This window comes from Cryptomeria japonica, chromosome 10 (assembly GCF_030272615.1).
Source record: "Cryptomeria japonica chromosome 10, Sugi_1.0, whole genome shotgun sequence".
In the NCBI taxonomy this organism is placed as follows: Eukaryota; Viridiplantae; Streptophyta; class Pinopsida; order Cupressales; family Cupressaceae; genus Cryptomeria; species Cryptomeria japonica.
Genome location: NC_081414.1, coordinates 555,412,067 through 555,484,155, shown reverse-complemented (window position 1 = coordinate 555,484,155; position 72,089 = coordinate 555,412,067).

The window sequence follows — 72,089 nt, the reverse complement described above, 5'->3', positions numbered from 1 at the left end:
TTTTTCTTAAGCATGCTAGTCAAAGGCTTCATAAGAAATGCTATATTGGGGATGAATCTCCTTACAAAATTGATTCTACCTATAAATCTTTGAAGGCCTTTCTTATGTGTAGGTAAAGGCAAAGCTAAAATAGCACTTACCTTCTTTGGATCTATGGTTATTCCATGTTTGGAGACAATATAGCCCAACAACTTACCCTCGTGTACAACAAAAATGCACTTTTTGGGATTTAAAGATACTCCATATTCTCTACACCTTTCAAAAATCTTCCTTAAGTGAGAAAAGTGCTCTTTCGCATGCTTTGAAAAAATGATTACGTTATCAAGATAAACCAAAACAAATTTATTTATATGACTTTGGAAGGCCATATTCATTGCCCTTTGCAAGGTTTCTCCTGCATTAGACAAACCAAAAGTCATTTTCCTATATGCCATTGTTCCCCATTTTGTAGTAAAGGCAGTTTTAAATTGGTCATCCTCTTTTATCAGATTCTGATTATAACCAGAATAACCATCGAGTAGTGAAAATCTATCTGAACCTGAAACTACTTGTAAGATCTGCTCCATTGAGGGCAACTGGTAATGATCTTTTAGTGAAGCTCTGTTAAGATCTCTAAAGTCTACACAAAGTCTAAGCTCACCATTCTTCTTTCTTACGAGAACCAAATTTGAAACCCAAGATGTAGGTTTTATAGGAAAGATGATATTACCTTGGATCAACTTGTTTAGTTATGTCTTCATGAGATGCTTGAGTTTTGGATTAAGGGGCCTTTGCCTTTGTCTCACAGGCTTGGCATCAACTTTCAACTCTATGGTGTGTTGGGATAATGCGGGATTAAATCCATTCAAATCTTTATACTGCCATGCAAACACATCATTGAACACTTCACAAAGCAAAACAATTGCCTATTTCTCTTCAACTGTACATACCTTTCCAAGCTTTAATAACTTATCTCTGAAGATCTCAATAGGTTCATAGTGCTCCTCTTTAACCAACATGCTACCTTTTTCCTTTCTAACATGATCATTAGTGTTAAAGATTGACTCAAGGGTTACCAATCCCTTTGGCAGCTTATTATTTTTCAATTGAAGAATCTAATTTTCATATTGCTTTACAAATTTATGCTAATTACCAACTGCAAATTCAGCCTCTTCAATAAGAAAATTAATAATTTGTTCATCTGAATCAAAGACTTGCCAATTGACACTATTATCTAAAATTGAAGGCCTAACAACCACTTTGACATATTTTTATTTTTCAATATTTCTTACCTCATCTGGTATGTCAAATTGAGGACCCAAGGCAACCAACTTATTTGCTTCCTTATTCTGATTTCTAGGCATGGACAACAGATTGAAAGCATCAAATTCTTCAATTAAATTCCATATCCTATACTTATACATTTTAAGGATATCATTTTTAGTCACATTGACACCTCTTACTTGATTTACCACTAGCTCACTATCCCCAAATACTTGCAAACACTTTACATTTCTTTTTCTAGCCCATTCCAATCCATGTGCAAGTGACTCATATTCAGCTGTATTATTAATACAACTAAAAGAAAATCTAAAGGTTGAAATGTATTTCTTACCTTCAGGAGAGATTAATATAACACCACCTCTGGAACCAACCTTTCTCCTCGAGCCATCAAAATAGAGTTGCCACAATTTATTGTTCTATTGTTCACCTTGCTGAGTGGACAATTGATTGTCGCCCATTTCAAGATTAGGGACAGTGACACCTTCTTCATGGATCATGTAGACACCTAGCTCTAATTCTTCCATATGCTTGAATGGATCTTCCTCATCGTTCTCTACTACCCATTCATCTAATACTACATCAGGTATCCCTTATTGGGGTGTTTGGATCTGGGATATTAGGTTGTTCATTAGGTTCTTGTATAGACAAATTTGCATTAACAACACTTGGGATGTATGTTTCTATATGATCATTAGCTAACAATTCTGATTTTATGGTCACTTTGGTACCATATCTTGTTCTAAAAAACATGTGTAACCAATCAGAAGACAAATACCCACCCAACTTGGTTGTGAAATCTCTGGACAAGCATAAAGGAAAGTGAGGTAGACATCTTGTGTAATTGAGAAGTTTGGGCATGCATGCAATATGAGATCCAAATTTTTAATCACACCTACTGTTTTTACTATTGTCCCATCTAGATGGACTGCCCCTTTTGAAAGAGGCTCATACATCAAACCCAACCTATCAACTATCTTCTTTGGCATGACAAAACTACTTGCACCTGAATCAATCATACAATTATGCACTAGGTGCTGACTTATGATCAAAGTTAGATAAAAAGGAGGGGGTTTAACCTTTTGAGTTTGTTGTTCATCCTTCTTTTCTTGAGGGGCATTGGATAAGACAACTTTGGGCTGCTCATTAGGAAGCTCTTGTGACAAAGAGAGGTTAAACAAGACATTTTTAAGCAAATCCTTTTGCCCTGTAAGAGATAAGGAATCTCGCATTGAGACACTGACATGCATCTTTTTCAATTGATCCAAAATATTAAATGAAATTGTACTAACCTTCTGCTGCCCTCTTTTAACAACAGCATCCCCTTGAACTTGTGTTGTTTGTAATTGACCTCTTGGCTGATCCTTGTTGACCACTGGTTGCCCTTTTGGTAGGATTTGTATATTCAAAATGGGTTGAGGTCTAGGTGGTGCTTGATGGCTTGTAGAGGCCTGATTGATGCCTTTATCAGCTTGTTGTCCTATATGAATGGCTCTCTTTTTGGACTGTGTATTGGCTGCAATAGAAGTGTACGACTGGTTCTGAGCTTATGGCTGATTCACTCCACATAATTCTTCACTTTTCCAATTGACCAAGGTGACATCCAGACCTTGTTCAGAATGAGAAACTTAATGATCATGAGTTCCATGAGTATTATCTTCTAAGACAACAACATTATTTTGAACCATGAGTGCTTGATGTAGCATACCATTCGAACAAGTGGTCTAATTATGAGGTTGGTTGCAAGGATAACACCAATCATAATCTGATGCCATGTTGTTTTGAGTTGGGACAATATCTCTGGATGTTCTGGTAGTGTTGGGATTGTAAGGTATATTGGATCTTTGGTTATAATTTATTCTTTGACCTTGAGAGGCAGCTTGATAAGGAGGCATGTTTTGCTAGTTGTTTTGATAAGGGGATTGATAAGGCTTGGTGTTCTAGGAAACTTGCTTCTCAATATTGGTCATTTTGTTACCAAAGCCTTGGAACATGGTTTTCATTTCATTTGTAAACTCCTAAAACTCTTGATTTGGGAGCGTGACAATATTTTCTTGGGCTACCACTTGATAATTCAGTGCTAGTAAAGGTGACACAATGACTAGAGGAGGCTCTAAAAGAGGTGCAATAGGCTATATTTCTGGAAATATATGCATTGGGGGCCTAGGGGCTATTTTACTAGCCTAAATTAGGTAGTTTTCTTCTCTAATAGAAATATCAAATGCATTTGGTAGAGTATTTGCACCCATAGACTGAATCATGACTGAAATGTCACTATTAAGGGCCCTAAGATAAGATAGAAATGCATGTATAGGAGTAGGCCTTACCATGACAGGGATTCTACTCCAAGTCTTTTGGAAACAAAAATTAAAGTCAGTCATTTTCTCTTGAGGGGATCTCTTTATGGTACTCAGTTGTTCTAATAGTGATAAATGGTCAGATTTGTCCTCAATATGTGAATTTAATCTATCACCCAACTGATCCTAGGTATCAATTGAGTTTATAGGTAGTCCTCTGAACCACTGAAGCCCTTTTCCTTTAAATGAGGTAGCCAAGAGTCTGATTGCAACATTCTCTTGTGTGATATGATGTACACCACACAACGAAGCTACATCCCTTATATGTTCGATTGGAGTGGTCTGATCCTCTCTTGTAAAAAAAGGTAGGCTTTTCAATGTTGCTATAGGAATATCATCATAATGAGTAAGATTCAAAGGGTTTCCTTGATTGAAAGGTACAAAAGGCCGAGCTCAAGGCTGAGCCATTGGGATAACAAGTGGATTTACTTGTGCTTGAGATGAGGAGTTTGAAAACAAATGATTATTGTAGGTTGTAATTGGAGGCTGAATAATGGGAGGAGTAGACAAATCTAGAACTGATGAATTAGAAGGTTTTGATGGATTTGAAACCTTCTTTGCTACCTCTTTAACTCCTTCTAGTGGTCATAGATGAGAATGCTCAATAGGATATTTACAAAATATCACTGAATCTGCATAGAAACCAATAAAATGAGTTGTCAGGTATGAAAATTGTTGCCTCTAAAGGCTGGAATTGCTGCTCCTCAAACCAAAAATAGAAAGAGTGAATATTTGTTGACTAAGATAGCTCAAACAGCTCCCACCAGGTGTGCCAAAAACTCTTGTCACTCAAATAGCACCCGTAATGCACAAGTTGAAAGCTCAAGCAACTTGGTGACACATGGGATAATTGTCAAGCCTGTGGGTTGCCTATAGTGAGAATTAACCTCCAGATGAAGGGCTGGTTCCCTATGAATAACTCTAAATTCTTTACTAAGAAAAGGGATAGCAAAACTAAAAATGAAAAATAGAATGACTTTGCGAATGCTAAACTAAGGTGAAGCATCAATATGATATCTCAAAATGATAGAAATACACTCCTAAAAACATCAATCTGCACAAATAGACTTCTAGTTCATAGCACATAAATATTTAATGAAAAGGATTTAAACTTCAAGAAATTTAAAGGAAAGAAAAAAATTTCACAATCAACCAAATGAACCAATTTATCATAAGGCACAACCTGTGACTTACAAATGAGACAAAAAATTTAAAGGTTATCTAGACAATAACACAATAAAATAGCTCTCCATCATGAATAAGAAAATGAACTCTAAAGATATAAGGCATAAGTTGATAATTTTATTTAGTATTCTGTCATAAAACTGCACATGACCTACAAGAATGTATTCTTTGCTAAAACCAGCAAGAGAATGATCAAGAACTAGTGAAGAAAGATAAAACTTCTTCACTTCATATAGAAAAACCTTCCATAAAGTAGAGGAAAGATGAATCTAGAATGACTCAAGATGAACTCCCATTGAAAATATCTTTTCTAAAAATTGATCCTTGAGTAGAAATAAAAAGCCACCAAAATAGGCTCAAAATCATGAGAAAAACTCATGCAAACTTGCTCTCAAGCTTAAATCAGATCCCAAACTACCTGATGACTTCTCATTTCACTCTGAGTCCACCTGGACGTTACCTTGCTAGCCACTAGATCATGACTTCACCTTAGCACTTTAGACCAGACCCACCTCTTCGTGTGCTCACCTTGTCGCTAAGTCGTGATGGATAACCTAGTGAGTTGTTTCCCATCGCGACATAGCGACAGCCATCGGATCATCTCAGACTTACATGACCCTTATCTCACCTGGGAACTCACCCTTTTCTGCCTGTTCTTTGTTGCCAAGTCGCAGGGGATAACTGGAGAGCCTCTTTCCATCACGCTATAGCAACAACCATTGGATCTTTTATATCACCATCCGATCTTCCTTGGTCTACCCAACCTTTACCTTGGTGATCTGCTCCCTTCTGCCACGTGTCACCACATGTCATCCACTAGTTTGCCCATGGATTCACCCATCTTGCCACTTGGACCTACCACATGTCTTTGGTTCTATTGGCTTGTTCGATATTATTGCCAAACTGCCTCCCTCGGTGAGCTGTTCACATGTCTCATCGATATAGTAGTTTCATCAATACTTTTTTATTTTATCGGCGGGACCAGTTTTGATTTCTTTGATGTACATTATGTTGATGGAATTGATGCTTTCATTGAATCCTTTTAGAGATCCATCACGACCAAGGTCTATTCGATAAGTCACTCTTTGGTTTGTGTGCACATCCAGCTAGCCACCATCTAGGTGGCACCTATCTGCCACCTATCCTTGGTCTTATACCCTCTGCTCTGCCATGTGGCACCCCTTGATTGGCTCCAGGGTCCCTATCCTAATACCTTAGCATGACCTCACTAACTATCAGAATGAATCTCTCCATAACCGTCTTCCTTAACTGCTTGCATTAATTGTCGACCATAGTCCACCGCTAGTGGTTTGTCGCCATGTCGCAAGGAATAATTATCATGCACCTTTATGTTGTGGAATAGCAACCACCATTGGATCATCTGCAATCACCATCTGATCTACCTAACTTTCTCGACCTTTAATTTCTTCTCGCCAGCCTGCCACAAAATTTAGATGCCTTGAGATGCGTGCGCATGCGAGGTCCACTGGGCCATGAGCCACTTCTTGCCAAAATCCCTTAAGCTTTGACACTATAGTTATATGTGTTCTTATATTTAAATGTGATAAAATCCCTCTGCACTACCAATGTGGGATAAATTCTTTCCCTTAAAAGTTTGTTTCTTTTGTAAACCCAACTTGGTGCCCAGGTAAAAAATGTCTTACATAGGCTGATTGCATTTGTTTTTGAAGTTTCTTTTACCTTCTATTAGCCATGCAGGGGATTTGGCGATACACTTGCCAAATGAATTTACCTGAAGGTTTGATAAGCCACACCATTCTTGAAAGTGCAATGGACCATGAATATCTCTACTATCTATTTATCTTTGTAACACCCATCTCCATCAGCATGTTGGGTTCAACCCTCGTGGGAGCCACATTTTAACCCACATGTTGTATTTTACTTTTCCTATATCTGCACATGAAGCAAACAAGTTAAAAAAAAAAGTGCATATCTGGTTTCTTGTTGATAATTTGACTTGATATTTGCTGATTTACTTGACACTTTTCAATATGAATGTAAGCAAGGCCTCATTAGGCCACCAAATTTAGCATGTGCAAAAATTTGGTAACAATCAGATCAGAGGCTATAGCTTCACAAATCCTCTTAGTTTCTTCTAGTTGTAGTTTCAAGTCAGATATGACTTGACCAGACTCATCCAGAGACCGCTTCAATAGATCTTGTTCATCTACTACAACAATCTTAACCCTCTTGAGTTCTCTTCTTGTTTTACTCAATTATTCAAGCACACTAATAAGTTCTCTCTCTAAATCCACTTTAGCTTCAATATCCTCCTCTTCCTCATCTTCATCAACTGGTCTATCAAGTGCCATGAAGAGATTGACTTTTCTATCATTCTCATGGTAATCATCTTTTGATGTTTTTTCATCATTTGTTGTGTCATCCTCAATGGTATATAGGTTGTTCAGGTTCTAGTAGCCTCTCCTTCCCTATCGGTAGTAATTCCTTTCTCTATCTTTGCCAGTCGATCTTCTGAGCTCTCTTGACTTATCTCCATCGGTTTCTTTGTGAGGACAATTTGCAGCGAAGTGTCCTACCTTCCCATAGTTGAAACATTTAAGTGGTAGCTTTCTTTTGTACCGGTCAGATCCTATTTTGAGCTTCCTGACAAATTTTTCTACTTCTGCATCAGAGTCTTCACTGGATTCTTTATGAGTAGCAACTTCTTTGCTCTTTTTGGTGAGGTTGAATGCTGCTTCTTTCCTTGAGGAAGTATCACCGGTTGTTCTCATCTCATAGGCTATCAGAGAGACAAATAACTCATCCATTGTAAAAGTATTCATATCCTTGGCTTCTTCTATGGCTGACACCTTAGTATCATATTTGGGAGTGAGAGATCTAAGTATCTTTTTTACAAGAATCTCATCTGCAATCTTTTCTCCAAGTCCTCTAATAGTATTCACAGTTTTCATCAAATCTGTGAAGATAATCTGCAATCTTTTCATCATCTTTGATTTTGATGCTTTCAAGTTGGCCCCTTAGTGTTTGCAGCTTGGCTTCTTTGACTTTTGCATCTCCTTCAAACAACCTCTGCAATTTGTCCCAAGTCTCCTTTGCCAAAACACAATGCATGACTTTGACAAATTCATTATTGGATAGTCTACTCAGGATAGCATGTTTTTCCTTTGCATTATTCTCATACTCCTTTTTTGCATCCGGATCAGTGGGAGGAACATTAGAAACAACATACCCATTCTTGATCAACATCCACACATCAAAACCAAGAGAGGAGATATAGGTTTCCATTCTTCTGCTCCAGAAGGCATAGTTGGATCCATAAAACATGATGAGCTACTAGGATAGCTAGACGATTGTTCCTTCCTTCCTCGTTGGTGGCTAGCTACTAGTCACATAGTGATGTAATGTGCACTTCTGAATTTCTTTTATTTATTTATTTATTGATTATCTTGTGGGCCAGAAATTTATTTTACTTTGACCTTGACAGTTTAGCCACGAAACTTGCGATCTTGATTTTACTTGATTTGATGTTGCAAATCCGGAAATTATTTTCTTGTTTTATTGTTGGAATTGACAAATATTACAGTTTAAGGACTAATAAGTGTTGCAGGACTTCCGTTAACTTTGCGACTTCCAGGAGTAAGTCAGAACCTAGGGGGGGAGAATGTAATGCCCATACCCTGGTCGGACTTTTAAAACCCATTTAACCTTGATTGACTTCCTATGTGGCATTCTCGAATGGTAGATTAACCGATATGCAATGTGTAGTTTAGATAATATAAATAAATTGTGCATACTTATTATTGTGCTTTTGCATCGATTTTCGTGTAAATACAATTGTTCCCTAACCCTTGAGATAAATCTCGAGCTAACGCCTTCATTGAATATGTATATGTATATGCATGCTTGTATGAGTTCATGGGTGCAGGAGATTGCAGGTACAACACCGCTTAGGGCAAGGTTCACCTCCTTTGGAACTTGCAAGGTTGAGTATGCTCTTTCATCTTTTGAATTCGGAATTAGTGGTCATATAACGCTCGTCTTGCCTTAGCCATGGTTAGGTGAGCATCGTGCGTGGATTCGTGGAGCTTGCCTTTCATTGGGATGCATGTCAAGAGATTTGGAGGACTACCTCGATTTGCATGCCTTGCACGAGGTAAGTGAGGTTTGTTATCCTAAGTATTAAATTTAAAATTATGGTTAAACGTACACATTAGAGATATAGAAAATTTAAATAGGTAGCTTCTTTATACGATTAATCAGTAATTAAAGAGACTTGCTTTAAATTATTATTGTAGCAAGTTTAAGGTATTTAACTGAGGTTAGTGTGCTCATTTACGCATTTGTAACTTTTATGCATTTGTAGTTGAGAAATTAGAATAAATTAAACTCTTGCATTAGATTAGTCATTTATTTAAAAATATCGCTTTATTATGTTGTAGCGAGTTAATTTAATAGCTAATTTCAAAATAATGAATTTAATGAGATTATGCGTTTTTGGAAAGGAAAAATTTAAAGACATTTGGGAGATAGCAATAAATTACGCATTTTCGCATTTGGAGGGAAAAGGGAAAATTATTATTGTTTAAAAGAAATTATTTCTTCTTACTTGTATAGTTGATAAAATATAAAAGTTTGAATTTCAGTAAATTAAATTAGAGTTGAATATGAAATAGAAGCTTTTAAATTTTAAAAGAAAAATGAACAAGGAGGGAATGAATGATTCCCATTTGGATTTTCATTTATTGTATTTTAGAAATAAAACCCTAAATTCGAAATTGAAATTAGGGCAAAATTAGGGCTTTTTCTTTTTAACCTAGTTTTGGAGACATTTTGGGGGTTCTTGGTTTTGGGAGTTTTTTTTGGAAGAAAAATGGAAGATTTGGATGGGAGCAGCAGAATGGGAAGCATTTTATCAAGATTCATGCCTGGAAATTGCATTTTGAGGTAGGATTCCAATCTACCTGTTTGTTTGTTGTTGTGTTCTCCATGAAATGTTGAAGAAAAGAAAAGAAATAAATGATATTAGCCATGAATGTTTCCTTGAAGCTTAGTTCCAGTTTTTTTTCAAACTTGGTTGTTCTTGAATCAAATCCTTGTTCTTAATGGAGTTGTGATCTGAAAACTTGATGGAAAATATCTTTCCCATAACGATGATTTTTGGAAAAATCTGGAAAAGAATGGATCTGTAATAAAAATAAAATGATGGGAGATTTCGTTATTTTCGTTGTATACCTATTTTATTTTATTTTGAAGCATTCTTAAATGATTAAAATTCGGACTGTGAGGCGAATCAAAAAAAAAATTATTAAACAAAAAAAAAATATATACAAAATTTGGGGTTTTCGGGGGGGGAGCCGAAGCTCAACCCGCCCCTCCCCGCGCGCCGCTCGCAGTTCTTTCGGTGCCCACACACAGTGGGGGCCGAGGGGACTGCGTCTCCCATGGAGGCCACAGTCCCTCCCGGCGCCACTGTGTGGGGAGCCGAAGGGCCTGCGACCCCCACGGAAGGCGCAGAACCCCCGACTCCACTGTAAGTGGAGGCCGAGGGGCCTGCGTCCTCCGTGGAGGCCGCAGCCTCTTCGGCTCGGGCTCGGCCGCCCTAGGGTTTCGCCGCCTAGGGTTTGGCCGCCCTTTGCTTTGTTTTTAAAATGTTTTTTTAAAAAAAAAAAATCTTATTAGTATAGTTAAACATGAAATGGGGGTTTTCATTTTATAAAATGGGGAGATGTTATTGGTGTAAAATCTGTTTTAAGTAATATATTGTATTTTCAAAATGAGTTGGGATTTTATATTAGTATATATAATGTTTAAAATAAAAGAAAAGGGGATTTTACTTATTAGTATAAAGTTATCATAAGAACTATTTTGGTATTAAAAAGATAATGAGATGTAGTTTATACTCTAGCAAGTATGTTTAACCAAAAGGGGATAAAGGTATATATTTAAAATATATGCTAATATGGGTAACACCTATTTAGCATGTATTATTAAATATATATATACAGAATTATGGGCCTTAATATAGCAATGACCTTCATTGTAATTTTTAAACCCAAATGATAAATAACTATATGATAAAGGGTAAATTAAATGGAGGTGATGGTTTTGATCCTTAAATGTATACAATAGAAGCTAATTTAGCTCGGAAATGATTCCTTTCCTTTTTGTCATTCACTCATTATGTATTTGTTCTTCATAGAAAAAGGGGAAATTTTGTTTTGTGTCGTTAGAAAGGGGGCTAGACTATTGTTGAAAACCATCTTATCATTAGTGGGGATCTAGTGTTAACTAATTTGAATAGACGTTTATGTCAATTTGAGAAAATGTTGTATTTACTCGTTAACGTTTGTGCATGATCTATTAATTTGGAAATTTGTGGGGACCCCGTCATCTGTTTTCCTTGGTCTATCCAACGTCGGTCTAGACCCCATTTAAGGTACCACCTATTAAGGAATCCTTGCCTTTTTTTACTTGATGTACTTAGTAGGATCTGTTACAAAAGGGATCATTATGTAATTAATGTCCGAAGTGTCTGTTGTATATTGATTGTAATCGCCTAAGTGGCAAGATTGTAAAGACATGTAATTATGTAACCTTAACTATATTAAATACCAAAAGGGTCTTGCAGTTGAGCAGACCCGGAGATGTAGCCCATCCGGGGTGAACTCCGAGATCATATCTGTGTTATGTGATGTTTATAGTGTGCTTGTTTTATGTTTTAAATTATCATGGATGGTTGTATTTCTTGCATGAGTGTATGGTGGAAATTTAATGAATTCAAATTTAAGTGCATGACATTATTCATATGGATAAATGTAGTTATTTAAGTTCATAAAACTTGGTGAATCATGGTTATGGCAAGCATTTAAAATATTGAATTTAGAGTTGTGGAAAGGAGTATTTTGATAAGGTTAAATGAACGTAGTAATAATGGAAGGAACCTTGCTAGTTTTCTTTATTGGATTAACTTGTTATTAAGTATATAAATGGAATGGATGTAAAAAGGAAACAAAGTTAAAATTTATGTCACCATTCCTAGATTGAAATCTAAAGGTTGAACATCATATCAACATCTATCCTTTTGCCTTAGTGAATGAAATTCACGCCATGTTAATTATGCTTCATTGCATTGGATGATTCATTAAGTTATTTCACGCTTTAACCTTAACTATATTCCTCACTAGAGTAAAATGATAATCGTGTGGACTCAATTAGGTAATTCATGTTGTATATTGGATGAATATACTTAGTAATTTATGTTGTAATCTTAACCAATAATCCTCACCAGATTTACTTTATAATTGTGTGAACTCAAATAGATATCCCTATTTTAATCCATATAAAAGGAATCCCTCATGATTGCTAAAATTAATCTTAAATGGAAAAGTAATTGAATTGTTGTTTATACATTAAATCCTAGTTAAAGTATCTCTCGCATATTACTGTCATCTAACAAAAAAGAGGGGATATGCAAAAAGATAATTGTATTTTAAACCCAATAGAAGGACGCCATTATGATCTTATTTCTCTAATCTTGAAATGATGAATATCACCTTGCTAAATATATCTTAATTTAAAGGATGAACTCATGGGATTCCTAATACACTCTCATCTAAATGAAGTTAGTCCATCTCTTTGCATTATTAAAACATCAAATGAATCCTATGGCTACTCACATTATACCCTTCATAAAAGAACTTCCACTCATCAGTTGGCTATGCACGAAATCTAATGAAGGGAATCTCATTCTATTAACTGTGGTTAATCTTTAAGAAATGAATTCCTCTCATCAACCATGCTTTTAATATTAACAAAAAAAAAAGTTAACAAATGTGGGTGAATATCTTAAAATCAAATGATGGCATCCTTGTTTTACTAATCGAAGTATAACCCTAAACGAATGAATCTCGTAAAGCATATTTATAGTATTAAAGGATGATGTCAAGTGTGGATGGTCATTTTAAAACTCTAATGAATGAACCTTGTTATATTTATAGGCGCTTGAGCCCATTTGGAGACCTCCTAATGTAATTATGAATTAAAGTGCAATGAATAAATAACTTCTCAATGGCTCCCTAACCGTCTAAAGTAAATGATCTCTTCCTAAAATTATAAGATGTCAAACCATTGAACACATTTGTAATTAAGATCTATGCATTGTCCTCGTAACTAAGATATCTAGTTTAATGGATCAAATGACGCAAGTTGAGTTAGGTGTAAAGTTGTGTAATCGCGTTGGGAAACTCCCTAGGATCGTTTTAGCCTTCCGCTGTGTTATCTAGATAGAGATAACTTGAGATCACTTCAATCTATCTTAATATTGTAACCTTTTCATTAACACTCTTAGTTATTATAAAAAAAAAAAAATTTACACTCTATTTGAGTGTTTTTAATTTAAACCCCTAGGGGTTTCCTGGCGGGGCATTACACTTGGTATCAGAGCCCATGTTGCAACACTGGGATCTCTGGTTTCACTTGTGCTCTTAGTTGTTGTGTGTGGGTCTACTTTATGATGTGTGCTTGTCCTCCTTGATGTGAGGGTGTGATTTAACAAACCGTACTTGGGTGTAACGTGTGTGTTCACACCTTGTGTTTCACCTTATTGATGTGGGTGTTTTGGGAGTAATTATGGGTGTTTTGTCTACCTAATGAGGTCTTGGTCTATGATTTCTCTTACCTTGAAAAGGGATTTGTATGTACTTTCATTTTTGATTTATTTTGCTCCTTTGGCTAATCCTTCTGGGTGAGTTGTTGATATCTTAAATCTAAAAGTACGAAACGTGCTTGTTTATGGTTTTGATCTACCCTAATGATTGTCCACTTTAAAAAACTAGTATGGCAAATGTTAATGCTTATTATGTAGTAAATTGAGTGATTATGACTCATCCTCTTTTCTCTCTCTAAGTAAATTAAAAGGGATTGATATGTGTAGTTATCTCTCATTTAAGTTTTCTTATTGCAAGAGAAAGGATGATATATCTTGAGCCCTTGTGTGAGCCTTATAATGTTTTTGTGTTTTAGATTGTGAAAGGGAATGACTTGGGAGTTAATTTTTGGTTAATGATAGAAAATGGTATGTTTGCATTAAGGACTCTCCATGTGCTTGGTAGGAGTAATATAAATAAATTTCATCTTAAGTAAGGTGCTTTAATATGCGTATAGTGATTTTGTGAAAATTTCTTGATGTGAAAAAAGAATACCAAAAGAGGACATATTGTAGTAGCTTCAAGAGTGAATTAATGTGCTCCTCGAAAGATTGTTTTAAGTGTTTAATTAAACTAGTGTGATTTAGAACCTATTGAATGACGCGCCATTTAACTTGCTTTGGATTTAGATAATTGCCTTATCGTGTTTAAGAAGGAGTAAATGAAAGACTTGTTGAATTTGTATGCATTAAATGTGTAATATCTAGTAGATAGCTCTTCATTTACCTCCTTGTTATATTATGAGTTTCCAATGTTAGATTTGATGTATTATTGTATTGTATTGTATTACGAATAGCGATTGTTCTCAAGAAGACTTGTATTACAAAAGAAAGTTTGGTTGTCTTGAATTCTTGATCGGAACACTAGAACATTATAGTGCAACAATAATGATTAGAAATGTCATGTTCGGATGCTTCAACACCTTCCTAAAAGATAGCAAAATGAAAACCGTGCAACTCAAATGATAAACTTATATCCGAGTATATGGTGTGATTTTGAAATTCTTGTGTATTCGTAGGAAATAGTTGATTTTCCAACTCTCTTCCTCCTCTTGTCTAAAATACAGGAATTGTTGTCTTTGAAATACTATTTGGAATGCAGTGATTTAAGAAGAAATTCTGTTATAATGCATGTGAAATTTTATGTTGCTTTGGGCTTCTAATTGAAAGGGGAAAGTTTCTCATCTTGAAAAGGGAAAAATTGCATAGTTAATAATGTGAATGAAAATGCTTAGGGAAGATTGAGAAAGATATTAGAATGATGTTATCTCATTGTGTAAATTGAATTGTTGAAAATTTCAGAACGCGGATCTAGAGTAAACCTTGTTGGTGATTCATGTGTAAAGCATAATTAGAAACTTCCCTTAAGTATGTGTTAGCATAATGTAAAAAAAAAAACTCCCCGTAAATGTGACTAAACCAGTAATGGTGCTATTCGGTGTGTGTTGTGAGAGAACCCGTACTTGCTTTGTGTGCCCATGGGATGGTGAAGTAATCAACCATGGGGAATATGTTTGCTTAGGAGTATGGGAAACCATACCTATCTATGTGGTGTTGCTTATTTGTTTCCTTACTGAGTGCCAACCCACGGGTTGTTGATAAGTCAGTATGTGAAGGGGTAGTAGTAGTAGTCACCGTTCCTTGAAATAGTATGAACAGCGTACGAGTAATGTCGACGCGAAGCGACTTTAGCTTCCCTATTTCGAGGAAAAACATGGTTTTGTAGCGAAACTATAACATAGGTGTACTCAATACTTCCCCTTGTGATGAACCGATTTATGAGGTTCATATGTGCCAGCCTATTCCTATCCTTTATCTCGAGCATATTGATGACAGTTTTTGGGCATATTGTTGGATTCCATTGGAGCATTTGTTGCCTTGTCTTCATGAGAGGTGTGGTACTTTCTTACATATTGGAGCATTTGTTGCCTTGCCTTCATGAGAGGTGTGGTACTTTCTTACATGTTGGAGCATTTGTTGCCTTGTCTTCATGAGAGGCGTGTTATTGTTCTACATAAGTTACCAACTGGCTAGTGTTGGTAGACTTATGGGTAGACCTTAGCCATGTATACCTCTGGCTTACGGCGAGTATCCTGAGAGGAACATCGCTATGCGGAGTGTGACCAGCGCGTGCCTTATCCGCGGGGTACACTGCCATGCGGGATACGTCCATTGCGTACTTTGTCCGCTTGGAGTATTGCCATGCCGTGCTGAGACACGATGCGGGATGTAGTAGACATTTCCATGCGGTCTACCGCTATGTATTGGGTAGAGCCATGCCACGTGACGACGTGATGCGGGGTGATGCCGAGGTGCACACTGCCATGCCATGTGGATGTGTGACTTGGCCACACCACATGATGAGCTACTAGGATAGCTAGACGATTGTTCCTTCCTTCCTCGTTGGTGGCTAGCTACTAGTCACATAGTGATGTAATGTGCACTTCTGAATTTCTTTTATTTATTTATTTATTGATTATCTTGTGGGCCAGCAATTTATTTTACTTTGACCTTGACAGTTTAGCCACGAAACTTGCGATCTTGATTTTACTTGATTTGATGTTGCAAATCCGGAAATTATTTTCTTGTTTTATTGTTGGAATTGACAAATATTACCCTTAATCTTTTGTACTTTGGTGGCTAAACCGGTTAATTCTTGTTGTTTTTGAATGCTGGTCTTATGTTGTGATGTGAATTCCTCTCCAAGAACGTGGGAGACGGGCTTGGATGAGTGTATACGAGGAAGTAGACGCAAGGAACCTTGAGGATGGAGGTATGTGAGGCTGTGAAAACAGCTAAGATCCACTACCTACCTATGAGTGGTGACTATCTCTTGGAGGCTAAACACCTTACACAACAAGGGATATTCACGGGGGACTTGTATGGAAGGTGGCACCGCTATGGTGTACCCTAGCACCATCAAGCCCTTGAGTGAGATGATGGATATTTGTTGATCATGTATGTATTCTGAGAGCAGACATAGAGATGTGGATCATATATGTTACCTTTGACCGAGCATTAGACATGCTCACATGTGGCCTATTGTGTTGTGCAAACCAGTCTTGTGGATGGAAATTATGTGTAATCATGGATTAAATGGTATTAACTTGTCACTATGTTATGGGGCATAGTCATTGGAAAAGTTCTTGTATGTCTGAAAAGTGTAAACAATTGAGTTCTTATGTTGTTCTTATATGTTGAAAAGTTAACTTGGTTGTAAAATTGATATGTGAAGCTAGTCCTATGTGATAAAGTTTTGTGAAAGAGATGAATTGGTGAGAGAAATTGACCTTGAGAGCATATTTTCGTGTCTTGTTTGATAAATGAGTATGATAACTGTGCTTATATACTTTAATTGCTTTAAATTTGGTGAAATAAAAAGGGAAAAGTCTCGTATCCTTGCTATGATTGAGTGTAGATTATAGAATGTTTGAAGGTGTGAATGGTGTTAGATGCATTTTTATTGGTGAATAATGTTTTAAATTGTTGACAAAATAGGTGTTTGTGCAAATTGATAATTGTTAATTGAGTTTAAGGACTAATAAGTGTTGCAGGACTTCCGTTAACTTTGCGACTTCCAAGAGTAAGTCGGAACCTAGGGGGGGAGAATGTAATGCCCATACCCTGGTCGGACTTTTAAAACCCATTTAACCTTGATTGACTTCCTATGTGGCATTCTCGAATGGTAGATTAACCGATATGCAATGTGTAGTTTAGATAATATAAATAAATTGTGCATACTTATTATTGTGCTTTTGCATCGATTTTTGTGTAAATACAATTGTTCCCTAACCCTTGAGATAAATCTCGAGCTAACGCCTTCATTGAATATGTATATGTATATGCATGCTTGTATGAGTTCATGGGTGCAGGAGATTGCAGGTACAACACCGCTTAGGGCAAGGTTCACCTCCTTTGGAACTTGCAAGGTTGAGTATGCTCTTTCATCTTTTGAATTCGGAATTAGTGGTCATATAACGCTCGTCTTGCCTTAGCCATGGTTAGGTGAGCATCGTGCGTGGATTCGTGGAGCTTGCCTTTCATTGGGATGTGTGTCGAGAGATTTGGAGGACTACCTCGATTTGCATGCCTTGCACGAGGTAAGTGAGGTTTGTTATCCTAAGTATTAAATTTAAAATTATGGTTAAACGTACACATTAGAGATATAGAAAATTTAAATAGGTAGCTTCTTTATACGATTAATCAGTAATTAAAGAGACTTGCTTTAAATTATTATTGTAGCAAGTTTAAGGTATTTAACTGAGGTTAGTGTGCTCATTTACGCATTTGTAACTTTTATGCATTTGTAGTTGAGAAATTAGAATAAATTAAACTCTTGCATTAGATTAGTCATTTATTTAAAAATATCGCTTTATTATGTTGTAGCGAGTTAATTTAATAGCTAATTTCAAAATAATGAATTTAATGAGATTATGCGTTTTTGGAAAGGAAAAATTTAAAGACATTTGGGAGATAGCAATAAATTACGCATTTTCGCATTTGGAGGGAAAAGGGAAAATTATTATTGTTTAAAAGAAATTATTTCTTCTTACTTGTATAGTTGATAAAATATAAAAGTTTGAATTTCAGTAAATTAAATTAGAGTTGAATATGAAATAGAAGCTTTTAAATTTTAAAAGAAAAATGAACAAGGAGGGAATGAATGATTCCCATTTGGATTTTCATTTATTGTATTTTAGAAATAAAACCCTAAATTCGAAATTGAAATTAGGGCAAAATTAGGGCTTTTTCTTTTTAACCTAGTTTTGGAGACATTTTGGGGGTTCTTGGTTTTGGGAGTTTTTTTTGGAAGAAAAATGGAAGATTTGGATGGGAGCAGCAGAATGGGAAGCATTTTATCAAGATTCATGCCTGGAAATTGCATTTTGAGGTAGGATTCCAATCTACCTGTTTGTTTGTTGTTGTGTTCTCCATGAAATGTTGAAGAAAAGAAAAGAAATAAATGATATTAGCCATGAATGTTTCCTTGAAGCTTAGTTCCAGTTTTTTTTCAAACTTGGTTGTTCTTGAATCAAATCCTTGTTCTTAATGGAGTTGTGATCTGAAAACTTGATGGAAAATATCTTTCCCATAACGATGATTTTTGGAAAAATCTGGAAAAAGAATGGATCTGTAATAAAAATAAAATGATGGGAGATTTCGTTATTTTCGTTGTATACCTATTTTATTTTATTTTGAAGCATTCTTAAATGATTAAAATTCGGACTGTGAGGCGAATCAAAAAAAAAATTATTAAACAAAAAAAAAATATATACAAAATTTGGGGTTTTCGGGGGGGGAGCCGAAGCTCAACCCGCCCCTCCCCGCGCGCCGCTCGCAGTTCTTTCGGTGCCCACACACAGTGGGGGCCGAGGGGACTGCGTCTCCCATGGAGGCCACAGTCCCTCCCGGGGCCACTGTGTGGGGAGCCGAAGGGCCTGCGACCCCCACAGAAGGCGCAGAACCCCCGACTCCACTGTAAGTGGAGGCCGAGGGGCCTGCGTCCTCCGTGGAGGCCGCAACCTCTTCGGCTCGGGCTCGGCCGCCCTAGGGTTTCGCCGCCTAGGGTTTGGCCGCCCTTTGCTTTGTTTTTAAAATGTTTTTTTTAAAAAAAAAAATCTTATCAGTATAGTTAAACATGAAATGGGGGTTTTCATTTTATAAAATGGGGAGATGTTATTGGTGTAAAATCTGTTTTAAGTAATATATTGTATTTTCAAAATGAGTTGGGATTTTATATTAGTATATATAATGTTTAAAATAAAAGAAAAGGGGATTTTACTTATTAGTATAAAGTTATCATAAGAACTATTTTGGTATTAAAAAAATAATGAGATGTAGTTTATACTCTAGCAAGTATGTTTAACCAAAAGGGGATAAAGGTATATATTTAAAATATATGCTAATATGGGTAGCACCTATTTAGCATGTATTATTAAATATATATATACAGAATTATGGGCCTTAATATAGCAATGACCTTCATTGTAATTTTTAAACCCAAATGATAAATAACTATATGATAAAGGGTAAATTAAATGGAGGTGATGGTTTTGATCCTTAAATGTATACAATAGAAGCTAATTTAGCTCGGAAATGATTCCTTTCCTTTTTGTCATTCACTCATTATGTATTTGTTCTTCATAGAAAAAGGGGAAATTTTGTTTTGTGTCGTTAGAAAGGGGGCTAGACTATTGTTGAAAACCATCTTATCATTAGTGGGGATCTAGTGTTAACTAATTTGAATAGACGTTTATGTCAATTTGAGAAAATGTTGTATTTACTCGTTAACGTTTGTGCATGATCTATTAATTTGGAAATTTGTGGGGACCCCGTCATCTGTTTTCCTTGGTCTATCCAACGTCGGTCTAGACCCCATTTAAGGTACCACCTATTAAGGAATCCTTGCCTTTTTTTACTTGATGTACTTAGTAGGATCTGTTACAAAAGGGATCATTATGTAATTAATGTCCGAAGTGTCTGTTGTATATTGATTGTAATCGCCTAAGTGGCAAGATTGTAAAGACATGTAATTATGTAACCTTAACTATATTAAATACCAAAAGGGTCTTGCAGTTGAGCAGACCCGGAGATGTAGCCCATCCGGGGTGAACTCCGAGATCATATCTGTGTTATGTGATGTTTATAGTGTGCTTGTTTTATGTTTTAAATTATCATGGATGGTTGTATTTCTTGCATGAGTGTATGGTGGAAATTTAATGAATTCAAATTTAAGTGCATGACATTATTCATATGGATAAATGTAGTTATTTAAGTTCATAAAACTTGGTGAATCATGGTTATGGCAAGCATTTAAAATATTGAATTTAGAGTTGTGGAAAGGAGTATTTTGATAAGGTTAAATGAACGTAGTAATAATGGAAGGAACCTTGCTAGTTTTCTTTATTGGATTAACTTGTTATTAAGTATATAAATGGAATGGATGTAAAAAGGAAACAAAGTTAAAATTTATGTCACCATTCCTAGATTGAAATCTAAAGGTTGAACATCATATCAACATCTATCCTTTTGCCTTAGTGAATGAAATTCACGCCATGTTAATTATGCTTCATTGCATTGGATGATTCATTAAGTTATTTCACGCTTTAACCTTAACTATATTCCTCACTAGAGTAAAATGATAATCGTGTGGACTCAATTAGGTAATTCATGTTGTATATTGGATGAATATACTTAGTAATTTATGTTGTAATCTTAACCAATAATCCTCACCAGATTTACTTTATAATTGTGTGAACTCAAATAGATATCCCTATTTTAATCCATATAAAAGGAATCCCTCATGATTGCTAAAATTAATCTTAAATGGAAAAGTAATTGAATTGTTGTTTATACATTAAATCCTAGTTAAAGTATCTCTCGCATATTACTGTCATCTAACAAAAAAGAGGGGATATGCAAAAAGATAATTGTATTTTAAACCCAATAGAAGGACGCCATTATGATCTTATTTCTCTAATCTTGAAATGATGAATATCACCTTGCTAAATATATCTTAATTTAAAGGATGAACTCATGGGATTCCTAATACACTCTCATCTAAATGAAGTTAGTCCATCTCTTTGCATTATTAAAACATCAAATGAATCCTATGGCTACTCACATTATACCCTTCATAAAAGAACTTCCACTCATCAGTTGGCTATGCACGAAATCTAATGAAGGGAATCTCATTCTATTAACTGTGGTTAATCTTTAAGAAATGAATTCCTCTCATCAACCATGCTTTTAATATTAACAAAAAAAAAAGTTAACAAATGTGGGTGAATATCTTAAAATCAAATGATGGCATCCTTGTTTTACTAATCGAAGTATAACCCTAAACGAATGAATCTCGTAAAGCATATTTATAGTATTAAAGGATGATGTCAAGTGTGGATGGTCATTTTAAAACTCTAATGAATGAACCTTGTTATATTTATAGGCGCTTGAGCCCATTTGGAGACCTCCTAATGTAATTATGAATTAAAGTGCAATGAATAAATAACTTCTCAATGGCTCCCTAACCGTCTAAAGTAAATGATCTCTTCCTAAAATTATAAGATGTCAAACCATTGAACACATTTGTAATTAAGATCTATGCATTGTCCTCGTAACTAAGATATCTAGTTTAATGGATCAAATGACGCAAGTTGAGTTAGGTGTAAAGTTGTGTAATCGCGTTGGGAAACTCCCTAGGATCGTTTTAGCCTTCCGCTGTGTTATCTAGATAGAGATAACTTGAGATCACTTCAATCTATCTTAATATTGTAACCTTTTCATTAACACTCTTAGTTATTATAAAAAAAAAAAAATTTACACTCTATTTGAGTGTTTTTAATTTAAACCCCTAGGGGTTTCCTGGCGGGGCATTACACTTGGTATCAGAGCCCATGTTGCAACACTGGGATCTCTGGTTTCACTTGTGCTCTTAGTTGTTGTGTGTGGGTCTACTTTATGATGTGTGCTTGTCCTCCTTGATGTGAGGGTGTGATTTAACAAACCGTACTTGGGTGTAACGTGTGTGTTCACACCTTGTGTTTCACCTTATTGATGTGGGTGTTTTGGGAGTAATTATGGGTGTTTTGTCTACCTAATGAGGTCTTGGTCTATGATTTCTCTTACCTTGAAAAGGGATTTGTATGTACTTTCATTTTTGATTTATTTTGCTCCTTTGGCTAATCCTTCTGGGTGAGTTGTTGATATCTTAAATCTAAAAGTACGAAACGTGCTTGTTTATGGTTTTGATCTACCCTAATGATTGTCCACTTTAAAAAACTAGTATGGCAAATGTTAATGCTTATTATGTAGTAAATTGAGTGATTATGACTCATCCTCTTTTCTCTCTCTAAGTAAATTAAAAGGGATTGATATGTGTAGTTATCTCTCATTTAAGTTTTCTTATTGCAAGAGAAAGGATGATATATCTTGAGCCCTTGTGTGAGCCTTATAATGTTTTTGTGTTTTAGATTGTGAAAGGGAATGACTTGGGAGTTAATTTTTGGTTAATGATAGAAAATGGTATGTTTGCATTAAGGACTCTCCATGTGCTTGGTAGGAGTAATATAAATAAATTTCATCTTAAGTAAGGTGCTTTAATATGCGTATAGTGATTTTGTGAAAATTTCTTGATGTGAAAAAAGAATACCAAAAGAGGACATATTGTAGTAGCTTCAAGAGTGAATTAATGTGCTCCTCGAAAGATTGTTTTAAGTGTTTAATTAAACTAGTGTGATTTAGAACCTATTGAATGACGCGCCATTTAACTTGCTTTGGATTTAGATAATTGCCTTATCGTGTTTAAGAAGGAGTAAATGAAAGACTTGTTGAATTTGTATGCATTAAATGTGTAATATCTAGTAGATAGCTCTTCATTTACCTCCTTGTTATATTATGAGTTTCCAATGTTAGATTTGATGTATTATTGTATTGTATTGTATTACGAATAGCGATTGTTCTCAAGAAGACTTGTATTACAAAAGAAAGTTTGGTTGTCTTGAATTCTTGATCGGAACACTAGAACATTATAGTGCAACAATAATGATTAGAAATGTCATGTTCGGATGCTTCAACACCTTCCTAAAAGATAGCAAAATGAAAACCGTGCAACTCAAATGATAAACTTATATCCGAGTATATGGTGTGATTTTGAAATTCTTGTGTATTCGTAGGAAATAGTTGATTTTCCAACTCTCTTCCTCCTCTTGTCTAAAATACAGGAATTGTTGTCTTTGAAATACTATTTGGAATGCAGTGATTTAAGAAGAAATTTTGTTATAATGCATGTGAAATTTTATGTTGCTTTGGGCTTCTAATTGAAAGGGGAAAGTTTCTCATCTTGAAAAGGGAAAAATTGCATAGTTAATAATGTGAATGAAAATGCTTAGGGAAGATTGAGAAAGATATTAGAATGATGTTATCTCATTGTGTAAATTGAATTGTTGAAAATTTCAGAACGCGGATCTAGAGTAAACCTTGTTGGTGATTCATGTGTAAAGCATAATTAGAAACTTCCCTTAAGTATGTGTTAGCATAATGTAAAAAAAAAAACTCCCCGTAAATGTGACTAAACCAGTAATGGTGCTATTCGGTGTGTGTTGTGAGAGAACCCGTACTTGCTTTGTGTGCCCATGGGATGGTGAAGTAATCAACCATGGGGAATATGTTTGCTTAGGAGTATGGGAAACCATACCTATCTATGTGGTGTTGCTTATTTGTTTCCTTACTGAGTGCCAACCCACGGGTTGTTGATAAGTCAGTATGTGAAGGGGTAGTAGTAGTAGTCACCGTTCCTTGAAATAGTATGAACAGCGTACGAGTAATGTCGACGCGAAGCGACTTTAGCTTCCCTATTTCGAGGAAAAACATGGTTTTGTAGCGAAACTATAACATAGGTGTACTCAATACTTCCCCTTGTGATGAACCGATTTATGAGGTTCATATGTGCCAGCCTATTCCTATCCTTTATCTCGAGCATATTGATGACAGTTTTTGGGCATATTGTTGGATTCCATTGGAGCATTTGTTGCCTTGTCTTCATGAGAGGTGTGGTACTTTCTTACATATTGGAGCATTTGTTGCCTTGCCTTCATGAGAGGTGTGGTACTTTCTTACATGTTGGAGCATTTGTTGCCTTGTCTTCATGAGAGGCGTGTTATTGTTCTACATAAGTTACCAACTGGCTAGTGTTGGTAGACTTATGGGTAGACCTTAGCCATGTATACCTCTGGCTTACGGCGAGTATCCTGAGAGGAACATCGCTATGCGGAGTGTGACCAGCGCGTGCCTTATCCGCGGGGTACACTGCCATGCGGGATACGTCCATTGCGTACTTTGTCCGCTTGGAGTATTGCCATGCCGTGCTGAGACACGATGCGGGATGTAGTAGACATTTCCATGCGGTCTACCGCTATGTATTGGGTAGAGCCATGCCACGTGACGACGTGATGCGGGGTGATGCCGAGGTGCACACTGCCATGCCATGTGGATGTGTGACTTGGCCACACCACATGATGAGCTACTAGGATAGCTAGACGATTGTTCCTTCCTTCCTCGTTGGTGGCTAGCTACTAGTCACATAGTGATGTAATGTGCACTTCTGAATTTCTTTTATTTATTTATTTATTGATTATCTTGTGGGCCAGCAATTTATTTTACTTTGACCTTGACAGTTTAGCCACGAAACTTGCGATCTTGATTTTACTTGATTTGATGTTGCAAATCCGGAAATTATTTTCTTGTTTTATTGTTGGAATTGACAAATATTACCCTTAATCTTTTGTACTTTGGTGGCTAAACCGGTTAATTCTTGTTGTTTTTGAATGCTGGTCTTATGTTATGATGTGAATTCCTCTCCAAGAACGTGGGAGACGGGCTTGGATGAGTGTATACGAGGAAGTAGACGCAAGGAACCTTGAGGATGGAGGTATGTGAGGCTGTGAAAACAGCTAAGATCCACTACCTACCTATGAGTGGTGACTATCTCTTGGAGGCTAAACACCTTACACAACAAGGGATATTCACGGGGGACTTGTATGGAAGGTGGCACCGCTATGGTGTACCCTAGCACCATCAAGCCCTTGAGTGAGATGATGGATATTTGTTGATCATGTATGTATTCTGAGAGCAGACATAGAGATGTGGATCATATATGTTACCTTTGACCGAGCATTAGACATGCTCACATGTGGCCTATTGTGTTGTGCAAACCAGTCTTGTGGATGGAAATTATGTGTAATCATGGATTAAATGGTATTAACTTGTCACTATGTTATGGGGCATAGTCATTGGAAAAGTTCTTGTATGTCTGAAAAGTGTAAACAATTGAGTTCTTATGTTGTTCTTATATGTTGAAAAGTTAACTTGGTTGTAAAATTGATATGTGAAGCTAGTCCTATGTGATAAAGTTTTGTGAAAGAGATGAATTGGTGAGAGAAATTGACCTTGAGAGCATATTTTCGTGTCTTGTTTGATAAATGAGTATGATAACTGTGCTTATATACTTTAATTGCTTTAAATTTGGTGAAATAAAAAGGGAAAAGTCTCGTATCCTTGCTATGATTGAGTGTAGATTATAGAATGTTTGAAGGTGTGAATGGTGTTAGATGCATTTTTATTGGTGAATAATGTTTTAAATTGTTGACAAAATAGGTGTTTGTGCAAATTGATAATTGTTAATTGAGTTTAAGGACTAATAAGTGTTGCAGGACTTCCGTTAACTTTGCGACTTCCAGGAGTAAGTCGGAACCTAGGGGGGGAGAATGTAATGCCCATACCCTGGTCGGACTTTTAAAACCCATTTAACCTTGATTGACTTCCTATGTGGCATTCTCGAATGGTAGATTAACCGATATGCAATGTGTAGTTTAGATAATATAAATAAATTGTGCATACTTATTATTGTGCTTTTGCATCGATTTTCGTGTAAATACAATTGTTCCCTAACCCTTGAGATAAATCTCGAGCTAACGCCTTCATTGAATATGTATATGTATATGCATGCTTGTATGAGTTCATGGGTGCAGGAGATTGCAGGTACAACACCGCTTAGGGCAAGGTTCACCTCCTTTGGAACTTGCAAGGTTGAGTATGCTCTTTCATCTTTTGAATTCGGAATTAGTGGTCATATAACGCTCGTCTTGCCTTAGCCATGGTTAGGTGAGCATCGTGCGTGGATTCGTGGAGCTTGCCTTTCATTGGGATGTGTGTCGAGAGATTTGGAGGACTACCTCGATTTGCATGCCTTGCACGAGGTAAGTGAGGTTTGTTATCCTAAGTATTAAATTTAAAATTATGGTTAAACGTACACATTAGAGATATAGAAAATTTAAATAGGTAGCTTCTTTATACGATTAATCAGTAATTAAAGAGACTTGCTTTAAATTATTATTGTAGCAAGTTTAAGGTATTTAACTGAGGTTAGTGTGCTCATTTACGCATTTGTAACTTTTATGCATTTGTAGTTGAGAAATTAGAATAAATTAAACTCTTGCATTAGATTAGTCATTTATTTAAAAATATCGCTTTATTATGTTGTAGCGAGTTAATTTAATAGCTAATTTCAAAATAATGAATTTAATGAGATTATGCGTTTTTGGAAAGGAAAAATTTAAAGACATTTGGGAGATAGCAATAAATTACGCATTTTCGCATTTGGAGGGAAAAGGGAAAATTATTATTGTTTAAAAGAAATTATTTCTTCTTACTTGTATAGTTGATAAAATATAAAAGTTTGAATTTCAGTAAATTAAATTAGAGTTGAATATGAAATAGAAGCTTTTAAATTTTAAAAGAAAAATGAACAAGGAGGGAATGAATGATTCCCATTTGGATTTTCATTTATTGTATTTTAGAAATAAAACCCTAAATTCGAAATTGAAATTAGGGCAAAATTAGGGCTTTTTCTTTTTAACCTAGTTTTGGAGACATTTTGGGGGTTCTTGGTTTTGGGAGTTTTTTTTGGAAGAAAAATGGAAGATTTGGATGGGAGCAGCAGAATGGGAAGCATTTTATCAAGATTCATGCCTGGAAATTGCATTTTGAGGTAGGATTCCAATCTACCTGTTTGTTTGTTGTTGTGTTCTCCATGAAATGTTGAAGAAAAGAAAAGAAATAAATGATATTAGCCATGAATGTTTCCTTGAAGCTTAGTTCCAGTTTTTTTTCAAACTTGGTTGTTCTTGAATCAAATCCTTGTTCTTAATGGAGTTGTGATCTGAAAACTTGATGGAAAATATCTTTCCCATAACGATGATTTTTGGAAAAATCTGGAAAAAGAATGGATCTGTAATAAAAATAAAATGATGGGAGATTTCGTTATTTTCGTTGTATACCTATTTTATTTTATTTTGAAGCATTCTTAAATGATTAAAATTCGGACTGTGAGGCGAATCAAAAAAAAAATTATTAAACAAAAAAAAAATATATACAAAATTTGGGGTTTTCGGGGGGGGAGCCGAAGCTCAACCCGCCCCTCCCCGCGCGCCGCTCGCAGTTCTTTCGGTGCCCACACACAGTGGGGGCCGAGGGGACTGCGTCTCCCATGGAGGCCACAGTCCCTCCCGGCGCCACTGTGTGGGGAGCCGAAGGGCCTGCGACCCCCACGGAAGGCGCAGAACCCCCGACTCCACTGTAAGTGGAGGCCGAGGGGCCTGCGTCCTCCGTGGAGGCCGCAACCTCTTCGGCTCGGGCTCGGCCGCCCTAGGGTTTCGCCGCCTAGGGTTTGGCCGCCCTTTGCTTTGTTTTTAAAATGTTTTTTTAAAAAAAAAAAATCTTATCAGTATAGTTAAACATGAAATGGGGGTTTTCATTTTATAAAATGGGGAGATGTTATTGGTGTAAAATCTGTTTTAAGTAATATATTGTATTTTCAAAATGAGTTGGGATTTTATATTAGTATATATAATGTTTAAAATAAAAGAAAAGGGGATTTTACTTATTAGTATAAAGTTATCATAAGAACTATTTTGGTATTAAAAAAATAATGAGATGTAGTTTATACTCTAGCAAGTATGTTTAACCAAAAGGGGATAAAGGTATATATTTAAAATATATGCTAATATGGGTAGCACCTATTTAGCATGTATTATTAAATATATATATACAGAATTATGGGCCTTAATATAGCAATGACCTTCATTGTAATTTTTAAACCCAAATGATAAATAACTATATGATAAAGGGTAAATTAAATGGAGGTGATGGTTTTGATCCTTAAATGTATACAATAGAAGCTAATTTAGCTCGGAAATGATTCCTTTCCTTTTTGTCATTCACTCATTATGTATTTGTTCTTCATAGAAAAAGGGGAAATTTTGTTTTGTGTCGTTAGAAAGGGGGCTAGACTATTGTTGAAAACCATCTTATCATTAGTGGGGATCTAGTGTTAACTAATTTGAATAGACGTTTATGTCAATTTGAGAAAATGTTGTATTTACTCGTTAACGTTTGTGCATGATCTATTAATTTGGAAATTTGTGGGGACCCCGTCATCTGTTTTCCTTGGTCTATCCAACGTCGGTCTAGACCCCATTTAAGGTACCACCTATTAAGGAATCCTTGCCTTTTTTTACTTGATGTACTTAGTAGGATCTGTTACAAAAGGGATCATTATGTAATTAATGTCCGAAGTGTCTGTTGTATATTGATTGTAATCGCCTAAGTGGCAAGATTGTAAAGACATGTAATTATGTAACCTTAACTATATTAAATACCAAAAGGGTCTTGCAGTTGAGCAGACCCGGAGATGTAGCCCATCCGGGGTGAACTCCGAGATCATATCTGTGTTATGTGATGTTTATAATGTGCTTGTTTTATGTTTTAAATTATCATGGATGGTTGTATTTCTTGCATGAGTGTATGGTGGAAATTTAATGAATTCAAATTTAAGTGCATGACATTATTCATATGGATAAATGTAGTTATTTAAGTTCATAAAACTTGGTGAATCATGGTTATGGCAAGCATTTAAAATATTGAATTTAGAGTTGTGGAAAGGAGTATTTTGATAAGGTTAAATGAACGTAGTAATAATGGAAGGAACCTTGCTAGTTTTCTTTATTGGATTAACTTGTTATTAAGTATATAAATGGAATGGATGTAAAAAGGAAACAAAGTTAAAATTTATGTCACCATTCCTAGATTGAAATCTAAAGGTTGAACATCATATCAACATCTATCCTTTTGCCTTAGTGAATGAAATTCACGCCATGTTAATTATGCTTCATTGCATTGGATGATTCATTAAGTTATTTCACGCTTTAACCTTAACTATATTCCTCACTAGAGTAAAATGATAATCGTGTGGACTCAATTAGGTAATTCATGTTGTATATTGGATGAATATACTTAGTAATTTATGTTGTAATCTTAACCAATAATCCTCACCAGATTTACTTTATAATTGTGTGAACTCAAATAGATATCCCTATTTTAATCCATATAAAAGGAATCCCTCATGATTGCTAAAATTAATCTTAAATGGAAAAGTAATTGAATTGTTGTTTATACATTAAATCCTAGTTAAAGTATCTCTCGCATATTACTGTCATCTAACAAAAAAGAGGGGATATGCAAAAAGATAATTGTATTTTAAACCCAATAGAAGGACGCCATTATGATCTTATTTCTCTAATCTTGAAATGATGAATATCACCTTGCTAAATATATCTTAATTTAAAGGATGAACTCATGGGATTCCTAATACACTCTCATCTAAATGAAGTTAGTCCATCTCTTTGCATTATTAAAACATCAAATGAATCCTATGGCTACTCACATTATACCCTTCATAAAAGAACTTCCACTCATCAGTTGGCTATGCACGAAATCTAATGAAGGGAATCTCATTCTATTAACTGTGGTTAATCTTTAAGAAATGAATTCCTCTCATCAACCATGCTTTTAATATTAACAAAAAAAAAAGTTAACAAATGTGGGTGAATATCTTAAAATCAAATGATGGCATCCTTGTTTTACTAATCGAAGTATAACCCTAAACGAATGAATCTCGTAAAGCATATTTATAGTATTAAAGGATGATGTCAAGTGTGGATGGTCATTTTAAAACTCTAATGAATGAACCTTGTTATATTTATAGGCGCTTGAGCCCATTTGGAGACCTCCTAATGTAATTATGAATTAAAGTGCAATGAATAAATAACTTCTCAATGGCTCCCTAACCGTCTAAAGTAAATGATCTCTTCCTAAAATTATAAGATGTCAAACCATTGAACACATTTGTAATTAAGATCTATGCATTGTCCTCGTAACTAAGATATCTAGTTTAATGGATCAAATGACGCAAGTTGAGTTAGGTGTAAAGTTGTGTAATCGCGTTGGGAAACTCCCTAGGATCGTTTTAGCCTTCCGCTGTGTTATCTAGATAGAGATAACTTGAGATCACTTCAATCTATCTTAATATTGTAACCTTTTCATTAACACTCTTAGTTATTATAAAAAAAAAAAAATTTACACTCTATTTGAGTGTTTTTAATTTAAACCCCTAGGGGTTTCCTGGCGGGGCATTACACTTGGTATCAGAGCCCATGTTGCAACACTGGGATCTCTGGTTTCACTTGTGCTCTTAGTTGTTGTGTGTGGGTCTACTTTATGATGTGTGCTTGTCCTCCTTGATGTGAGGGTGTGATTTAACAAACCGTACTTGGGTGTAACGTGTGTGTTCACACCTTGTGTTTCACCTTATTGATGTGGGTGTTTTGGGAGTAATTATGGGTGTTTTGTCTACCTAATGAGGTCTTGGTCTATGATTTCTCTTACCTTGAAAAGGGATTTGTATGTACTTTCATTTTTGATTTATTTTGCTCCTTTGGCTAATCCTTCTGGGTGAGTTGTTGATATCTTAAATCTAAAAGTATGAAACGTGCTTGTTTATGGTTTTGATCTACCCTAATGATTGTCCACTTTAAAAAACTAGTATGGCAAATGTTAATGCTTATTATGTAGTAAATTGAGTGATTATGACTCATCCTCTTTTCTCTCTCTAAGTAAATTAAAAGGGATTGATATGTGTAGTTATCTCTCATTTAAGTTTTCTTATTGCAAGAGAAAGGATGATATATCTTGAGCCCTTGTGTGAGCCTTATAATGTTTTTGTGTTTTAGATTGTGAAAGGGAATGACTTGGGAGTTAATTTTTGGTTAATGATAGAAAATGGTATGTTTGCATTAAGGACTCTCCATGTGCTTGGTAGGAGTAATATAAATAAATTTCATCTTAAGTAAGGTGCTTTAATATGCGTATAGTGATTTTGTGAAAATTTCTTGATGTGAAAAAAGAATACCAAAAGAGGACATATTGTAGTAGCTTCAAGAGTGAATTAATGTGCTCCTCGAAAGATTGTTTTAAGTGTTTAATTAAACTAGTGTGATTTAGAACCTATTGAATGACGCGCCATTTAACTTGCTTTGGATTTAGATAATTGCCTTATCGTGTTTAAGAAGGAGTAAATGAAAGACTTGTTGAATTTGTATGCATTAAATGTGTAATATCTAGTAGATAGCTCTTCATTTACCTCCTTGTTATATTATGAGTTTCCAATGTTAGATTTGATGTATTATTGTATTGTATTGTATTACGAATAGCGATTGTTCTCAAGAAGACTTGTATTACAAAAGAAAGTTTGGTTGTCTTGAATTCTTGATCGGAACACTAGAACATTATAGTGCAACAATAATGATTAGAAATGTCATGTTCGGATGCTTCAACACCTTCCTAAAAGATAGCAAAATGAAAACCGTGCAACTCAAATGATAAACTTATATCCGAGTATATGGTGTGATTTTGAAATTCTTGTGTATTCGTAGGAAATAGTTGATTTTCCAACTCTCTTCCTCCTCTTGTCTAAAATACAGGAATTGTTGTCTTTGAAATACTATTTGGAATGCAGTGATTTAAGAAGAAATTTTGTTATAATGCATGTGAAATTTTATGTTGCTTTGGGCTTCTAATTGAAAGGGGAAAGTTTCTCATCTTGAAAAGGGAAAAATTGCATAGTTAATAATGTGAATGAAAATGCTTAGGGAAGATTGAGAAAGATATTAGAATGATGTTATCTCATTGTGTAAATTGAATTGTTGAAAATTTCAGAACGCGGATCTAGAGTAAACCTTGTTGGTGATTCATGTGTAAAGCATAATTAGAAACTTCCCTTAAGTATGTGTTAGCATAATGTAAAAAAAAAAACTCCCCGTAAATGTGACTAAACCAGTAATGGTGCTATTCGGTGTGTGTTGTGAGAGAACCCGTACTTGCTTTGTGTGCCCATGGGATGGTGAAGTAATCAACCATGGGGAATATGTTTGCTTAGGAGTATGGGAAACCATACCTATCTATGTGGTGTTGCTTATTTGTTTCCTTACTGAGTGCCAACCCACGGGTTGTTGATAAGTCAGTATGTGAAGGGGTAGTAGTAGTAGTCACCGTTCCTTGAAATAGTATGAACAGCGTACGAGTAATGTCGACGCGAAGCGACTTTAGCTTCCCTATTTCGAGGAAAAACATGGTTTTGTAGCGAAACTATAACATAGGTGTACTCAATACTTCCCCTTGTGATGAACCGATTTATGAGGTTCATATGTGCCAGCCTATTCCTATCCTTTATCTCGAGCATATTGATGACAGTTTTTGGGCATATTGTTGGATTCCATTGGAGCATTTGTTGCCTTGTCTTCATGAGAGGTGTGGTACTTTCTTACATATTGGAGCATTTGTTGCCTTGCCTTCATGAGAGGTGTGGTACTTTCTTACATGTTGGAGCATTTGTTGCCTTGTCTTCATGAGAGGCGTGTTATTGTTCTACATAAGTTACCAACTGGCTAGTGTTGGTAGACTTATGGGTAGACCTTAGCCATGTATACCTCTGGCTTACGGCGAGTATCCTGAGAGGAACATCGCTATGCGGAGTGTGACCAGCGCGTGCCTTATCCGCGGGGTACACTGCCATGCGGGATACGTCCATTGCGTACTTTGTCCGCTTGGAGTATTGCCATGCCGTGCTGAGACACGATGCGGGATGTAGTAGACATTTCCATGCGGTCTACCGCTATGTATTGGGTAGAGCCATGCCACGTGACGACGTGATGCGGGGTGATGCCGAGGTGCACACTGCCATGCCATGTGGATGTGTGACTTGGCCACACCACATGATGAGCTACTAGGATAGCTAGACGATTGTTCCTTCCTTCCTCGTTGGTGGCTAGCTACTAGTCACATAGTGATGTAATGTGCACTTCTGAATTTCTTTTATTTATTTATTTATTGATTATCTTGTGGGCCAGCAATTTATTTTACTTTGACCTTGACAGTTTAGCCACGAAACTTGCGATCTTGATTTTACTTGATTTGATGTTGCAAATCCGGAAATTATTTTCTTGTTTTATTGTTGGAATTGACAAATATTACCCTTAATCTTTTGTACTTTGGTGGCTAAACCGGTTAATTCTTGTTGTTTTTGAATGCTGGTCTTATGTTATGATGTGAATTCCTCTCCAAGAACGTGGGAGACGGGCTTGGATGAGTGTATACGAGGAAGTAGACGCAAGGAACCTTGAGGATGGAGGTATGTGAGGCTGTGAAAACAGCTAAGATCCACTACCTACCTATGAGTGGTGACTATCCCTTGGAGGCTAAACACCTTACACAACAAGGGATATTCACGGGGGACTTGTATGGAAGGTGGCACCGCTATGGTGTACCCTAGCACCATCAAGCCCTTGAGTGAGATGATGGATATTTGTTGATCATGTATGTATTCTGAGAGCAGACATAGAGATGTGGATCATATATGTTACCTTTGACCGAGCATTAGACATGCTCACATGTGGCCTATTGTGTTGTGCAAACCAGTCTTGTGGATGGAAATTATGTGTAATCATGGATTAAATGGTATTAACTTGTCACTATGTTATGGGGCATAGTCATTGGAAAAGTTCTTGTATGTCTGAAAAGTGTAAACAATTGAGTTCTTATGTTGTTCTTATATGTTGAAAAGTTAACTTGGTTGTAAAATTGATATGTGAAGCTAGTCCTATGTGATAAAGTTTTGTGAAAGAGATGAATTGGTGAGAGAAATTGACCTTGAGAGCATATTTTCGTGTCTTGTTTGATAAATGAGTATGATAACTGTGCTTATATACTTTAATTGCTTTAAATTTGGTGAAATAAAAAGGGAAAAGTCTCGTATCCTTGCTATGATTGAGTGTAGATTATAGAATGTTTGAAGGTGTGAATGGTGTTAGATGCATTTTTATTGGTGAATAATGTTTTAAATTGTTGACAAAATAGGTGTTTGTGCAAATTGATAATTGTTAATTGAGTTTAAGGACTAATAAGTGTTGCAGGACTTCCGTTAACTTTGCGACTTCCAGGAGTAAGTCGGAACCTAGGGGGGGAGAATGTAATGCCCATACCCTGGTCGGACTTTTAAAACCCATTTAACCTTGATTGACTTCCTATGTGGCATTCTCGAATGGTAGATTAACCGATATGCAATGTGTAGTTTAGATAATATAAATAAATTGTGCATACTTATTATTGTGCTTTTGCATCGATTTTCGTGTAAATACAATTGTTCCCTAACCCTTGAGATAAATCTCGAGCTAACGCCTTCATTGAATATGTATATGTATATGCATGCTTGTATGAGTTCATGGGTGCAGGAGATTGCAGGTACAACACCGCTTAGGGCAAGGTTCACCTCCTTTGGAACTTGCAAGGTTGAGTATGCTCTTTCATCTTTTGAATTCGGAATTAGTGGTCATATAACGCTCGTCTTGCCTTAGCCATGGTTAGGTGAGCATCGTGCGTGGATTCGTGGAGCTTGCCTTTCATTGGGATGTGTGTCGAGAGATTTGGAGGACTACCTCGATTTGCATGCCTTGCACGAGGTAAGTGAGGTTTGTTATCCTAAGTATTAAATTTAAAATTATGGTTAAACGTACACATTAGAGATATAGAAAATTTAAATAGGTAGCTTCTTTATACGATTAATCAGTAATTAAAGAGACTTGCTTTAAATTATTATTGTAGCAAGTTTAAGGTATTTAACTGAGGTTAGTGTGCTCATTTACGCATTTGTAACTTTTATGCATTTGTAGTTGAGAAATTAGAATAAATTAAACTCTTGCATTAGATTAGTCATTTATTTAAAAATATCGCTTTATTATGTTGTAGCGAGTTAATTTAATAGCTAATTTCAAAATAATGAATTTAATGAGATTATGCGTTTTTGGAAAGGAAAAATTTAAAGACATTTGGGAGATAGCAATAAATTACGCATTTTCGCATTTGGAGGGAAAAGGGAAAATTATTATTGTTTAAAAGAAATTATTTCTTCTTACTTGTATAGTTGATAAAATATAAAAGTTTGAATTTCAGTAAATTAAATTAGAGTTGAATATGAAATAGAAGCTTTTAAATTTTAAAAGAAAAATGAACAAGGAGGGAATGAATGATTCCCATTTGGATTTTCATTTATTGTATTTTAGAAATAAAACCCTAAATTCGAAATTGAAATTAGGGCAAAATTAGGGCTTTTTCTTTTTAACCTAGTTTTGGAGACATTTTGGGGGTTCTTGGTTTTGGGAGTTTTTTTTGGAAGAAAAATGGAAGATTTGGATGGGAGCAGCAGAATGGGAAGCATTTTATCAAGATTCATGCCTGGAAATTGCATTTTGAGGTAGGATTCCAATCTACCTGTTTGTTTGTTGTTGTGTTCTCCATGAAATGTTGAAGAAAAGAAAAGAAATAAATGATATTAGCCATGAATGTTTCCTTGAAGCTTAGTTCCAGTTTTTTTTCAAACTTGGTTGTTCTTGAATCAAATCCTTGTTCTTAATGGAGTTGTGATCTGAAAACTTGATGGAAAATATCTTTCCCATAACGATGATTTTTGGAAAAATCTGGAAAAAGAATGGATCTGTAATAAAAATAAAATGATGGGAGATTTCGTTATTTTCGTTGTATACCTATTTTATTTTATTTTGAAGCATTCTTAAATGATTAAAATTCGGACTGTGAGGCGAATCAAAAAAAAAATTATTAAACAAAAAAAAAATATATACAAAATTTGGGGTTTTCGGGGGGGGAGCCGAAGCTCAACCCGCCCCTCCCCGCGCGCCGCTCGCAGTTCTTTCGGTGCCCACACACAGTGGGGGCCGAGGGGACTGCGTCTCCCATGGAGGCCACAGTCCCTCCCGGCGCCACTGTGTGGGGAGCCGAAGGGCCTGCGACCCCCACGGAAGGCGCAGAACCCCCGACTCCACTGTAAGTGGAGGCCGAGGGGCCTGCGTCCTCCGTGGAGGCCGCAACCTCTTCGGCTCGGGCTCGGCCGCCCTAGGGTTTCGCCGCCTAGGGTTTGGCCGCCCTTTGCTTTGTTTTTAAAATGTTTTTTTAAAAAAAAAAAATCTTATCAGTATAGTTAAACATGAAATGGGGGTTTTCATTTTATAAAATGGGGAGATGTTATTGGTGTAAAATCTGTTTTAAGTAATATATTGTATTTTCAAAATGAGTTGGGATTTTATATTAGTATATATAATGTTTAAAATAAAAGAAAAGGGGATTTTACTTATTAGTATAAAGTTATCATAAGAACTATTTTGGTATTAAAAAAATAATGAGATGTAGTTTATACTCTAGCAAGTATGTTTAACCAAAAGGGGATAAAGGTATATATTTAAAATATATGCTAATATGGGTAGCACCTATTTAGCATGTATTATTAAATATATATATACAGAATTATGGGCCTTAATATAGCAATGACCTTCATTGTAATTTTTAAACCCAAATGATAAATAACTATATGATAAAGGGTAAATTAAATGGAGGTGATGGTTTTGATCCTTAAATGTATACAATAGAAGCTAATTTAGCTCGGAAATGATTCCTTTCCTTTTTGTCATTCACTCATTATGTATTTGTTCTTCATAGAAAAAGGGGAAATTTTGTTTTGTGTCGTTAGAAAGGGGGCTAGACTATTGTTGAAAACCATCTTATCATTAGTGGGGATCTAGTGTTAACTAATTTGAATAGACGTTTATGTCAATTTGAGAAAATGTTGTATTTACTCGTTAACGTTTGTGCATGATCTATTAATTTGGAAATTTGTGGGGACCCCGTCATCTGTTTTCCTTGGTCTATCCAACGTCGGTCTAGACCCCATTTAAGGTACCACCTATTAAGGAATCCTTGCCTTTTTTTACTTGATGTACTTAGTAGGATCTGTTACAAAAGGGATCATTATGTAATTAATGTCCGAAGTGTCTGTTGTATATTGATTGTAATCGCCTAAGTGGCAAGATTGTAAAGACATGTAATTATGTAACCTTAACTATATTAAATACCAAAAGGGTCTTGCAGTTGAGCAGACCCGGAGATGTAGCCCATCCGGGGTGAACTCCGAGATCATATCTGTGTTATGTGATGTTTATAATGTGCTTGTTTTATGTTTTAAATTATCATGGATGGTTGTATTTCTTGCATGAGTGTATGGTGGAAATTTAATGAATTCAAATTTAAGTGCATGACATTATTCATATGGATAAATGTAGTTATTTAAGTTCATAAAACTTGGTGAATCATGGTTATGGCAAGCATTTAAAATATTGAATTTAGAGTTGTGGAAAGGAGTATTTTGATAAGGTTAAATGAACGTAGTAATAATGGAAGGAACCTTGCTAGTTTTCTTTATTGGATTAACTTGTTATTAAGTATATAAATGGAATGGATGTAAAAAGGAAACAAAGTTAAAATTTATGTCACCATTCCTAGATTGAAATCTAAAGGTTGAACATCATATCAACATCTATCCTTTTGCCTTAGTGAATGAAATTCACGCCATGTTAATTATGCTTCATTGCATTGGATGATTCATTAAGTTATTTCACGCTTTAACCTTAACTATATTCCTCACTAGAGTAAAATGATAATCGTGTGGACTCAATTAGGTAATTCATGTTGTATATTGGATGAATATACTTAGTAATTTATGTTGTAATCTTAACCAATAATCCTCACCAGATTTACTTTATAATTGTGTGAACTCAAATAGATATCCCTATTTTAATCCATATAAAAGGAATCCCTCATGATTGCTAAAATTAATCTTAAATGGAAAAGTAATTGAATTGTTGTTTATACATTAAATCCTAGTTAAAGTATCTCTCGCATATTACTGTCATCTAACAAAAAAGAGGGGATATGCAAAAAGATAATTGTATTTTAAACCCAATAGAAGGACGCCATTATGATCTTATTTCTCTAATCTTGAAATGATGAATATCACCTTGCTAAATATATCTTAATTTAAAGGATGAACTCATGGGATTCCTAATACACTCTCATCTAAATGAAGTTAGTCCATCTCTTTGCATTATTAAAACATCAAATGAATCCTATGGCTACTCACATTATACCCTTCATAAAAGAACTTCCACTCATCAGTTGGCTATGCACGAAATCTAATGAAGGGAATCTCATTCTATTAACTGTGGTTAATCTTTAAGAAATGAATTCCTCTCATCAACCATGCTTTTAATATTAACAAAAAAAAAAGTTAACAAATGTGGGTGAATATCTTAAAATCAAATGATGGCATCCTTGTTTTACTAATCGAAGTATAACCCTAAACGAATGAATCTCGTAAAGCATATTTATAGTATTAAAGGATGATGTCAAGTGTGGATGGTCATTTTAAAACTCTAATGAATGAACCTTGTTATATTTATAGGCGCTTGAGCCCATTTGGAGACCTCCTAATGTAATTATGAATTAAAGTGCAATGAATAAATAACTTCTCAATGGCTCCCTAACCGTCTAAAGTAAATGATCTCTTCCTAAAATTATAAGATGTCAAACCATTGAACACATTTGTAATTAAGATCTATGCATTGTCCTCGTAACTAAGATATCTAGTTTAATGGATCAAATGACGCAAGTTGAGTTAGGTGTAAAGTTGTGTAATCGCGTTGGGAAACTCCCTAGGATCGTTTTAGCCTTCCGCTGTGTTATCTAGATAGAGATAACTTGAGATCACTTCAATCTATCTTAATATTGTAACCTTTTCATTAACACTCTTAGTTATTATAAAAAAAAAAAAATTTACACTCTATTTGAGTGTTTTTAATTTAAACCCCTAGGGGTTTCCTGGCGGGGCATTACACTTGGTATCAGAGCCCATGTTGCAACACTGGGATCTCTGGTTTCACTTGTGCTCTTAGTTGTTGTGTGTGGGTCTACTTTATGATGTGTGCTTGTCCTCCTTGATGTGAGGGTGTGATTTAACAAACCGTACTTGGGTGTAACGTGTGTGTTCACACCTTGTGTTTCACCTTATTGATGTGGGTGTTTTGGGAGTAATTATGGGTGTTTTGTCTACCTAATGAGGTCTTGGTCTATGATTTCTCTTACCTTGAAAAGGGATTTGTATGTACTTTCATTTTTGATTTATTTTGCTCCTTTGGCTAATCCTTCTGGGTGAGTTGTTGATATCTTAAATCTAAAAGTACGAAACGTGCTTGTTTATGGTTTTGATCTACCCTAATGATTGTCCACTTTAAAAAACTAGTATGGCAAATGTTAATGCTTATTATGTAGTAAATTGAGTGATTATGACTCATCCTCTTTTCTCTCTCTAAGTAAATTAAAAGGGATTGATATGTGTAGTTATCTCTCATTTAAGTTTTCTTATTGCAAGAGAAAGGATGATATATCTTGAGCCCTTGTGTGAGCCTTATAATGTTTTTGTGTTTTAGATTGTGAAAGGGAATGACTTGGGAGTTAATTTTTGGTTAATGATAGAAAATGGTATGTTTGCATTAAGGACTCTCCATGTGCTTGGTAGGAGTAATATAAATAAATTTCATCTTAAGTAAGGTGCTTTAATATGCGTATAGTGATTTTGTGAAAATTTCTTGATGTGAAAAAAGAATACCAAAAGAGGACATATTGTAGTAGCTTCAAGAGTGAATTAATGTGCTCCTCGAAAGATTGTTTTAAGTGTTTAATTAAACTAGTGTGATTTAGAACCTATTGAATGACGCGCCATTTAACTTGCTTTGGATTTAGATAATTGCCTTATCGTGTTTAAGAAGGAGTAAATGAAAGACTTGTTGAATTTGTATGCATTAAATGTGTAATATCTAGTAGATAGCTCTTCATTTACCTCCTTGTTATATTATGAGTTTCCAATGTTAGATTTGATGTATTATTGTATTGTATTGTATTACGAATAGCGATTGTTCTCAAGAAGACTTGTATTACAAAAGAAAGTTTGGTTGTCTTGAATTCTTGATCGGAACACTAGAACATTATAGTGCAACAATAATGATTAGAAATGTCATGTTCGGATGCTTCAACACCTTCCTAAAAGATAGCAAAATGAAAACCGTGCAACTCAAATGATAAACTTATATCCGAGTATATGGTGTGATTTTGAAATTCTTGTGTATTCGTAGGAAATAGTTGATTTTCCAACTCTCTTCCTCCTCTTGTCTAAAATACAGGAATTGTTGTCTTTGAAATACTATTTGGAATGCAGTGATTTAAGAAGAAATTTTGTTATAATGCATGTGAAATTTTATGTTGCTTTGGGCTTCTAATTGAAAGGGGAAAGTTTCTCATCTTGAAAAGGGAAAAATTGCATAGTTAATAATGTGAATGAAAATGCTTAGGGAAGATTGAGAAAGATATTAGAATGATGTTATCTCATTGTGTAAATTGAATTGTTGAAAATTTCAGAACGCGGATCTAGAGTAAACCTTGTTGGTGATTCATGTGTAAAGCATAATTAGAAACTTCCCTTAAGTATGTGTTAGCATAATGTAAAAAAAAAAACTCCCCGTAAATGTGACTAAACCAGTAATGGTGCTATTCGGTGTGTGTTGTGAGAGAACCCGTACTTGCTTTGTGTGCCCATGGGATGGTGAAGTAATCAACCATGGGGAATATGTTTGCTTAGGAGTATGGGAAACCATACCTATCTATGTGGTGTTGCTTATTTGTTTCCTTACTGAGTGCCAACCCACGGGTTGTTGATAAGTCAGTATGTGAAGGGGTAGTAGTAGTAGTCACCGTTCCTTGAAATAGTATGAACAGCGTACGAGTAATGTCGACGCGAAGCGACTTTAGCTTCCCTATTTCGAGGAAAAACATGGTTTTGTAGCGAAACTATAACATAGGTGTACTCAATACTTCCCCTTGTGATGAACCGATTTATGAGGTTCATATGTGCCAGCCTATTCCTATCCTTTATCTCGAGCATATTGATGACAGTTTTTGGGCATATTGTTGGATTCCATTGGAGCATTTGTTGCCTTGTCTTCATGAGAGGTGTGGTACTTTCTTACATATTGGAGCATTTGTTGCCTTGCCTTCATGAGAGGTGTGGTACTTTCTTACATGTTGGAGCATTTGTTGCCTTGTCTTCATGAGAGGCGTGTTATTGTTCTACATAAGTTACCAACTGGCTAGTGTTGGTAGACTTATGGGTAGACCTTAGCCATGTATACCTCTGGCTTACGGCGAGTATCCTGAGAGGAACATCGCTATGCGGAGTGTGACCAGCGCGTGCCTTATCCGCGGGGTACACTGCCATGCGGGATACGTCCATTGCGTACTTTGTCTGCTTGGAGTATTGCCATGCCGTGCTGAGACACGATGCGGGATGTAGTAGACATTTCCATGCGGTCTACCGCTATGTATTGGGTAGAGCCATGCCACGTGACGACGTGATGCGGGGTGATGCCGAGGTGCACACTGCCATGCCATGTGGATGTGTGACTTGGCCACACCACATGATGAGCTACTAGGATAGCTAGACGATTGTTCCTTCCTTCCTCGTTGGTGGCTAGCTACTAGTCACATAGTGATGTAATGTGCACTTCTGAATTTCTTTTATTTATTTATTTATTGATTATCTTGTGGGCCAGCAATTTATTTTACTTTGACCTTGACAGTTTAGCCACGAAACTTGCGATCTTGATTTTACTTGATTTGATGTTGCAAATCCGGAAATTATTTTCTTGTTTTATTGTTGGAATTGACAAATATTACCCTTAATCTTTTGTACTTTGGTGGCTAAACCGGTTAATTCTTGTTGTTTTTGAATGCTGGTCTTATGTTATGATGTGAATTCCTCTCCAAGAACGTGGGAGACGGGCTTGGATGAGTGTATACGAGGAAGTAGACGCAAGGAACCTTGAGGATGGAGGTATGTGAGGCTGTGAAAACAGCTAAGATCCACTACCTACCTATGAGTGGTGACTATCCCTTGGAGGCTAAACACCTTACACAACAAGGGATATTCACGGGGGACTTGTATGGAAGGTGGCACCGCTATGGTGTACCCTAGCACCATCAAGCCCTTGAGTGAGATGATGGATATTTGTTGATCATGTATGTATTCTGAGAGCAGACATAGAGATGTGGATCATATATGTTACCTTTGACCGAGCATTAGACATGCTCACATGTGGCCTATTGTGTTGTGCAAACCAGTCTTGTGGATGGAAATTATGTGTAATCATGGATTAAATGGTATTAACTTGTCACTATGTTATGGGGCATAGTCATTGGAAAAGTTCTTGTATGTCTGAAAAGTGTAAACAATTGAGTTCTTATGTTGTTCTTATATGTTGAAAAGTTAACTTGGTTGTAAAATTGATATGTGAAGCTAGTCCTATGTGATAAAGTTTTGTGAAAGAGATGAATTGGTGAGAGAAATTGACCTTGAGAGCATATTTTCGTGTCTTGTTTGATAAATGAGTATGATAACTGTGCTTATATACTTTAATTGCTTTAAATTTGGTGAAATAAAAAGGGAAAAGTCTCGTATCCTTGCTATGATTGAGTGTAGATTATAGAATGTTTGAAGGTGTGAATGGTGTTAGATGCATTTTTATTGGTGAATAATGTTTTAAATTGTTGACAAAATAGGTGTTTGTGCAAATTGATAATTGTTAATTGAGTTTAAGGACTAATAAGTGTTGCAGGACTTCCGTTAACTTTGCGACTTCCAGGAGTAAGTCGGAACCTAGGGGGGGAGAATGTAATGCCCATACCCTGGTCGGACTTTTAAAACCCATTTAACCTTGATTGACTTCCTATGTGGCATTCTCGAATGGTAGATTAACCGATATGCAATGTGTAGTTTAGATAATATAAATAAATTGTGCATACTTATTATTGTGCTTTTGCATCGATTTTCGTGTAAATACAATTGTTCCCTAACCCTTGAGATAAATCTCGAGCTAACGCCTTCATTGAATATGTATATGTATATGCATGCTTGTATGAGTTCATGGGTGCAGGAGATTGCAGGTACAACACCGCTTAGGGCAAGGTTCACCTCCTTTGGAACTTGCAAGGTTGAGTATGCTCTTTCATCTTTTGAATTCGGAATTAGTGGTCATATAACGCTCGTCTTGCCTTAGCCATGGTTAGGTGAGCATCGTGCGTGGATTCGTGGAGCTTGCCTTTCATTGGGATGTGTGTCGAGAGATTTGGAGGACTACCTCGATTTGCATGCCTTGCACGAGGTAAGTGAGGTTTGTTATCCTAAGTATTAAATTTAAAATTATGGTTAAACGTACACATTAGAGATATAGAAAATTTAAATAGGTAGCTTCTTTATACGATTAATCAGTAATTAAAGAGACTTGCTTTAAATTATTATTGTAGCAAGTTTAAGGTATTTAACTGAGGTTAGTGTGCTCATTTACGCATTTGTAACTTTTATGCATTTGTAGTTGAGAAATTAGAATAAATTAAACTCTTGCATTAGATTAGTCATTTATTTAAAAATATCGCTTTATTATGTTGTAGCGAGTTAATTTAATAGCTAATTTCAAAATAATGAATTTAATGAGATTATGCGTTTTTGGAAAGGAAAAATTTAAAGACATTTGGGAGATAGCAATAAATTACGCATTTTCGCATTTGGAGGGAAAAGGGAAAATTATTATTGTTTAAAAGAAATTATTTCTTCTTACTTGTATAGTTGATAAAATATAAAAGTTTGAATTTCAGTAAATTAAATTAGAGTTGAATATGAAATAGAAGCTTTTAAATTTTAAAAGAAAAATGAACAAGGAGGGAATGAATGATTCCCATTTGGATTTTCATTTATTGTATTTTAGAAATAAAACCCTAAATTCGAAATTGAAATTAGGGCAAAATTAGGGCTTTTTCTTTTTAACCTAGTTTTGGAGACATTTTGGGGGTTCTTGGTTTTGGGAGTTTTTTTTGGAAGAAAAATGGAAGATTTGGATGGGAGCAGCAGAATGGGAAGCATTTTATCAAGATTCATGCCTGGAAATTGCATTTTGAGGTAGGATTCCAATCTACCTGTTTGTTTGTTGTTGTGTTCTCCATGAAATGTTGAAGAAAAGAAAAGAAATAAATGATATTAGCCATGAATGTTTCCTTGAAGCTTAGTTCCAGTTTTTTTTCAAACTTGGTTGTTCTTGAATCAAATCCTTGTTCTTAATGGAGTTGTGATCTGAAAACTTGATGGAAAATATCTTTCCCATAACGATGATTTTTGGAAAAATCTGGAAAAAGAATGGATCTGTAATAAAAATAAAATGATGGGAGATTTCGTTATTTTCGTTGTATACCTATTTTATTTTATTTTGAAGCATTCTTAAATGATTAAAATTCGGACTGTGAGGCGAATCAAAAAAAAAATTATTAAACAAAAAAAAAATATATACAAAATTTGGGGTTTTCGGGGGGGGAGCCGAAGCTCAACCCGCCCCTCCCCGCGCGCCGCTCGCAGTTCTTTCGGTGCCCACACACAGTGGGGGCCGAGGGGACTGCGTCTCCCATGGAGGCCACAGTCCCTCCCGGCGCCACTGTGTGGGGAGCCGAAGGGCCTGCGACCCCCACGGAAGGCGCAGAACCCCCGACTCCACTGTAAGTGGAGGCCGAGGGGCCTGCGTCCTCCGTGGAGGCCGCAACCTCTTCGGCTCGGGCTCGGCCGCCCTAGGGTTTCGCCGCCTAGGGTTTGGCCGCCCTTTGCTTTGTTTTTAAAATGTTTTTTTAAAAAAAAAAAATCTTATCAGTATAGTTAAACATGAAATGGGGGTTTTCATTTTATAAAATGGGGAGATGTTATTGGTGTAAAATCTGTTTTAAGTAATATATTGTATTTTCAAAATGAGTTGGGATTTTATATTAGTATATATAATGTTTAAAATAAAAGAAAAGGGGATTTTACTTATTAGTATAAAGTTATCATAAGAACTATTTTGGTATTAAAAAAATAATGAGATGTAGTTTATACTCTAGCAAGTATGTTTAACCAAAAGGGGATAAAGGTATATATTTAAAATATATGCTAATATGGGTAGCACCTATTTAGCATGTATTATTAAATATATATATACAGAATTATGGGCCTTAATATAGCAATGACCTTCATTGTAATTTTTAAACCCAAATGATAAATAACTATATGATAAAGGGTAAATTAAATGGAGGTGATGGTTTTGATCCTTAAATGTATACAATAGAAGCTAATTTAGCTCGGAAATGATTCCTTTCCTTTTTGTCATTCACTCATTATGTATTTGTTCTTCATAGAAAAAGGGGAAATTTTGTTTTGTGTCGTTAGAAAGGGGGCTAGACTATTGTTGAAAACCATCTTATCATTAGTGGGGATCTAGTGTTAACTAATTTGAATAGACGTTTATGTCAATTTGAGAAAATGTTGTATTTACTCGTTAACGTTTGTGCATGATCTATTAATTTGGAAATTTGTGGGGACCCCGTCATCTGTTTTCCTTGGTCTATCCAACGTCGGTCTAGACCCCATTTAAGGTACCACCTATTAAGGAATCCTTGCCTTTTTTTACTTGATGTACTTAGTAGGATCTGTTACAAAAGGGATCATTATGTAATTAATGTCCGAAGTGTCTGTTGTATATTGATTGTAATCGCCTAAGTGGCAAGATTGTAAAGACATGTAATTATGTAACCTTAACTATATTAAATACCAAAAGGGTCTTGCAGTTGAGCAGACCCGGAGATGTAGCCCATCCGGGGTGAACTCCGAGATCATATCTGTGTTATGTGATGTTTATAATGTGCTTGTTTTATGTTTTAAATTATCATGGATGGTTGTATTTCTTGCATGAGTGTATGGTGGAAATTTAATGAATTCAAATTTAAGTGCATGACATTATTCATATGGATAAATGTAGTTATTTAAGTTCATAAAACTTGGTGAATCATGGTTATGGCAAGCATTTAAAATATTGAATTTAGAGTTGTGGAAAGGAGTATTTTGATAAGGTTAAATGAACGTAGTAATAATGGAAGGAACCTTGCTAGTTTTCTTTATTGGATTAACTTGTTATTAAGTATATAAATGGAATGGATGTAAAAAGGAAACAAAGTTAAAATTTATGTCACCATTCCTAGATTGAAATCTAAAGGTTGAACATCATATCAACATCTATCCTTTTGCCTTAGTGAATGAAATTCACGCCATGTTAATTATGCTTCATTGCATTGGATGATTCATTAAGTTATTTCACGCTTTAACCTTAACTATATTCCTCACTAGAGTAAAATGATAATCGTGTGGACTCAATTAGGTAATTCATGTTGTATATTGGATGAATATACTTAGTAATTTATGTTGTAATTTTAACCAATAATCCTCACCAGATTTACTTTATAATTGTGTGAACTCAAATAGATATCCCTATTTTAATCCATATAAAAGGAATCCCTCATGATTGCTAAAATTAATCTTAAATGGAAAAGTAATTGAATTGTTGTTTATACATTAAATCCTAGTTAAAGTATCTCTCGCATATTACTGTCATCTAACAAAAAAGAGGGGATATGCAAAAAGATAATTGTATTTTAAACCCAATAGAAGGACGCCATTATGATCTTATTTCTCTAATCTTGAAATGATGAATATCACCTTGCTAAATATATCTTAATTTAAAGGATGAACTCATGGGATTCCTAATACACTCTCATCTAAATGAAGTTAGTCCATCTCTTTGCATTATTAAAACATCAAATGAATCCTATGGCTACTCACATTATACCCTTCATAAAAGAACTTCCACTCATCAGTTGGCTATGCACGAAATCTAATGAAGGGAATCTCATTCTATTAACTGTGGTTAATCTTTAAGAAATGAATTCCTCTCATCAACCATGCTTTTAATATTAACAAAAAAAAAAGTTAACAAATGTGGGTGAATATCTTAAAATCAAATGATGGCATCCTTGTTTTACTAATCGAAGTATAACCCTAAACGAATGAATCTCGTAAAGCATATTTATAGTATTAAAGGATGATGTCAAGTGTGGATGGTCATTTTAAAACTCTAATGAATGAACCTTGTTATATTTATAGGCGCTTGAGCCCATTTGGAGACCTCCTAATGTAATTATGAATTAAAGTGCAATGAATAAATAACTTCTCAATGGCTCCCTAACCATCTAAAGTAAATGATCTCTTCCTAAAATTATAAGATGTCAAACCATTGAACACATTTGTAATTAAGATCTATGCATTGTCCTCGTAACTAAGATATCTAGTTTAATGGATCAAATGACGCAAGTTGAGTTAGGTGTAAAGTTGTGTAATCACGTTGGGAAACTCCCTAGGATCGTTTTAGCCTTCCGCTGTGTTATCTAGATAGAGATAACTTGAGATCACTTCAATCTATCTTAATATTGTAACCTTTTCATTAACACTCTTAGTTATTATAAAAAAAAAAAAATTTACACTCTATTTGAGTGTTTTTAATTTAAACCCCTAGGGGTTTCCTGGCGGGGCATTACATTATCTTTCTCTCTCTCTTTCACATAGTCTCTCAACACACTGTGTCATACTTGGATGCTACCTGCTCTGCCACACCTTGCTAGTTAGGCTCAACTACAAGACTATAGTTATACTGGTAGAATACTCTCACCGGTATGCTTGCTCATGCACACCACAACTTTCTTGGAGATCTTTCTAAGGCTTATCAATTCTTCTCTTTACTCACTCTTTCTTCTTCTTCTTCTTCTTCGCAACATCAACATATTCTATCTTGAGTTCTCATCTCTTATCCCATGATTTCCTTCCAAAAAGTAATTCAAACTCCTGAATGGTTAGGGTTTCCTCTCCCAACATGATCTTCATGAGATCTGATCCAGCATGTCTTGAATCAATCACCTGTCCTTCAAGAATGCACTTGTACATGCTTTCCATTATCCAATGCACATTTTTTGGAAATAGCAATATCAAACATGATCTTCTGCCTTGAAATTTGTCGACACATAAAACACTTCAACTGTTTCCTTTTCAAGGTCTTCCTAAATCAGATTTCCTTTGCATTGATCCAGGTGCCAACTACTCCCTAATCTTCCTCTATCATTCTTTCTTCCTCAAGCCACAATGGTTAGTTACAATCCCGTGATTTGTGGTTGTTTCATTAATGGTGATTATCTGTTTCAATGACACTGTCGATGGGGCTTCACTGACCATAGCATGTTTGCCACCTCTGATCCACATGGAATCACAATGATCAAGACATGGCCCACCAATACATAGTTGGTTTAGGAAACACATACTGGTACATCCTTTTGTCGGTAGAACTTTCTTCTTCTGTTAATTGGTAGAGCACACTATACCAGTAGCATATCTTTACCTTAGAGGTTTGTGACAACTTTCACATTCTACTTCTTCAACATAAACAATCAACCAACCTTGAAACTGACATGTGTCTTACTGGTAGGCCTTCATTCTTTATGCTCACACTCATGTGAATATCCATCATGTCAGTTGACATCAATGACAACTTAGTGCCAAAATGCCAGCATTGCATATCTTTTCTATCTCTTGCTCTGTTTCAGTTTGCCTTTTATTGATATCAAAATAAAAGAATCAAACATTAGAAGTAGAAGCAATATATTTGCCTCCTATCTCAATAGATGTTCTTAACAAATCTTTATTCAAAGATATAGCAAATTTCCCTGTATCAATTGCTTTCATAAGATACTCTCCATGCCTCTTCCTATAACTCTTCTTAGCATAAGTTTGTTTTGCTTCTTCAAGTGACTTAATTTGGTCAGATGCATCGGCAACCAATTGACCAAGTTTTCTAATAGGGGTTATCAAATGTCCTGTATAAGTTTCCGGTAGTAGACTTGATAAAATATCTACTAAATTTTGAATTGTTTTAACTTCCATTCTTTTCTCTTTAAGTCTCTTCTTGTGTGCTCTAGATTACATGACAGTTGCAATCTTCATCATTTCAGATGCACTCATATTATCAACAATTATAGGCCCTGATATGCCTAATGACTCATCATCATCTTCATCAGTCTACAGAATGACTATTATTTTTGCCAGTTCAGAAGATGTTACCTTAACAATTTCTTTCTCTTGTCCTTTCTCCATTTCCTATTCAAAAATATGTGTGTCAACATTTTCCTTAGATTCCTTTTGAATGTTCTGTAAAACCTGTGGGGATTGGGGTTTCTCAGGTTGTTCCTTTGTAGGTGGAATATCCACTCTTGGTTGAGTTGTTGGTTTCTCAACTGAAGTAATCTATAGGTTAGTGATTTCAGGTGGTTGCATATCTGGTACAATGATGTCTCTAGATAGATCAATTGTATCCTGTATATCATCAACAACTTGGATGATAATGTCATCCTTCTTCTTGATAGGAAGACCACATAGCTTTAGCAGCTGCTTGGGGTTTTATGATTGTAGATCCCAAAGAATTTATTGAAGATTTTTCCTCCATGAAGGAGGTGGCAACTCTGTACGAAGATCAGTGTATAATGTTAGAAGATCTTAGAGAGATCTTACCGAATATAAGAGCATCAACAACAACAACAAATTTACCCTAGGTATTCCTCATTGTTGAGGTAGTTATTTGTTCCTTATTAGGTGAAAAAGTCACCATTGAAAGGAAAGGAAATTTGCAGTATGCATGCTTCATGTTTTGAAATAAATTTCATTTAAATGATCAAAGAAGTATGTAGTTCTGAAAATTAGTGACTGCAAGGTTTTTGAAAAGATTTTTTAAAAACAGTTAGGTGCATGGTCATGATAATGGTTTAGTGACTGTTATAAAACATGATGGATCCCGATGTAGTTCCTAGATGTGTGAATCCTTTGTCAAATTTGAAAGAAATCAATATAGAAATTGAATAATTTCTTCAAATGATCCAAGAGAGATTTGTCTGGTTGTTAAAAGGGAAAGTAGGGCTAAGAAGTAAAGGAGAATCATCATATGTCTTCTATGAAAGATTTTTAGCTGCATTGAATGAGCTTTCAACTGATAATAGACCCCCTAAGTCTATTTTAATTGAGATATTCTTAGAGCTTTATGAGCCTAACTTAGTTAATTGGTCTACTGCCTTCAGAGAAGAATGTGTTGAATCTATTAAAGAATGGATAGATATGATTGAAAGTAACCAATCTAAAAATATACACAAGATTAAAAATAATGAAGGAGATGAGCCCCTGAGTGGATGTACCTCCTATGATGTTGAATGTGATTATTCTCAGCATGAAAGTTTAGAAGTGTATTTAGAGCGAGAAGAAACTTGCGAGAACAATAATTGTTCAACTAATCATGAGCCCGTTGAGGTTTCAGATGCTAATGTTGTAGATCACCTTGTTGTTGATTTCAATCCAAAAAATGTTGGCAAACAATGTTGTGAAACTATGTTGCAACATGTAGCAACATATTATGAGCAACATGATAAAGGATATGATGTAGATGCAAGTTGTTGTGATGATGAAATAAATGTGCATAGAGACATGAGCACTGTAGATCCAATACCTTTATTAGATTGGGACAATGTTTACAACTCAGAGGATGAAGCCAAGGAAAATGAAAATGAAGGAGGCTCACTAAGTAGTGAGCAAATTTCAGAACTCTTAGTTGTTGATTTTCAGAGATATGGATTCAAAAATGTGCCCAATATTTCATACCCACTCAGTATATGTTTTGATTCTAATGATGTTTTTTAGGGTGTAAAAAGGGATACATATGATGTTGATTCTCTTCCTATGTTTGATAGACAAAATGATAATGCATATATGGTTGATAGGTATGATAATGAAGGTTCATATGTTGATATGAATTCTGGCTTTGATATGCATTATGAGGATCTACCTTTTAGAAGACATGATAGATCTGGGGTGTTTTTCTCAGATTTGCAAGGAGGAAATGAACCATTGGCAAGTAAAAATCATGTATTTTCATGGGTGCAAAATACTGATAGTTTTTGTGATCAGCAAGTTGAAGTGCAGTCATGTTATGAGGAAGTTTTCCTCTCTAGTTTGTAGGATATTATTGTGAAAGAGTGTTTATTATCTCAGCAAACTAGCAATAAGGATCTGTTTGATATTCCCAACTTTCAGAGGGAGTCGGATTACTTCTCGTTTCAGCACATAAGTAATGGTAAAAAATATGGTACTCTTTGCTCACCTAGTGACCAACCCTCTCAGCGTGTGTTTGATTTTCAGAGATATCATGATTATAAACATGTTGATGATTATGTTTTATATGACCAGCTGATTAGAAGTGGAAGTATTTTTTATCAGGCAGATTGGAATGATGATCTCAACTTACCTCCAGTTTGTGGAAAAGAGAATCATGTTTTTGATAGAGGTAGGAAGTGATTTCAGTTTTGATGGCCATGGGCCATTTATGTTTGTATATTTTGTATAGTTGCTTTGCTTCAGTTGTGTGGTTTTCAATAAAGTGCCCTGCTGTTTGGGTAGAAGAAGGATGTCCTATTTTTGAGAATAAATGAGGAAGTGATCCATTTTTGGGTGGTCTGCTTAACCATAGATTCTAGATTCTTGTGTTGATCTTGCAATCAACCACCCTGACTCAGAGCCATTGTTGGGACTATTTAAAATTGAGTCAAGTTTAGAGGGCCATTTTAGAATTTTTGCTCTGTATGTTAGAAAAGTACCTAAATGAGTCAGTTTGAATGGCCTAGTTGGAGAGGGGGTAAAGTGGAGCAAATTGATTTTCAAGGGGTTTGGCTCAGGATTCATGTCCTACACCTTTCACTTGGCCTATTCAGTGATGTGCAACTTTCAAAATTCAGTTTGGATGAGTTTACTAGGTACCCATTTTGAGGGGTGAGTTGAAAGTGCATTTTAGGCACAAATGAAGATTTTATTGAGTAGCCTTCTTTGAGCAATTGCATCTTTTTCCCTATTGATTGTCATGAATAAATTCAAAATGGATTCAATTGTATGCATAAATGTGAGTCATCCTGCAAAGTTTCAAGTCTTAACGAATCCATTTGCAGTTTGTGTGGTTTGACTAGTCCTTGTTTCGACAGCTAGTCAGAGCCTTGTTTCGCACAAATGTAAAAGTTGCCTCAATAAGTGTCATGCCAAAATGTTTCTTCCAAGTTAATTCTGGTATAAATGATGAGCTATGTTTCAAATTTCAAGCCTCTACCAATCTGTTTGATCGGTTTTCAAAAGGGTTCATTTAGCCATCGTTTTCAGTGATCCGTACTTTCAGTGTCGTATCAGTTAATGTAGCCATTTTTGTGAGTGCACCTTTTGCATCCTGTCAGTCTTGTGATCAAACTGAGGTTTCCAATTTTTAATATGTACTTCAAGGTACCTATGTTTCAAATTCGAGGGCCTATGGAGGTCATTTGATATTTTTGACAAAGGCGTCATGTGTTGCCAGAGCATTGACTTTGTCAGGTCCGCAATGCCGACAAAGCTAGTTGGCCATTTTTGCCAATTAATATCTCTTCTCTCGAGACTCATCTTGAGAAACTGTTTGGTAGGTTTCATGCTTGCATATTAGAGTACACACCTGTTAGATGGCGAGGTCTAGAAAGGTGTTTTGATAGGTTTGAAAATTACGTCTTCGCAATTAAATGCGAAAATGTGGCGTAATTGCTTGAAGGTTGCAAAATTCAGTCTGATGATTCGAAAATGATGCCAATCATTTCCAAAGGTATAGGTAAGGTTCTTGAATCATTTCAAAGGTCAGTTGCATGAAAACAAAATTTTTTTTTAGTCGGACCCACTTTGGGGCCCGACTTGGCTCGATTGCAGTTCGCCAGTAGGATGGTGAAAGGCAACTTCATTTGACTGGTTACATATGGATGAATGGATTTATATCCAAAATGCTATGCTATGTCCTTTGATGACTCATTAGACATGAATTTTATGCACTCACTATACTCAGGCTATTCATATGGCGAATATGGTCATAGTCATGAAGAAAGGGACTATGAAGTGGATTGGTTTTTCCACAGAGTTTCATTTATCATTTATCCCTTAGTCACATCATGAAATAAGCAATGCAATTGATATCATTATAAATCCAAATAGTCAAACCTTGCCAACAATCCTCCCTTCTGTGTGGCATGCTGAAGTTGAATTGGGATTGGACCACGATAATGTTTTAATGCAATGCAAATGGGCAGTGTTGAATGCCATGAAATAAATCTTCAGGCAGATGTAAATGGAAACCAACGGGAGTAGACCAATTGCAATGTTGGTAGTTTTTTTTATGCCATTCTCCTCCCCCATGTGAAGCATTTGGCAAGGCGTAGAATTTTGGTGGGCAACAGAGAGATTTCAAGCCAAATCCATTGGCGATTCCCCCTGGTGTGTGGCATGGTTTTTTTTGAAGGAGGCTTCAGACTTTTTTTTTTAAAGCAAATGAATGTTGCATCCTCCACAACATGGTCCATGTAATCTGCGTGGAGTTTGCTGCATTGAAGTGACTGCAGTGAAACTCAAGCAAATGGCAAATGGCAGCATTAAAAATGTTTCAAGCAAACAAATTGTCAAGTCTTCCCTCCTTCATGTGGCACATGACTGGTGTCTGGAGAAGGCATTGGAGTAGGTTATTAGAAGACTTTGATGAATGTCATGTGGCAAGTGTGAATTCAAAACTCCACGACCCTGTCAGTCACCCCTCCAATTTGTTGATGCCCCCCTAAATCCCTCTTCTATGTGGAATGTGGAGAATGGGAAGGTGTTGTAATGTCAGCATCCAAGCTTCATGTGGTTGGAGGAGGCAACGCAGAATGCCTCCCTGTACATGGCTATGGAGTGTAGCAGAACTTTGAGTAATGCCCCTGCATGGAGTTAAGGGGGCAGCATTTGAAAACCTTAGCAAATTGCCATTAACAAATGTCATTACCCATTTCTCTCCTCTACGTGGTGTGTGAGCAACGTAGAAACTTTTGAAGCAAATATGTGGAGAAGTGGAGAGGGTATGAGTTCAGTTTGGCATCAAAAAACCCAAAGAGGATGAAAGCTCCAACTTCAACTGTGAAGTCACTGAGGTACTCTTGATGAAGCATTATGAGAATAGAAGGGCAGATGATCTTAATTTTGTGCTAGATTTTGAAGAGATTTATGTAATAGATTCCAAGACAAAATCAATTTCAAGAGGAAATGTTCTGGTTAATGTGGAGGGAGGCCAGAGCCGTGACAGGAGGAATGAAACTTTCATAGTTTGTGATCAAGGAACCTCATTTAAAATCATTCCATTGGAGTCACGAGACAGTCTTGATGTTCTTTTTAAGAGAATCCAATAGAATGGTTATAAAAACTAGCTATGAAGCTCCAAGTAAAGGCGAAATGTCAGGTGATGACTGATTCCTCCTTAGCATGTTGTTTGGAAGGCATTTCAAACTTCCAGGTGGATGCACTCAGCAAAAAACCTTCAAAAAATTACAGCTATAGGCAAAACGACATTATCCCACATTGGCTAGGCGAGAGCATTTTTTGATATTTAAATGCACAAACACACTCATCTAATATGTCAAATCCTCTAGACTTTTGACAGATGGTGCCTATGGGCACCCAAGGTGGGCCCACACATAGGTGCGGATCCCGAGGCAATGGAGGAGGTAATTGAGTGGCGACCAGGTGGACCCCACGTAGGCATGCTTCCTGAGGCAAACAGGCGAATTTTGCAAAGAAGGGTTGGCTTAACCAGTGAGCAGGTTGCAGAGGATTCGATGAAGCATGTGATTTCAGAGGCCGAAGGTGCTCACCAGTTAAACCCTGTGAAATGGCAAAAAGGGTAAAGATCGTGCATGCTTCGAGAGATTGGACAATTCGTGCTATTTCGCGAAGGAAAGTTGCTTGCGAGTTAAGGTCCGCGAAACAGTGAAACACGAAATGGCGAAAATGCAGCATGGTAAAGGTCGAGCAAGTTTGGAGCAGATCAATGGCCTGCACGGTTTCATGAGGCGAAGATGTATGAAACATACTGGCTGTGAAATGGTGAAAGCCAGGTGGCAGGTCCAGTCAACAGTCCAACAGGCGGGCCTTGGTGAGGTGGCAGTCCAGCGGTGATGACGTGGCACCTAGGTGGACGACGAGCGAGTGGACACGTGGCGGAGTTACGAGGTGTCATCCCAGGTGGTGCCTAGTAGACCCCATTGACCAATCAGAGATCACCACATGGCAAGGCATCATGCCAAAAAGGAGACCAAAAATCAAAATTAAAATTAGTTTAAATACATAGTGCAAACTATATTAAAAATTCAAAAATTTAAACGATGAGCACATAAAGTGGATTAATTCGCCCAAGGGTCCATTTTTGGTCAAAATGGCAAGTATTATATGTCGTTGGAAATCTCTTGGAATGAAGAATTCAATCATGTAGTTAATTTTAACCAATTTGGGATATTTCAAGAGCAGTTTCCATGGGAATGAAGAAGATATTCTTGCAGTTAGGGACAAAGGAAACACTTGGCAATTTTGGTTGCAGATTTGATCTTTCCCTCCTCTTCTTATTCTCAATTCTTCTCATTTTGTAAGGGTTCTAGAAATTTGGAGAATGGATCCATATTTTCATGGCTTCCAATTCTGAGTTTTCTTCAAGATTGTACAGAGTAGGGCTTTCCTTTCAGTAATGGAGTTCAATTCTTTGCTATAGGTGTTCTTAATTGCAAGTTCTTGTGTATGTAAGGCATGCACAAATTCACATAGAATTTGTCTCTGGATTTGTATTTTCATTATGTTCAAATCAGATCCTCAAGGAGGCTAAGATTTGTTATCTCAAGGAGGTAGTTGTGATTGTTTGCAAGGATTCTTCAAGGAAGAATTTAAATTCTGTAATAAATCATGAATAATGGAATATAGTTTCTGGATTTGATATTTTCTGTGAGTGAGCTGAGTAATGCATTTATGCAAGGCATTAAATGCAGGAATACTTAAGAATGAAAAAGGATTTGCAGTATAAGTTTTCATCTATAGTTTGATGTGTGACTCTGTTGCCCTTGGATAAGGCACTGATCTTGCAATTAAGGGGATTCTCAAACCAATTTAAAATCCAATCAGAATACCTTTATTTTATATTATGTTTTGAAATGTTTCATCTATCTCATGCTCAAGCATAGTTGAGTTTTATGTGTAGATCTATCCCATCTGCAATAAACTACTTGTTTTGGAGCCCTGGTGAGATCTATCTGTTTATGTTGATGTTGTCATAGGTGTGTAATAGGTTTAATTCTAAGCATCAAAGGTATACCCGCCTAGGTTTTGCAAAGCCTAAAGAGTAGAAGGATTCATATCCTTGTCATGTTGTCCAAGCCCTGAGATTCTTCATCGATTGAATTGGATACTTCATAGATCAATTGCAGGTGTTCTTGGGTTATCACTTTTGGTGGACAACAGGATGCCTTGGCCTTGGGACAAGGGAACTAGGCACCTTGGTCCCTAATAACCAGGCTAAATTTCTGACAGAGGACCCGTACTTGCTTCTTGAGGTTTCTTATGTTGGATATTGTTGTTGCTAGAATATATTGTTGTCATTGATGTCAACATATTCTTGTTGTTTGGTGCTTTGGGTTTCTAGAGAGAGTTGATCTGGTTGGTTTATCTATTTCGGATGCTAAATCAACTGGAGATAATTCATTCTTTTTAGTTTCAATGATCCATAAGTTTACTTAATCATATCATTTGATTCCGATTGAGGTTTTGTTTTTTTGTTCAGTGGTTGGTAGAGTATGGTATTTGATCTATTGTGCTCCAATAAGATTTGATCTTGAGTTGTGGATTTGGGATAATGTTTGGGATGTTCATGTGTATCTTCATTTCAGATGGTTCATGATTTGGTGCTGCACAATTTATCTTTCTAGTCTGAATTGTTGTTGTTAAGTGTTCTTGAGTGTCAGTGTGTTGGTGTAGCTATTGCAGATGGTTCTAACATGCCTGTTGGTGTTTCCTGATCGTGTCCTATTTGTTTTGGTGGTCACCATTGATAATTATGCATCGTATTGAAGATCTTATGGGTTTGATGATATTCTTCATGTTATGCGGCATTTTCAGTGGTGTAGCATGTTGTAGTTGATCTTGGCAAGATTTTTGATGGCGTTGCATGTTCAAGGATTTGATTTGCATCCATGCTATGATGTTTATGACATTGTATTGGTTTGATTGTTAATTTATGTATCGTGTGATGTAATTTTGTAATTAAGTGTTGAGGGTTTGAGCTGACCTTGTAGTAAAGATTGATGAATTGTATAAATAGGTGTTATATTCATGTAATTGAGGGGTCGTGGTTGTGTTTGCATTATCAGAGAGTGGTGTATGTGTGAATAAGAGAATTCATCTTTTGGTGTGATGTATTGAGTAGAGATTGTTGCAGAGCAGACAAATGAGCATAATCGGAACTGTTAGTAGGCATTAGGAGATGCTATTATTTTAGTTCATTTAAACCGGATTATAGTTCAAATATTATTGTAAGGTAGGGAACCTTCCCTGGGGTTTGGAGACTTCTGGGTCATCATATTTTGAGTAGTGAGCTCTAGGTAGTGTGCCTAAATGCATGTGCATTCCCAATTGCAATATTTACACATACTACTACAGAGCATCATCTTATAGTGGGTAGGTTCCCACCATGATTTTTCACTTAATTGAGTTTTCCATGTCAAAATCTTGGTGTTATGTGTGTTGTTATTATGTTATCTTTAGTCTTGTTGTAGTAGATCAGATCTGAGAATGTGCTTAAATTTATTAATCCAATGAAAACTGATTCACCCCCCTCTTAGTTTTACTTCATTATTGTTTCCAATAGTTGGGATTAGGGCTAGATCCTCTTGTAAAGCAGAAAAATCGAACCCTAGTCGTTCTCCCCTCCCCAACTCCAAGGAGAGAGAAGGGAGAGTCACTAGGGCTGATGTTTTTCACTTAGGAGAGACTTTACATTCAAAAGAGGGGTTGAAACCCACAAGATCCAATCCCACGCAATGCAAGATTGGATTCTAAATGAGTTTCAAGGGGTAAGATAGCAAGGATACCCTCTTTTGTAAAGAATGTAGATAGGAAGATTGAACTAGGAATGCATGTAAAGTAGGAAAGATTCACTTATAAATAGAGATAGGGATATGGGATGAAGCTGTGGACCTAGAATTAGTAGTAAAATGTTGAGACGGTGCTATTCTGCAAATTTGAGCGAAAGTTGACGGGACGATGGCACCCGGCGTGCACACGGTCCTCTGAAAAATCCGCGAAATGAAGGGGGATTTGTTCGTCTCTGCACAAGGATTCCAGATCTTCAATTACAGCCACGTACCTACAACCTACACACAGAAAAGAGAGGATGATTGGGGGGCTAGGGATGAGGGGTTTGCCTTTAGGTCAAACCCTAGTTTTGGAATTAACCAAGAAATGAGAATGCTGTAAATGTAAATGTTTTTAATGTAAACAAGTACTGATACCTTGTTGTAAGAATATTTGTATTCTTACATGCAAAGGTGTAAATATTGTTGTATGTTGTATGTTGTAAGTGATCTCCTCTTCAATGATTGAATCCTTGTCTTGAAAGCAACACTTAGCCTTGAATGGAGACTTAGAATGATTAATTGCTTGAAGGAATGCTTGAATGCTTGAATGCTTGAATGTTTGAATATCGCTTTCGCCTTTTTTTTCTATCTTTCAAAATGAGAGAGGAAATGCAGTTTTTATACTTGTCAATTAGGGTTGAAAGACTGATTTTCCCGACCTTAGGCCGACCAGGAAATATTATTTTCCAATTTGCAAACTTAAAGACCCGAAGCCCCAAAAGAGACTGGGCGCAAAATAGGGCCAGGGACCACGGCGCTGGGCGCCATGGTCCTGGGGGACCAGGGCACTGGGCGCCCTAGTCCTGAAGGACTAGGGTGCTAGGCACCATGGTCCCACCTCCAGGGACAGCAGGGTGCAAGGAGGATCAGGCCAGGGTGCTGAAAAATGCAGTTTTTGATGTCATGAACAAGTTTCGGGGACTCCATTCAAGTTCCATGTTGCATCGCCATCGTGAAGACCCAAATGCAGTCGAAATTACAAGTGTCACAATTTTAGGATGCTACATTTAGCCCCCACTTTAGCGGGAGTATAAGCGTACGCTCATACTTCCGATAAAGTACAAGGAAACAACATTGAAAAACTTTCACCACGTCAAGGAGGCAAGATACACTAAGCCCCCAGTGGCCTAAGGATCTTACAAATTTGATTGAAAAAGTAAAAGGGGAGATCATGAGGGAGAACCATGACTGTCAGTAGTAAGGTTCCCTCACTATGAGTCATGCAAGAAAGATATCAAAAATTTTCAAGGCAAAGCTAAATTTGTCAAGAAATTTTCAAGTATCTTGAAAAGATATGGACGGGATGTATGCCCCCCTACGTTAAAGCGATCACACATGCCTCACCGGGGGTGATTGCTTTAAGGTAGTGATACATATAAGAAATGAGAAAGGAGCACTTTATCACAAGGATTTAGCCCCCAAGTGTGAGATAAGCCCAAGGATAATAGACACAAAACACAAAGCACAAGGTGACTTCGCTTTCCTCGGGGTCAGTATGCTGTATGATAATTCATGTATATCATATGTATGTATGCATAATTGTTCTTCATTCCCCAATCAAGGAAGGTCACCTAGAAGAAGGGAACACATGTGTCTTTTGAGTCAACATGAGAGAGACCAAAAGAGATCTCAATGTTTTGCATCGTCCTCAAGTAGACAACACTAAGGAGAACAAATAGAAGAATGAGAATAACACATAGAAGAAGTAACAAAAGAGAGGAGGAAAGAGTCTGCTATGCTAATGAAACTAATCTAGCACGTCATCTACCCCCTGATCTTGCTGATCAATATTTTGGGAAGGTAGGAAACACGCTAGAGGAGGAACATCCAACACAGCAGATGGAGCTATCACAAGATCCAAACAAGGGCTATGTTCATATCCCAAGCCACGGTGTTCTTGTCTAGGAGCTAGGATAAGTGCTTTAGAAAATTCATTAGATAGATGATTATTGACATCAACATATTCATATTCACTATCAGAATGAACAGGAGTAACATTTTCATCATGAATAACATTTTCATCTATATCATCATCAAGATTTATAAAAATAGGATCTTTAACTCGCACAGGATCAAGGCCATCATGCATCTTATGTTTAGGAGATTTCGGCTCATTTTCCAGCTGAGGAGAAAATGGAATAATGCTAGCTGAAGGTGTTTTTGGGGATTGCAAAGTTTGAGAAGCAGCTGCCTGAGCTCTAAGACGACGCTTTTGTTGGCATTCACATGTAGAACGATTTCGTCTAGTCTTAGTAGGAAGTTGAGAAGATTGAGGAGGAGGAATGTTCTCATCCTTATCACTTGGGTGTTTAGGTTGTGGTCTCTTAGGTTGAACAATAGGAGAAGAGGAAGGTCTCTTCTCTCCATAAGAGGAAGGAGGAGGAACTACTCCATATAAGGGAGGAATATTTGGTTTAGGAAGGAGACCAAGTCCATCATGACGAGGAGGTATAGGTCTACTTTTAGGAAGCCTATTAGATATAGGCATAATCACATTCATAGGAATGGGTTGGGAATCTTCTTGAGGAAAGACATTAGTTTTATCTTTCAAAGGAAGAACTTCCTTCTCAAGAACGATAGGAATGTCAAGTTTGGGTGTTCTAGGTTCACTTAGAGATAGGATCATATCTTTTTTCCACTTTTGATAAGATTTGAAAAGATGATCACTTCGTGGAGGAAGAGATTGGAATTGTTTAGGCCAAAAGTAATCAATAGGAACGCTAGAAGTTCTTTCAGCTGGTTTAAAGAGACTATGATTGACAGTAACAACTTCACCATTATGGGGAAATTTCAAACACTTGTGAATAGGAGAAGCAATAGCTTTCATGGAAGATAGCCAAGGATAGCCTAGCTTCACACGAAATTGTTCGGACGATGGAATAATAGCAAAGTCCACATCAAGGGATTTGTTATGGACCTCAATAGGTAATGTAATAGAACCAATTGCAGGAGAAGAAAATGCATCAAATAGTTTCACAACCACATTTGTTTCATCATAGATCACTTGATTCAATTGCAAAGTAAAAAGAAATTCTTCAGTAATGATATTAACCATACAAGAAGGATCAATAAGCACTCCACGACAAGGTGTATTCTTGACTTTTGCAACTATATATAAAGGACCATCAGGTGCCCTGATAGTTTCACTGGAATCAAAGGTGATGGAAGGTTCTTTAGGGATTTTCTGCTGCTCCACAAAGTCAATCACATTCGGAGTCATAGACACAAGATCATCAGGTGAGACAAAGGAATCAGTAGTATCAATCGCATTAGACGTATGAGAAGGCAATGGATCAGTAAAAATCTGAAGATTTTGGTTAGGAGGAGCTACAGATGTTTTGCCTTTATCATTCACACCAGAAACAAAGATAGTATTATTATCAATCAAATCTTGAATTTTACCCTTTAAAGCAAAACATTTTTCAGTATCATGCCCAGGATGACGATGAAATTGACAAAAAGATTTGTTATCAAAATAGGGTGAATTAATCTTTGCAGGATCTATTTTCCTTATAGGAGGAAGAGTAAGCACATTTTGTTCCAATAACTTATTCATAATACTATGCAATGATTCATTCAAAGGAGTAAACTTTCTTTCTTTCTTGAAAAACTTAGAAATAGGAGGCACACCTGATGCCACATTCACATTGTTGTTGATGATGTTTTCATTGAATTTAATGGACTCTCTATTCGGTTTAAACTTCCCAAATGGTTGTTAACTACTATCACCCTTATCACTCGGAGCCATAGGATTTGCTTGTTCCATTTGACTCACAGTCAGTTGATAATTGTGAAGAGTTGCACACAACTATTGGAAAGAAGTAAACTCAGAAAACAGGAGTTTTTCTCTAATATCTTTTTGTAAATTAGAAATAAAGATTCTTTGAATATCATTGTCAGGCACTAGAAAAGAAATTTGAGCAAACAAATGCTTATATCTACCAATGAAATCAGTCACTTTTTCTTTAACACCTTGTTTACAATGCATTAAATCAATCAAAGTAACTTTAGGACTTATATTGTTTTGAAATTGTTGAATAAAAGCATTTGCAAGTTGTTCGAAAGAAGTAATAGAATAGGAAGGCAACGAGCAATACCATTGTAGTGCTTTATCTCTCAATGTTCTAGTAAACAATTTTGCAAGCAACCTTTGGTCATAAGTAAAATCAGTACATATCGTTTGAAAGGTCTTAACATGTGTTAGAGGATCACCCTTACCATTATAAAGCTCCAAATGCAGAATTTCAACATGTTTAGGGGGGATAGCTCAAACAATGTCAAGAGAAAGTGGGCTCACAACATCAAATGTGGGCACACTAAACTTAGATTGATTCATAGAGGCAATTTGTTGCTATAAAGAAGAGACAGTTTGTGCAAGATTGTTAATGGTCGCTTCAGTCGAAGAGTTCATATTAGACGTGTTAGATTGTGATGGAGGTGTTATGTTATTGAAAGAAGGTAGAGAGTAAGGTGGTGGGACACTATGATAGTTAGTCATAGGAGATGATTGGAAAGGAGGAACACTACAAGGAGGAACAGAATGGTTAAATGAATTGCCCCCTTGCGTCATGTTCATTTGCGGAGATATAATAGGAACACTCATTGAAGGAATGAATGAAGAAGTTGGATTGAATGAAGGAAGAGGGTTGATTGAAGAAGAAGGATTGCCCCCATGACTAGTGATCATAGGAGGAATGTCTTGTATTGAAGTAGTCATTATGTTTGATGTAAAAGTAGGTATACTAGCAATAGGAGTTGTCAAAGGAATAGAATGATTAACTTGAGTAGGAGGTTGTGTGTAACCTAAGGTTTCGGCACAAATTTTCATAGGCATCACATTCAAATCCACAATGTGTGCAATACCATGCAAAATATCAATTCCATTCTTATCACTTTGAACCATACGTTTTAGACCCTCAATTAATGAAAGAGCTTGACTATCAGGGTATTCTTGAGACATCCATTGTCGAAAATCATCAAATTGGTTATCCAATTTTGAAAGTTGTTCTATAGAAACCTCATGGAGAGCTTCTTCATCATTAAGAGGATTAGAGGAATTACCCATGTCCTCATTAAAAAGGCCATTCAAATTAGGTTCCATCTCCTCAGTAATTACACCTTGGAAAGACTTAATTCTAAGGCTTCGTCTAACGGGAATAGTGTAAGTAGGGCTTATTGTTGTAAAACTCATTCAATAAAGAAAGAGAGAAGATTTTGAATTTTAGAGGTAGCAAATTTCAATAAAACCAGCCAATCTCCTAGATTTAAGCTGTTAAATGCAATCAGGACAATCTCCCGAAATTTCAGAAAAAATGTCCGGGACCGTGGCGAACGGAGTGCACATGGTCCTCACAACTTTTTTTGAAATTTTCAGGGATGAAAGTTATGATGATTTTAAAGCTAATCTGAAAAAATTGAGTGATTTTATGATCTGTAGATAGGCCAAATTAAAGTTGTAATCTCAAAATTGAACCCTACCAAGATTGTTGAAAAGTGTAAAATTTGAATTTTGAAAAAGAGGGGGAAACTGAAATTTTGAATTTTATGATTTTAGAGGGAATGCTAAAAGCAATGCAAGTTTTGAAATTTAAAAGTCGACTCGATTTCATGCAAAATTTGAATTTTGAAAATGGAAATCAAGGTTGTTGCAATTAAACACTTAATTTCAAAAGTCACAAATTGCAAAAATTTGAATAAAACACTGAAATTTCGAATGAATGCCAACACACTTTTCAGATTTAGGACTGTAAGAAACACAATTTTGATATGAATTTCAGTTTCAACAATTTTTGAATGATTAGAAGCCTCAATCCAAGCAATCGCTAGACCAACTTTGATTTTAATTTTGAAGGTGTTAAAACTGATAAAATCAGCCAAAATTCTGGATTTTAGTAGAAAAATACAGTAAGATTTGGCTCCCGAAATTTTAGAAAAAATGTCGGGGACGATGGCGCTCGGGGTGCACACGGTCCTCGCAACTTTTTTCCAAATTTTCAGGGATGAAAGATATTGTGATTTTATTGCAGAATCCAAAGTTACAACCGATTTGGAATTGTTTTGATTAGTGAAATTATTAGTCAAAGGTTGAATCAAGAAGGTTTTAAAAATTAGGGTTTTGACATTTAACCACTTAATTTTCAGAATTAAAGCACAAATATGAATTGACAATTTGCAATAGCAGGGTAGATCTGAAACAAGCATTAATAATTAAACGTTTCACAAGTTTAATTACTTAAAAGAAAATTTTAGGGTTTTTATGCAATCAACCTCTAAAATTTGCATAAGATCAAACATGGAAATATAATTAGGAAAGCAAAAATTTCAGATCTAACCATGAATAATCAAAATGAGGATGTTCACATCGGGTTCACCAAAATGTAAAGCGGAAAAATCAAACCCTAGTCGTTCTCCCCTCCCCAACTCCAAGGAGAGAGAAGGGAGAGTCACTAGGGCTGATGGTTTTCACTTAGGAGAGACTTTACATTCAAAAGAGGGGTTGAAACCCACAAGATCCAATCCCACGCAATGCAAGATTGGATTCTAAATGAGTTTCAAGGGGTAAGATAGCAAGGATACCCTCTTTTGTAAAGAATATAGATAGGAAGATTGAACTAGGAATGCATGTAAAGTAGGAAAGATTCGCTTATAAACAGAGATAGGGATATGGGATGAAGCTATGGACCTAGAATTAGTAGTAAAATGTCGAGACGATTCTGTTTTGCAAATTTGAGTGAAATTTGATGGGACGATGTTGCCCGGCGTGCACACGGTCCTCCGAAAAATCCGCGAAATGAAGGGGGATCTATTCGTCTCTGCACAAGGATTCCAAATCTTCAATTACAACCGCGTACCTTCAACCTACACATAGAAAAGAGAGGACGATTGGGGGGTTAGGGATGAGGGGTTTGCCTTTAGGTCAAACCCCAGTTTTGGAATTAACCAAGAAATGAGAATGCTGTAAATGTAAATGTTTGTAATGTAAACAAGTACTGATACCTTGTTGTAGGAATATTTGTATTCTTACATGCGAAGGTGTAAATATTGTTGTATGTTGTATGTTGTAAGTGATCTCCTCTTCAATGGTTGAATCCTTGTCTTGAATGCAACACTTAGCCTTGAATGGAGACTTAGAATGATTAATTGCTTGAAGGAATGCTTGAATGCTTGAATGCTTGAATGCTTGAATGTTTGAATATCGCTTTCGCCTTTTTTTTCTATCTTTCAGAATGAGAGAGGAAATGCAGTTTTTATACTTGTCAATTAGGGTTGAAAGACTGATTTTCTCGACCTTAGGCCGACCAGGAAATATTATTTTCCAATTTGCAAACTTAAAGACCCGAAGCCCCAAAAGAGACCGGGCCCAAAATAGGGCCAGGGACCAGGGCGCTGGGCGCCATGGTCCTGGGGGACCAAGGCGCTAGGCGCCATGGTCCCACCTCCAGGGACAGCAGGGTGCAAGGAGGATCAGGCCAGGGTGCTGAAAAATGCAGTTTTTGATGTCATGAACAAGTTTCAGGGACTCCATTCAAGTTTCGTGTTGCATCGCCATCGTGAAGACCCAAATGCAGTTGAAATTGCAAGTGTCGCAATTTTAGGACGCTACACCTATTGAAGAAGCTTGATTGCTTGAGAAGATCCGGTATGGAAACCTAAGTGTTCAAGAAGGAGAGTCCAAGATTTGATGGAAATAATTACAATGTATGGAAGGACCAGATGGAAGTTCATTTGAAATGTTTTAAAGAAGACTATTGGAAGATTACAAAGAATACCTATAGTATTCCTCATAATGGACTGGTTATTGTTGTTGAGATCAAGGATGTTGAACATAACATAAGAGCTAAGGAAACATTTCTGCGTGCCTTGACTAATTCAAAGATGACCAATGTAATGGGTTTGTAAACTACACATGAGATGTGGGAGAAGTTAGAGACCTTGTATGAAGGTGATAAACATGTCAAGGTTGCTAAGCTATAGAGTTTGAAAGGAAAGTATGAGATGTTGAAGATGGGAGAAGATGAGAAAATATCTACCTTTATGGCTAAGGTGAATGAACTTGTTATAGGTATCAGATGTGCCAATGGAACCCTTGAAGAAGATGAGATTGTTGCTTAAGTGTTAAGATCTTTGCCTCCTTCTTACAAGCCTAAAGTAGTTGCTATTAGTGAGATTTGAAGTGTGACTACTATGACTAGAGATATGCTGGCTAGTAAGCTTGTTGCTTTTGAGTTCAATGAGTTTTGAAAACACATGAAAAATCTGACACTGTATTCAGAGCCTCTTTATCTAGGAAGCAGAAGTATGAACTGGGAGAGAATTCATGTTGGGTATCTAGATATGAAAGAGAAAAGAAAGAGATGGAAGAAGTTCAAGAAGTTCAAAGGAGGAAACAGGAGAAACTATTTTGTATCAGTTGATGAAGGTGTCACTGATGAGGAATTAGAAGATGAAGAAAGTGAAGACATTGTGTTTGTAGTAGTTAAGGAAGATGTGTCAGACAAGAAGGCTATTGTCTCCCACTTTGATAATTCCAATGAGTGGATTATTGGTAGTGGTTGTTCTCACCACATGACTGGTGACCGAAGTAAGTTTTTGTCTCTAGAAGAGTATGATGGTGGTGTGGTCCGATTTGGTAATGATGCACCATGTATGGTAAAAGGAAGAGGGTCCATCTCTCTAAATGGAAAAAGCAATGCTGATAATGTGTATTGGGTAGAAGGTCTCAGGCACAACCTTTTGAGTGTTTCCCAGTTGAATGATAATGGACTCACTCTAGAATTCAAAGATGGAGTGTCCAAAATAAAAGGAAAGAGTGGTGAACTAATGACCACCGGTATGCAGACCATAGGTAACTTATTTCAGCTGAATGCAAATATTAGTACATGTCTAATGGCTAAGTTTGATGATAGCTAGATATGGCATAGGAGACTCTGCCATGTAAACTTTAATAATATTGTGAAGGCCAGTAAGATCAAGGCAATTAGAGGATTTCATGTGCTAAGAAAATCGGAGAATCCTTTGTGCAGAGAGTGCCAACTAGGGAAAATGTCTTCCTCAACCGTCAAAGGTAAATCTTTCACTGCAGACAATTTACTTGATATTGTGCATACTAAATTGTGTGGTCCTATAAAAACTAGGAGTGTGCAGCGAGATGGGTACTTTATGATTCTCATTGATGACTGCTCAAGAATGATGTGGGTCACATTATTGAAAGATAAGTCTAAAGCTTTTGGAAAGTTCAAAGCTTTCAGAGCACTAGTCGAAAAGGAAAGTGGTAAGAGGATTAAGTGCCTAAGAACTAATCAAGGAGGAGTATTCACTTCTAGTGAATTCAATAAGTACTATGAAGAGAACAACATCAAGAGACAACTAACTGCAGTTGAAGTAGCTAGAACCATGCTTATTCAAGGGAAGGATAGTCACACCTTCTGGAGAGAAGCAATTAGCACTGGAGTCTACACTATGAACTGGGTACTCATCAAGAAAGGTAAGGATAAAACACTTTATGTGTATTAGACCAGTAAGATGCTTGTAGTAAGCTACATTAGAGTGTTTGGTAGAAAATATTATATCAAGAGGAGTGAACATTAGAGCATGTTTGATGCAAAATGTGATGAGGGAATATTCCTAGGATATTCTACCAAGAGCAAACCTCTTAAGTGTTTCAACAATAGGACTCAAAAAATTGTTGAAAGTATTAATTTCAGAGTTGATGAAACCTCTATGAAACCTGAGGAAACCGACAGTGAGCGAGTGGTAGATGAACCGGTTGTAACCTTCTGGGAACCGGTTGCAAAACAACCTAGTACCAGTAACTGTGTTCCTACACCGGTAGATGTTGATGCTGATGAAGATGAGGATGAAGAAGAAAAGCAAGAGGAAACAACTAAGATCATTCCTAGGTATGTAAAGTTGAATCATGATCCAAAGCAGATCATAGGAGACAAGGATGCAGAATTTTTTACAAGAAGAAAGGTTAGAGAAAACTCTTGCATGATCTTTGAATTTGAGCCTAAAACATTTCAAGAGGCACATAAAGATGAAGATTGGATCAAGGCAATGGAAGAGGAATTTGACCAGATAGAAAAGAATGGTACATGGTCTTTGGTACCCAGACCTGAGCACAAAAATGTCATTGGCACCAAATAGGTTTTTCAGAAATAAGTTGAATGAGGATGGCACAGTGGTAAGAAACAAATCCAGACTGGTGTGTAAGGGATATGCTCAAGAAGAAGGAGAAGACTATGGAGAAACCTTTGCTCTAGTAGCTAGATTGGAAGGAGTTTATATGCTTCTTGTATATGTAGCCTTCAAGAGATTCAAAGTACATCAAATGGATGTAAAATCTGCATTTATGAATGGAATACTTGAAGAGGAGGTGTATATAGAGCAACTAGATGGGTTTTTCCTATTAGAAGACAGTTACATGGTGTGTAGGCTACATAAAGCCTTGTATGGATTGAAGCAAGAACCTAGAGCATGGTATGAACGCTTACACTCCCCTCTTGTGAAGATTGGATTTGAAAGAACAAGTGAAGATAACAATATCTATTTGAAGTCAGAAGGAGATCAAATTCTGATCCATGAATTATTTGTTGATGGCAAATTTTTTGGTGGAGATGACAAGATGAGTCATGATTTTGCAGATGAGATGAAGAAGGAATTTGAGATGTCACTTATAGGGGAGATTAAGTTCTTCATTGGACTACAAATTCAACAAATGAAAGATGGTATCTTTATCACTCAATCCAAGTATGTCAAAGAGGTGTTGAAGACCTTTGGCATAGAAGAAAACAAACTGGTTGGTACACCGATGGTGACCAGTTATAAATTATCAAAAGAGGATGACTCAGCGTTGGTGAACGAGAAGGAATATAGATCAATGATTGGTAAGTTACACTATGTAGTACATAACAGAACAAACATTGCACATGTAGTAGGCATTACTGCATGGTACCAAAAAATTCCAAGAGAATCCCACTTGGTAGTAGTCAAGTGGATTCTTAGATATCTGAAGGGAACTATTGACTATGTATTATGGTATCCATACAGTAATGATTTCAACCTGAAAGTGTTTACAGATGCTGATTGGGCTGGTAATGTGGACGACCGAAAGAGCACAACTGCTGGTGTATTCTTTTTTGGTGACAGACTATTCTCATGGATGAGTAAGAAGTAGAGTTGTATCTCACAGTCTACAGCAGAAGCAGAATATGTTGCAGCATTTATGAACTCCACCTAGACAATTTGGATGAAGCATGTATTAAATGGCTTCAAAGTTCCTGTATCTGAACTAGTAAGTATATTTTGTGACAACACAAGTGCAATTAACATTTCTAAGAATCTGGTTTTACATGATAGAACCAAGCACTTCGATCTTAAGTATCATTTCTTGAGGGAGAAGGTTCAAAACAAAGAGGTTGTATTGGAACATGTTTCTAGTAAGGAGCAGTTAGAAGGCATATTCACCAAGCCTCTACCGAAGGCTACATTTACCTATTTAAGAGGTGAAATAGGGGTGCTACCCCTTCAAGAGGTGAACTAAAGCTGTGTGCTCCACATCAGTCAGGTATTGCATTGATAAATCTTTTTCAGGATTGGTGTGTTGAAGGATGCTACTCCTTAGGGGGAGCAACATAGTGGAACATAGTAGTTTGTGCCTCCACTTTGGCATTGTTGTCGAAGGGGAAGAAGATGTGAAGTGGAGAAGATATCTACAGTATTGGGGAGAAGATGTGAAGCAGAGAGATATCTTTGTATATTTCCATCAATGCCAAAGGGGGAGATTGTTGGTATATGTCCAGAGCTTGATGACATGATGATATTGTATGTTGTCATTGATGTCAATATGCTGAAGTATGAATGGGCATATTGAAGTAAGAAAACCAGTATATGTGAATCAGTATAATATTGTGAACCGGTATATGTGAAAAAGTGAAGTGGTATGATGGAATGAGAACTAGTATATGGGAAGTTTTGTATCGGGGTTTTATTTGGCATGACTACCGGTTGGTAGTCTCAACTTTAGGGTTTCTGGTTGATGCATTCCAAGCCTATGTGATGAGTTAGCATTATAATGAAGATAAGTTAGTGTTTCCACGTCAACCTTATGCACATGAAAGATTTCCTTGAGGATCTTGGATGGATATTGATCCTATCTACCTTAGGAATTTATGAAGTCTCTATAAATGGTGGAGAGCACGTGCTAGGTTATCAACTTCCTGAAGTGGAAAAGAATGAACATTGGAGAACATCTTGAGATCTGTTCAAGACTGTTGCATTCAATGCAGTATGATTAATGGTCAAGATTGAATCAATTGAATTGTTAAACATAAATGTTTAGGGTTTAGGGTTTATGCAACCGACCTATCTGTTTCCTATAAGGTCAATGATGTTTTTCATTTTGAAGGTGTTGGCGAATGTTATGTGTGTATCCAAGTGAAGAGATACTTGATTCTTGCCAGACCAGAGAAGTGTGTTGATACCTACAGAGTGTGATTGCAGAAGAAAAGGAGCTAAAGTGGATCTACCTTGGCATTGAGTGTTGTTATCAGATCAATGTATTACTTGTTGACTTCTAACCATTTCAGCAGTTGGAAAATCCCTTAACTGGGTAGGTTCTAACCTTTAACCAGGTTATATAGCCATCCCTTAATCAGGTGATCCCTAGTAGGATCGGTTCCTAACAAAACCTATTGTAAAATTGTTTAACCGAACTAGGCTCCAAACAAAACAAACTTCAAAAGAGTTCAAAGAACAGCTTGTGGGTATCCATCCCCACCATGGTTTTTCCTAGTTGGGTTTCCACGTGAAAAATCAGTGTGTCATGTGTGATGCTTTTCATGTGATGCTTTAATATTCTCTATCAAGTGGTAAAGCATGTTGAACCGACAGTCATTGTATTTCTGGTGATATATTACTTGTTTATGCATACAGGTGAAGTGGAAATGAGATATTAGATTGTGTAGAGATCTAAGTGTTTACCGGCTTATGTCTATCACACTCTCACTATGTTTTACCAGTAGTGCCCTGATTTAGACCGGTGTTATTATTTACGAGTCAAGTGTAGTCTTTGCAGTCAAACTAGTTCAGGAAAAGTTTTTTTTGTCTGTACTGATTCACCCCCCACCTTTCAGTACCGGTTTGGGACTAACTGTTCATCATTATTCATCAATTGGTATCAGACCACCTTCCAGGTCCTCTATGTTGTAAGGTTAACCGCTTGAGGAAAAGATCCTACTCTAATGATGAAGAGGGTGTTGGCATATGCACACTCCAATGAGACATTGTAGGTGATTGAAGGTTTTGTCATTGATGGCAACCTTACAATCCTATTACACCGGCAAGGCATTACACCAGCAAGGCTTTACACCGACACTCAGGACACCGGCATCGGCACAAAGAAAGGAAGTATACCGGCACAAAGGCCGATAGGATTTTGTTATATTATATATGGTTTATTATTGTAAAAACTTTGTAAGCCAACTTGATATCATTGTAAAATGACTCTTATATATAAAAGAGATCATTGTAGACATTTTGTGAGGAAGTTAAAAAAAAGGCAATGTAAGCGAAGAGAAGAAGATATTAGGCAGACCTATCATGCAAAATATAGGTTAGACGTTTTATGTAAAGAACAGAGCACAAACCGGTACTGGATCAAGCATTATAGATGCTATTGTAAAGCAGTACAAGTTATTGGATTTGTATAATCCACATTGTAAGTCAGTGAGACTTCCCATTCAGCAGTG